The 68,729-nt window shown below is 40.3% G+C and overlaps 2 protein-coding genes, 1 long non-coding RNA gene and 1 other non-coding gene across 7 annotated transcripts in view; 2 read left to right on the forward strand and 2 right to left on the reverse strand.

The window, feature by feature from the left end:
- Positions 1-26,010: 26,010 nt before the first annotated feature.
- On the forward strand, positions 26,011-26,598 carry LOC122526840 (the record flags this gene model as incomplete). The annotated part of the gene is made up of 2 exons (XM_043650414.1): positions 26,011-26,223; positions 26,389-26,598. Coding segments are annotated over 2 exons (360 nt in total), but the record flags the coding sequence as incomplete, so codon positions are not given.
- Positions 26,599-27,790: 1,192 nt separating this feature from the next.
- LOC122526852 lies at positions 27,791-30,133 on the reverse strand. The gene is made up of 4 exons (XR_006306228.1): positions 29,873-30,133; positions 29,357-29,438; positions 28,966-29,145; positions 27,791-27,933 (listed from the first exon to the last, which is right to left on the reverse strand). It is a non-coding gene; the product is annotated as an uncharacterized LOC122526852 (long non-coding RNA).
- On the reverse strand, positions 29,367-29,438 carry Trnam-cau. The gene has a single exon. It is a non-coding gene; the product is annotated as a tRNA-Met (tRNA).
- Positions 30,134-41,331: 11,198 nt separating the features above from the next.
- The window catches only part of LOC122526851 (LIM domain only protein 7), a 159,713-nt gene continuing 132,315 nt past the window's right edge, over positions 41,332-68,729 (forward strand). For 2 of the 4 annotated variants that reach the window (XM_043650446.1, XM_043650444.1), the window contains exon 1: positions 41,333-41,787. The gene's annotated coding sequence lies outside the window, so the exon portion shown is untranslated. Of the gene's footprint in view, positions 41,788-68,729 lie in introns of all 4 variants that reach the window. The other 2 variants (XM_043650448.1, XM_043650450.1) reach the window with 2 other exon arrangements.

Consider the following 68,729-nt stretch of genomic DNA (forward strand, 5'->3'; position numbering starts at 1 on the left):
GTTACTGTCATTGCACTACACTAGAGTTACTTTGGTTACTGTCATTGTACAAGAGTAGAGTTACATTTGTTACTGTCATTGCACAGACAGACTAGAGTAGATTTTCCAACTTTCGTTGTCCAGTGTGACAAGTCGGGGAACTGCAGCCCCGTCCGAAAGGACGAGGTAGGTTCTTGTAGTCTAGCGTCCTTTGTAATCCGGCTCCAGTGGTTCTTCGGAACCCCACTGTGTCGTTGAGGGTAGCGCGAAACTACTTGCCTCTAAGTGCTCGGGACCCGATTTGGCACACTGACAGATTGCAGTTTCATTTCGCGTTACATTTCTTACAAGGCACGATATTGAAGCGTGTCAATAGTTTCGTTTCCCTAATTTCGTTTAAAGTTTAATAAACGTGTCTTTGATACAAAATACGCTGATAGGGCTGCGAATTATTGTACAATTATTATGTAACTTTCATGTTAAACGAGTGTGTGGTTAGTATGAAAGACTGTGAGAGATTGCGATGTACTGTATGACTTGCATTCGTATGTGATGTATGATCGTATGTAATGTATGTAATGTATGATTGTACGCACTGTATCTAATGTATGATTGTATGATTGTATGATTGTATGTATTGTATGATTGTTAACGCGATCGTTGTTCGGGAGACAGAGTTCCATATTTCAATCTCATACATGCGCTTTTGAGTTAAGATTTATACTTAAGTTAGAGATTGAACTATTGAACGTTTGTCTCCTTTGTTCGTAACTCCTTGTCAAGTAGAATAAAATCTCTGCATTTCTTAAGAATGCCGAGTTATTTGAATGCAATGGAGGGTGGTTGGGAATAGGGCCCGGGGCGGGTCTCGTGCGTAGTCACCTCCTCGTGGTGAGACCTGGTAATTGATATCTTTTTGCAAACGTTAGAGTTTTACAAACTTTAATATTTGTAAAACGATATCAAGCTAAGAACTACGCAATTTACAATTCAGTTTAGATCGTGAATATTTCTTTCTTTTCTTTATTTCACGGTCTAAACTGAATTGTAGGAACAATTAGTTGATAAGTAAACTATTGGGCCCCCAGCGGGCCACCGATGGACAACGAGGGATCTCGCAGGGACATCGTGGGACGACGAGGGATCTCGCAAGGACATCGTGGGATGCATGCGTCTTAGTTTTAAGTTGCGTGCGTTTAGTTTTAGTTAATCATAAGATAGTTAATATGTGTAAATTCACTGTGAGCGCATTCTGTACCAAGACACGTTTATTAAACTTGAGACACCTCCTCTCTTCTCTTTTTTCGTTCGTTGTTACTATTGTTACTGTTATTGCACTAGAGTAGAGATAGTTTTGTTACTGTCATTGCACTACAGTAGATTTACTTTGGTTACTGTCAGTGCACAAGAGTAGAGTTACATTTGTTACTGTCATTGCACTAGAGTAGATTTTCATTGTCCAGTGTGACAAGGCGGGGAACTGCAGCCCCGTCCGAAAGGACAAGGTAGGTTCTTGTCGAGCGTCCTTTGTAATCCGATTCCAGTGGTTCTTCGAAACCTCACTGTGTCGTTGAGGGTAGCGCGAAACTACTTGCCTCTAAGTGCTCGGAACCCGATTTGGCAGACTGACAAATCGCGGTTTCATTTCGCGTTATATCTCTTGCAAGGCACGATATTGAAGCGTGTCAATAGTTTCGTTTCTCTAATTTCGTTCAAAGTTTAATAAACGTATCTTTGATAGAAAATGCGCTGATAGGGCTGCCAATTATTGTACAATTATTATGTAATTTTCATGTTAAACGAGTGTGTGGTTAGTATGAAAGACTGTGAGAGATTGCGATGTACTGTATGACTTGCATTCGTATGTGATGTATGATCGTATGTAATGTATGTAATGTATGATTGTACGCACTGTATGTAATGTATGATCGTATGTAATGTATGATTGTATGATTGTATGTATTGTGTGATTGTTAACGCGATCGTTGTTCGGGAGACAGAGTTCCATAGTTCAATCTCATGCATGCGCTTTAGAGTTAAGATTTAGAGACTTAAGTTAGAGATTGAACTATTGAACGTTTGTCTCCTTTGCTCGTAACTCCGGGTCAAGTAGAATAAAATCTCTGCATTTCTTAAGAATGCCGAGTTATTTGAATGTAATGGAATTATTTGAATGTAATGGAGGGTGGTTGGGAATAGGGTCCGGGGCGGGTCTCGTGCGTAGTCACCTCCTCGTGGTGAGACCTGGTAATTGATATCTTTTTGCAAATGTTAGAGTTTTACAAACTTTAATATTTGTGAAACGATATCAAGCTAAGTACTACGCAATCTACAATTCAGTTTAGATCGTTAAAATTTCTTTCTTTTCTTTATTTCACGGTCTAAACTGAACTGTAGGTACAATTAGTTGATAAGTAAATTATTGGGCCCTCAGCGGGCCACCGATGGACAACGAGGGATCTGGCAGTGACATCGTGGGATGCGTGCGTCTTAGTTTTAAGTTGCGTGCGTTTAGTTTTAGTTACTTATAAGATAGTTGATGTCTGTAAATTCTCTATGAGCACATTGTGTAGAATGATACGCTTTAGATTTTAATGAATATTTCAAAATATATGATTTGGTAAAGTGCAATACACTTATTCCATATCTCTTTTGGGTTAAATATCTGGTCCATTCTGAATATATTTCTGAATATATCCGTAGATATACGTATGTTTAAGGACGAGCAGGAATAACAACAATTGATACATCATTCTCATTAACGTAGAACTTCGTTCACCTATAATTATATTATTTCGTGAAACTACGGCTAACGATCGTGTCTCGTCTTCGAATTACCATGACGGAAAGAAAATTGATCTACAATTTATGTTACTAGGTGTTCTTTTTTCCAAAGAACTGGTTTCTATTCTCGGCGTAAAATACACTCGCTTACTGTTATACGTAAATCACTGTAGATAATCTAATAGATATTACAAGTAAAAGCCTTCTCCATCGCACTTGGACTTTAATGTCTAAGCTAGCGTGAGGTTCGTGTAACTTTATGGAATAATTTCTATCTAGCTCGCTTAGATGGGAAGGAATTCGTTTCGTAATTTCGTTTTATTCAATATCTCCATCCCAGTTACCGTAGTCGGACAAGAAATAAATACTTACTATGTTGGCTTGTCGTTACTCGGAATTGTTATAAAATATCATTATTTACACTACATATGAAATAACGTTAAATGCCTCGGAATTTTATTAGCCGTAAACGTATATGTCTCGCGTATAGCACTGATATTACCGACGCGACGATGAGTATTTTTGTTTTTCGTCGATGCATAGCAAAATAGACCGTTTGCAAACGAAAAAAAAAAAAATCAAGCCTGGATAGTTATCGATCGGAAAACTGATTCGTATTGAAATGAACTTGCGATCCGCTCGATCGTTCCCAATGCATCGTGACAGATCGATCGATCGCAAGAGTAAACGACGATCGAAGGAGAAAAAGGAAGACAGAAGCAAAGAGAACATTTGTCGATCCGTAAATGTTCTCGTTGCGATTTCTTCGGCAGATCGTTTTATTACGTTACAGCTCGAACGGTGTTCCTTGTATTTGAACATTTTTCGTTCAGCAAAGTCGAATAAACACTTCGTTCCATCAATCCCGCATCGATTATTTATTCAACTTCCCGGTTTCTCAGTAGATCTTTTTGGATCCGGCATTTCTTTACAAAACGGATTCCACCTTTCTATTATACTACATAATTTACACCGTCTATAAGTGTCACCTGATTCAACAGCTAGTTACGTAGAAATTATAAAACCCGAGATATTTCAAAGTTCTATAATTTCCTACGTACATGGCTCAAGATTTTTAAATACCCCTGTGTTATCTGTGTTATATGACATTCCATATATCACTGAATATTTATAATGCAAGGTATCACGAAAGTATCTGAACAGTCAATTTTCTACTATATTAATAAGTCTTGATATGATCACCCTTAATACTGAAGATATTAATTCAATTACGTTTAAATAATAACTAATTTTTAAATTAGTTATTTAAATAAATTTTCTATATACGTTTAAATTATAACTAATTATTAGTTATTTAAATAAATTTAGAAAAGTTAAAATTAGTTATTTAAATAAATTTCCTATATACGTTTAAATAATAACTAATTTTTAAATTAGCCTTTTAAATTAGTTTATTAAATTAATTTTAGTTATTTCTAACGAAATTCCGAAATGTCTTGATACGTAATTCTACGTGCAGAGGTTTTCAAGTGCTCAAGTGTTCGTGTACCCCTTCGTGAAATCAAATATTTGTGAACTATAGTATTCTGATATATCGGCGATATTCTAAAGAGATTCACCTTCGAAATCCAATTGGAAGAGAAAGCTACAAATGAATATCGGCGTTCTCTATCCGAGACAAGCAGGTACGAAGAACACCATTTTTGTCATTTGGTTTCACGGACCGGCTACAGACAAGCGCATTGTTAAGCGGTTATCACCCTGGCATTCGACCACAGAGATCTAGGCCTTGGTTAGTCCGCAGAACTAGTTTCTCTATCCGTACGGAGGATCTCTCGGAGAATAGCACGTAGGACGGCGATTATTTAGTGGCACTTGGGTCTCGAGCGTGGACGACATTGTAACGGTTATAATAGGCGCGTATCGGAAATGTATGTAGCATTATGTACGAACGCACGTGTACGTGCAACTATCGCCACGTGTGGAATGCGTACGTTCGCTGTGTATGATTGAACCTTTTCTCTGTGTGACGATCACGGTTCTCTGTGTGTTTCGTATTTTTCGTACGCCCCAACTGTTATATAGTCTGTTTAATGTCGGTCATCGTGCAAGGGTTCATTGAAAGGACGATCTGAATTTAATGTGCATCGAAAATTTGTTGATGGGTTGATGACACGTGATATTTCTTATTTAAATGATTGGTTCGAAATGTCTGGTACAATATTTGATATTTGGGAAGGCTTGAATTAAAGGAGTAGAGTAAGAATTTTTAAGAAACGTGTCTTGAACAAATTATCGTATTTTGTGAGTAGGCATATAAGATTGAAAGCAAGTAGATTAAATAAACTTCTAATTGTATAATATATAAGCTAATGAAAATTGCACTTGTGTATATATTTTTATATTGTATTTGATGATATACTTGCAACTGAAGCAATATGGAATTCTGAATTATCTGGATATATTAAAATGGATATGTAATTGTTCGAATAGCACCTTGAAGACAATTGATAATTAATTCGACTGTCTTCGAAGAATGATATCGTGAAAAATATTGAAAAAGAAGGATAGTCTGATTGCTAAAATTGATACTTAAACAACGATTCGAAAATCCAAGCAAAGCCCATTTTTTGAATACAACCAACTGAATTCAATTTAAATTGAGAATACATTTTTTTTATAAATACGATACAGAATTTTATTATTAACATTGATATATTCTCAAATGAATTCGAGCAATAAATCTCAAGTTCTCCTCGATATCTACAAAGGAAATATACAAATTCTGTTCGAGACTTGTAAGAAAAAGAACAAATTATGGGAAAATAACGTTTGGTTTAAGAGCATGTTATACATATATCAGATAGAAAATGTAAAGATTTGTTACCGGGTATATTAAAAATCATCCTTAGATATCGCGTGTACTTAACGAGGTACGTGTTTCTGTCCTCGATGCAAACAAATGTTCCAGCCAGAGATAATAGTACTTAAAATTACACTTAGATATGGTGCATACCTAACGAGGTGCTTGTAACCTATCTTCCATAGAAATTAATGTACTTCGGTACAGGTGCTGGTGTTTCGAATTTGTAATTAATATATTGTACGCGCCGGCAATTATTTTCTCGTTATTTGAAATAGAAAAAGAAAATCACTGACTTACAAATTGCGGAATAATCAAACATCAACGTCGATGAAAAGAACTTTCACAATTTACCAACCAAGTCTCTCGAGAAACCTATATTCATCATCGTGTTTAATTCAACATATTTTTCACCTCGTTTCCTATTAATCCCTTTGACAAATTGCTCGATTAAACGAATTGTATAATTTAATTTGAAACGCTGCGATTACTTTTATCATGTTGCTTGGTACTTGATGCACCAGTTTTCGAACGTGTGTATAAATAGCTGCAAGATCGATCGGGGCTCTTCATTTATATCCGCGTTGACACATCAGGTTATTGGCACCAACGGCGGACGATGCGTTCTAAAATTGATTTTAAATCAGACACGCCCAAACTATTGACCGCAATACTCTCGCGTAGGAGTGCCGTGACTTCTTTGCCAGACCATTGAACGTCTTTCCTAAACGACATGATTGCAACGGGAGAAATTTGTATCTTTTGTCTTTAGTCTTCCTACTTGCAGACACATCGAATACGATTATCCACTCGTCGCTTTCGATTTCTACAATCGAAATGTTCTCGTATTATTCGTGCAAATTGTCCGTTCGAACAAACAACATCTTTGCGCTAAACATTCTAATTCTAACGAAATCCTACGTAACGATCTTTCGAATTTTGTGCCCGACAATACCTTAAACCATATAATCATCTTGAACGATTTAATTCGCGAGAGAAACTACGCCCATTATCTGTTCGAAGCATTGCGCGAATTTTCCACCAATCGAACGGCGATTCAACGAGTACGCGAACGAGTGCGCGGTTAATAAATCACCGCGCAGTGAAAATGGCGCGAAACTGAGTACGTACGTACGTACGTACGTAGTTACGATCGGCGGAAAGTGTGGAATTAGACGGACGTTACGAGAGCCACGCTACAAATTTCAAGCGCGTACCCACGTTATTCTCTACGCGCCGGAGGAAATGACACGGTACGATCTTATGCAGAAATTAGTGGCGAAGGTGTGCGGCACACGTTGTGTATTAACTTGCCTCCGCGGAAACGCACGATATATCATCGTGTTCTTTGATAGTTTCCTCACGTGAAACGTGAAGAGAACGTGGTATCTGTATGCCTCGAAACGCTCGTACGCGATGCGAGAAAAGAAAAGGCTTGTTATAGCCGCAAGACATCGAATTATTAACGCGATTTATCTTTACATTATTCCGCGTGCTCGGTGATAAAATGAGAAAAGAAGAAAAAGAAACGCGTACGTAGCGTTTGCTCGTACGTATATTTGCCATTACTTTTATTTTATGACTTGTCGCGATGACTCAACGAGAGAGAAATAACGTGCGACATAACGAACGGAAAGACGATGGCTAATGTGATAAGAGTACTCCGTGTAACGATCACGTTTCAGAGGAATTATCTGCTGTTCGAGCACTTGATTTAGTAAAACTTCTAATCTATGTCGAAACTAGATTCGTCAAATCTCAAGATTCGACAAGTCTTCCTTTAACTCTAAAGGACTCCAATATACGTACGTACGCGAGATTCAAGATCGAGATTTTATTCACTCTATATTCTATATTACACGCTTTTATATGCTATGTCTTTTGCTGTACGTTCGAGCGTGTATATAACCGAGTTGATCAATAAAGAACGACGAAGATCATTTCCAGAAACTCCACTTTTATTACCTTTCAATCCGGTATATCGTCGATACCGGTATTAATTTCCCGAGCAACGAGGCAACGACGAACATCTCACGCATCGAGACAATTTCTTTTCTCCGGAGGCGATCTCGTTCCGCCGGTGTCAAACGGGCCGCCTCCACGTGGTCGCGACCCGTTACCAACGAAATTTATCGACCGACGTGATTTTGCGAGGGTTCGCGAGCCGGCGGATCGAAAGGAGGAGGCGGAAGCGTGGTTTCCTCGGGTGGTAATCAAAGGGAGCATCTTTCGAGAAAGCACGAGGTCAGCGTCGCCGGGCCATACGTCGCAATCACGCGTGAAAAAAAGGTGCACGCAGCGGACGGCGTGCTCGTGAGCGCGAAACGAAAGAGGCGAGGACGAGGAGTAAGCGCGCTGTGGTCGCAGAAGGGGGGGAAAGAGAGAGGAAATTAAACGGCGTATTCGTGAATATTCATGAACGCCCGGTATATATGTATGTACTGCGTTCACGAACGCACAGTGACAGAAAGTGAAAAATGTTATCGTGAATGGGAATCGAGCGCGAGCGTCGTATCGCTTTTTAAAACACGAGTGTATTAATCTTCCCGCTACCGTTGCACGCGTATTAAGAGCCAGCAGCTCTTCTCGTGAAAGAAATTGGGTGTCTCGTTTGACGTCTTCAGTTATCGATAAGGGTCGAAGACGAAAAGCGCGAACAACCGAAAGTGAAATTTCTTTTGTTGCACGGCCTCGGGTTGATGTGCATCGGGAGATCAGTTCGGACGTCGAACAGCGAGAATTACTTGATATTCCGTCCAATCAATTTCATCGTGCAAACCGCGCTGCAGTTCGAGGTAATTCGATCAGCATTCGGGCGGCAAAAACCACGGCAAGCTGATGTAACTCGGCGCTGGCCGAGAGAGTTTTTCGATCAAGCTGCCGAGAGAGGAGCAAGACGGGCGCAAGGAATCCGGAGTACCGTTCCCCGCGTATTTTCGTGTGCGCGTACGGCGCCGCGCAAAAACATTGCTAATGTTAACAATCAGCTTTAAATTAGTACGAACGTCCCGCAAATGAAATTTTCGGGCGGCCACGAAAGCCGGAGGAAATGGACGAACGAACGCAAGAAGAAAAGAGGGTCGTCGAACGGCGAATTGTAAAGTTGTTCGAGGCAAGACGAAGAAGACGCGACGAAGTTGACGAGGGAAAAGGATAGGTCGAGTATGAACTGCTTCAAAATCGAAACGGACGACGAGCACGTGGATGGGAGGTGTTGAGAATTATAAAAAACGGAAATAGAAACGAGACGAGTAGGAAAGAAAGCGGAGAAAACTCGATAGGGGAAAGAATGGGAAGAGGAAGCGGAGCGGCGAGATGGAACGAACGAGCGCAAAGGAAGGCGGAGCTGGCATTCTGTAGCTCTGCGAGAGGAGGTGGTATTTCGAGATATGTACCGTAAAACAGCCTCGAACCAAGATTTACTCTATACGCAACGGAGAGTTTCGTCTTTAGAGTGGTTGGCTCCAGCCGGTGGAAGAGAGAAACGGCGGAGAATGATGTCGCTGGGCGAGCACAGTGATGTAGCGATTATATCTGCTCACGGCGGCCGGAATAAACGATTACACGCGGCGCTGGTGAATATTTATCTCGGACGGTATCTACCATCTCGCGTCTGATCGTCGTCGGCCCTCTCTTGTCGTCACTTGTATACTGGGTGATCCTTGCAAGACGATCGACCGATTTTTCATCGTGCGTCGCATCTCGTGCTTGAAATAATGACTCGTGATATGTAACGACGCTACACGGAGAAAACGTCCGAACGTCTTAAAAGTTCGCCCGTGTGTGAGTACGCGTTCGAGACGAGACTGATGATAAAATAATAACGCGGAACATATTCCCGTAATTTGACAGTAAAAGGAAAACGTTTGCAACAGGCAGTCAACGTGTAATACGTTTGATAGACCTAATTCGATAATCGATGTAAGCGTGTTTAATTAACGTGATAAACTTAAAAAATTAACTTATTACGAATTCTTATTTCAACAAAAAGACGAGATACGGGGCTTCTGATCATTTGTCGTGCGTACGATTCGGGCCGATCCATTTACCGTTTAATCACGACTGATAGAATCTTGTCGCAACGAATTCCAATATATATTACGACGGCACTGTAACAATCAATAAACGTAATGACGCGAACTATTTATACAAAGGGAACGCGGAAGTTCTATTTTGCATGGGGCGAGCTAATATTAATGGCCGCTAAGGGAACGCTAATGATTGCTCTGCCCCTACGCCGGAATTCTCGTTGCAAGTAAAATTGCGTTTCCATTTTATCACGTAGCCCGTGAAAACAGCGCTCTTACGAGAAATTTATCGATTTAAAATGACGTTTCATGTTTCGATTTTTGTGTAAAAACATTGTTGGAACAACGATGTATTGACAGGAAGCTCGACTACTAGTTCTGGATAATTCGACGGCAACTTGGTTGTACAAATTGACAGGCACGCGATCTTACGTATGGCATTTACATGGAAGTGAATGGCACGACAAGAATATTTTCCAATAATTACACGGCTGTTGAACAAACAACCTCTCACGGTGTTTATTCGTACTCGCATCGTGCAATTACACACGCGAAAAGAATCAATCCACGAAGAAATAATTGCCACGAAGATAACCGCCAGTTGAGATTAACAGTTCCGACTTATTAATATCGCAATTGACGTGATATGTAGTCGGCAAAAGGAAAAGAAAAGAATGATACGGATAGCGATCTCTGCAAATCGCCTTAAATTTATATTACATAGAATGGCTGAGAGCGCGTCGATTCTTCGAAAGCGATGTGCAGTACTAATTAATCGACATCAAAATATTGATCAATCTGCGTTCTCCTTTTGTGGTTCACCGTGTATTGTGCGATGCCTGGCGCGATAAGAAAATAAGTAACTATAATTTTAACGATCGACGTTTATTATTGAAATTGCAGCTGCGATAAATGTGATAAAATATCTCCTTGGCTCGGGTTTCGTACCGATCTTCGATTCACTGAAATTCTACTTGTCAATTATAACAGAAAAGTGTGCGCGGTTCCTCGAGGATAGACTGATATCGAGGTCAAAAATTTTATTACACACGCGTGTATGTACAGTTCGATGACTGGCGCGTCACAGCAGCTTTATACTTTACGATTTTACATTCACGAAGCGCGTTATCCTCGACCACGTCGTGAAATAAGTTGTGGGATAAGTAGCAGCATAAGTATTCCGTTCCGCGACTGCAGTCAAGTAAGAATATCTACTACCGAAGGATAAATATGTCTTCCACAACATCCGATTATTATTCGCCCGGCCATTTTTACAATACGATAGCAACGACGTCACGATCAGCAAGATCTCTCGTTGTGCGCGCCGATACTACACGCGAGGATATTATCCGATACGAATTGCACAGCCTCCAGTGATTTATCATTTTATCGTTTTCTTTATCACGCTCGAATTATTCATCTTTGCACGGACGCGATATTTCTTTCTCTCCGTGGATATTTCAATATTCGTATGTTCCAGATAGAAATAGACACTGTTGAAGATGCTTATACACGTTGGATCGACGAATCTCATTTCGCGCAAAACACGTATTAAATAAATTCGTTGTTGTTTTAAATTTGCAACAGGAGATTTTCATTGGTGATCAAACGGCGATGAAACGCGAAATAAAGGCGACGTTAAACAACAGGCAGGAGCAACGTGAAAATCTGGAATGCATTCGGTACCGTGACACAATGCACGCCATCGATTTGTACGTGAAATATCGTGAAACCGTTACGTACGGTATATCGGTGATGGCCACTTCAAAAACACCAGCTACAAATCATCACACCCACGCCTCCCACGAAATGCATCAACTTACTCAATCATGGAAACGTTTTGACACTAAATCACACCGAGGGGACCTGTCGCGTGGGCGTAATAACTTTCACTCCAGAATTTCGAATGTCAAGGAATCTTCGTAAAATCGACTACGATAATTCCTCCATTGACACTTCACTATCGATTTCGATAGATCGAAACTTGGAACGAATCACAAAGTTTTCGAGACAAAATTTGTTCGACAAACACTCCCATCTAATAAATGTTAAGATTTTGACATAACACGTTGTAATTCAAAATCGAACAAAGTCAAACAGAAGTGGTCAAACCGGAATATAATTCTGCAGATTTACAACGTTGTAGCTTTAATAATTTGGATAATTTTTATAAAACACATGAATAAAAGTTTGTGTTTTCTGTAGTATTATAAACTTTGCCATTCATTTCACGTTCTAATTTCTTCGATACAATCTTTGTGCTTCAGTCGTCAGTAGCTTTGGTGTTAAGCAAATAATTAGAATTTTGCGTTTACAACGATCCGGAAATTTTTTAAATTTTCGAAATTACATACGTGTGTCAACGTCACAAATAATAATATCTACTATAAATGGTACACGATGAATTAACAATCATACACATTAGCACTGGCAGTTTCCTAATCTCATTGAGGAAATATTACATCAGACGCAGAACTCAGAGATATACGGTAGAAAAATTAATAATAGAATTGAAAGCAATAATTGAGAAAATCTTTCGATGAAATTTTCACTCGATGTAAATGTCTGTTTCAAACACATTCGTCTGCTTTAATTCGAGATTCCAAGCGAAATAGTGATTCTTAACTGATCTAACAATATCTTAATTATTTTTTAGACTTATCTCGTTCGTCGAAAGCGTTCCAATACTTATGAACGGGGCTGTATATTTATATTGTATTCTTAGAACGAAAAACACTTAACGCTGATCATTCCCACTGATTTTCTTGCACTTTCACATACGGTCGGTCTTTTTATCGTCTCGACTTGTGCGGTGCACCCGAGTACTTACGTTGCACGTCTGGTTACACAACAAATCGGGAGTCGTACTTCCCACACGACGAATTCGACCTGAGGAGGATGGGAAATCCAACGATTTTGATCTCACCGGTGGAAAGTCGGGCCACTTCAATTACACGAGCGGAGTCGCGTTCGAACAATCATGGGATAATTCTAGGAGGATCTACCAAAACGAGTGCTGTTTATCCAATTCGGTTCCTACCAATTCCTATGAGAAATAGGAAGTATCGTTGTTAACAATGACACTGGTATTCGGATCGTAATTTCACGCTGTTCCTCATCATCGGCATCGAATAACTGATCTGCTTTCACGCTTTCACTATCGTTAACATACGTCATAATTCGTTAAAAAAAAAAAAAAAGAACTATAAAATCGTATTACTCTCTGTTGGGAAAATTTCTCCGATTCACGAGCGACTTTCATACTCGAAACTGGACATTTAAAAAGCGACGAGAGGGCACGATGCCGACTTTCCTTTTTTATTCAGCTGGCAATGGGCTTCGTTTTATGCCCGCCAGGATACGGAACACTAAAGACGGTAACAATCGAATGAATAAAACAATATGATAAACATCGAGAGTTCGATCGTTCGTCACATTCGAACGAATTCGTTCCAGATTCCATCTCGGTCGAACATTTTCTACGTAAATGCCGAACTCGTTCCACGCTGAAACGTACCACGGGCAAGAAGCTTACGGTCTTTTCTTCCAATTGGGATTATGATTTCCACGCGTTACGAAACAACGTGGTAGATACGCCAGCTCGGATGCTATTACACCGCTAATAAAAGTCTCACAACTGTACAAACATCCGAATATTTTCCACGGTATCCTCCGAATACGCGGCGCGTTTCTCTTCCACCTTCTTCTCTTTCTCCTCTTTTCTTTCTTCTTTCTCTTTTTTTCTCGCTAGCGTGAAACGTTCGACGTTCGGGAATAAAGCGACCCGCTAACAAAAATAACTGAAAGAAGTATGAGCCCAGGTCAGAGACTGTAATCGCGTTTGTAAACCGTTTCTAATTACTGGTGAAAGAACCGCTGCGTGGATCTGTGGCCCGTTAAAGCCCGAACCGACCGTACAATGGGAGTAAGTTACGAACAATCCTCGTGTACCATTTTTCCTGCGATTTAGTCGCGGTAAAAGTAAAAGAGCCGTCGACCCGCTCGTTAGAAAAAAATTCCGAGAAAATTGTTCTTCGGAGAACGATTCGTTGCCGAAGGGAAAAAAGAAAGGAAAAGTATTTCAAGTGTGACAATGTCTGTTCTCGATAGAACACTCGATGGAATACTGTATTCATTAACGCGATAAGCGCGAATGCCAATGAATGACAGAGTGCTCACGGGGCTATAATTAATATCAATCATGACATTTTCTTGACAAACAACGTGCCATTACATGCAAATTCTAGAATGATGGAAATGTGTAATTTTCCTGATTCTGGATATCGCCGCCGCGTGAATGTGAAAAAAAATTTCGTTCCGTTTATAATATCTTTTCATTCGATCCTAAAGTATTCAAATGGGTTGTTTTTTACACTCGTTAATTTTTTAATGGAATTAAGGCTCAGGGCGTGGCTCAGACCCACTAAGATCGGACACGTGATAAACCAAAGCGTTTAACATGAAAATGCATGCTGCCACGTAATTATTCCGCCGAAACGAAAAAAATTTTCAACTATCGGCTCATTGCTAAGTACCAAGTGTCGGATTACTTAATAACAGCGGCGATAATTGCGATTGAACTCACCTACAAGTCGTATCGATTTCTGCTTGGTTATTTTCGCGCGTGTTTGCGAAATAAATATTGCAAAATCCTTTCTTTCCGCGCCCGCGGCGTTCAAAATTGATTTTAATTCTGTAACGTTACATATATCGTTTACTTCATGAATTCCCTGTAACTATAATTGATACAAAAATTGAACAACGTGAAACTTTAATGTTTTGTAAATTTCACCGTCTTTCAAAGAAATGACAATTTTTTCTACAACGCCGTCCAAGAACCTTTAAAACAGACGATCATTTTTTTGAAGATTCTAACAACAAAGGTTTAAACCACTACATCTACGAGCAAAGATAGTTAATTCGAAATAACTGCGAATTCCAAATGTTTTCACTTCGAAACACGCCGGCGAGATGTGTTCAAACGATTTCCTGGAATGTCAAAGGCGGTTCACGTCTAGCTGGTCGCGTCAGGCACGCACCGACAAACGGGAAATACTTTAATTATCGCGGAAAGTGTGCATTGTATCTAGTTAGTGGAGGCTGGCGCCAAGAGAGAATTTAGCCACAGTAACCTCATACCCTTTGAACGTCTAACGTTAACGACGCGTCGCCGAGCAATCTGTCGGGCTGCTCGTCCACGGCGAATTGAGCCCCGGACAGTTCGAGATAAGTGTCGGACGCGTGAGAGCACTACTGTACAACACGCCTGCCGATACAGACCGATGCATCGTCTTTTGATTTATTAGACCGCATTCTACGTCTCGAGCTCCTTCTGCCCCTATTTATATTCTCTTTACGATCTCCGGCATTCATCTCTGCTCCGTTCATCTATTGGCCTGCCTATTAATCTTCCGCGTATGATATCGGAACTCGACATACTCATGTGAAAAAAAAGGAACCCAATGGCTCGCGTCCGCGAGTCGAATATTCACGACAGTGAACTAGAACCTAATTCAATGCTTTTCAAATGTCACGCAACTAGTTGTTCGTAGAAATTTCTACGATAGGCTGAACAGAAGTTGATGCATGTAGAAAATATTCTTTTTTCACAAGTCATATATTTTCTCTTTGTCAGAGGAATTTCTACTTTTCATTTCTCCGCGATTTGTCATTAGCAAGGTTGCCTGCTTATTTATTTTTAACAAGAATCATCAGTTCAATTTAAAAATTCTCGTACAATTTTTTTCTTTTTTTTTTTTAATAGAATTATAAAATTATAGGAATCTCTTTAACATTTTTCAATTATAAGTCGTATTTCGAGTAATTTTCGTGCAAGAAAATTATTTTTATTTCTATCACGAATCATTTTAACATTCAATAGATACGAGATTCTTTATTTTTAATTTCTTTATTTCTTTATTAGTTGTTGATAATGAAAGATACAAGTTAAAGAGTGATATCCGTTCAAACCAAGGAGAAACGTTCTATATGCGTCGATCTAATAAGATACTTTTTAAAGAATCAAAAGAGGAACACAGCTTCCGTGATTACACGTGCGATAGCTCTGCCATGATTTACATTTTGGAAGACGCTAATAACTGATGTTTGACAGGAAATTAAAGCAGTTATCTGTACGATATGTGAATTTACTAACTGATTCGCTTCTATGCTCGATTTTACAAAGTACGAGGAAACGTTATCGCGAAAATTGCAATTAGCGACAGTTAATCTGTAGAAATCAAAGCAAAATTAATAACATACTCGCCTGTAACGATTACACAAAATGGTACATATAAGATGTATATATATATATGGTGGTATATAGAGGAAAGTATTTAATTCGGATTAGGAAATAATTAGAAAAAAAAGGACAGAGTTAGATTGAGTTATTTCGTGCGAATTTAGAGAGTATTTTCTTCCCTTCCCTTCCAAAATTAATAACATACTCGCCTGTAACAATTACACAAAGTGGTACATATAAGATGTATATATATGGTGGTATATAGAGGAAAGTATTTAATTCGGATTAGAAAATAATTAGAAAAAAAAGGACAAAGTTAGACTGAGTCACTTCGTGCGAATTTAAAGAGTATTCTCTTCCCTTCCTTCAAAGGGTCTCGGAGAACAATTATCCCATGAGTCGAATGCTACGCCAGAGTAATTATCGTTAAGCGATTCGACCTCCTGCTCCGAGACTTGAAAAGATCCCGTGACCTTCTCACAGATCGGGTCCAGCGATCTCTCGCGAATTTTTGAGAACGTTGCACGCAGGTTTCAAAATCGAATCTCTATCTATTCTTGACTCAGTGTTTGCAGAAATTCAATAAAATTGCAAATACCGTGACTGACCAGATAATTGTTAGAATTATCATTTGAAAAAAAAAAACGTGTTCGATTTTGCGGTATTTGCAGTTACTATTATCAAGCGTCAGACAGTCCCCTTTTCGTACATTGTGTTCCGTGGAATCACGAGTTCGCCCAATCGTCGCGAGAAAACATAAAAGACGAACGATGAACCACACATCATAAAGGCTCGACGAACGCAATTACCGGCAATAAACGTCGCAGCCGTTTTCTCACGTAAGCTGGAGATATTCGGAGCGAGCGTAATCGCGGCCGTGAAACGCCGGATAGAGAAGAGCCGCGTGATCTAAAAGGAAAAGCAACGGTATACAAACAGCCCTAATTATGTAAATTGGATTCTTAAGCTAGATTTACAAGGAGATATCGTTGCCCCGGGGGCAACTTCGCGTGGCTCGGTCGCGGTGGGGCACGTTTTGAACCCGTGGCTTGATAAAACACGACGCCGACGCTGTTCGATTAAGTCGCGGCGGGATTCGTTGCACGAGCACGGCGAATAATATACCAACATTGAGATCTTCCTCCCGCTTCCTCACGGTGATCGTTAGGAAATGGTAATTTTATTGAAAATAATCACCGCCCGATCGGGAAATCGGAGTTTCCATCGGAGTGGAAATTTATGTTCTCGCTGTTTATATACAGGGTGTCCATAAAGTCTAGTTACAATTTCAAAAATTTATTACGAAGGCAAGTGAAAAGACAGATAAGTGGAAATTATTGGAAAATAAGACGCATATATTTAAGTTTTTTCTGCCTTATTTAATACACCTTTATACCATTAATTGCACGAGGCACTTTTGAAATTGCAAAAAGACTTTACGGACACCCTATAATTCGCGCGTACGTACATAGGTTCGGAGGTTCGTTGAATTAATCGTGCCGATGAAATAAAAGAGAATGATCGTGGCACATTAAGGTAATGTAATTCGGGGTAAGGCGAAGGGTAACCGCTCGGAGGGAATTTATATCGGCCGTGGCTATCTTTACCGCGATCCATAACGTTAACCAACCGACTACGAAATAAATCGAAGAGAATAGATCAAAGACAAGTGCACTTGCATGGTAGCTGCCTTTAATCGGTCCAAGAATCGTAGCCGGGCACAATATCCAGCGGCATCGATTCATCAGTGGTATCCACGGAAATAACCGGTGTGTAGGTACCATTAAGCGATACGAATTACGACAAATTCGAATATCACGTTGATGCATAACGCTATTTCATCACTGCCTTCTGGTATGAAGATGTCGGCCGGGCTTGTCGGCTTGCTCGTTTTCGTCGTTGTCGCGGCCCTACGGTGCTCCTCGACGTTTCTCTGCCTCCTGTTATTCGCCATCAAGCATCGCCACCAGCAGGCGAGGAGAGGCTCACAGTCACGGCTATTGCCTGTAGGTATACGTGCCCGACTAATCTATCGTTGCGCGTTCCCCGGCCACTGGAATCCGCCGAATTTTCAACGCTTCTCGCTCGGGAAACGAGAGAAACTGTCCGTCGACTGTCTGGGATGATCCCAGGCATCGAAACGTGAGAAAAATATGGAAACACGGGAGGAAAGAAGCGTGAAGGTTCGATGAATTATTCAATTGAGCTGCGGAGAAAGAACAACGATATCTCATATTCAGAGACGTAGAGGAACTGCAGCTTAGGAAAGTGGAAAAGGAAAAGGTAAAGAAATACGTTCCTATTCTGTTCTTCGAGCGAGTAAAACGAAGAGATTAGAATTTGCGAACCGTATGGACAATGTACGATACGATCACGTGGCTATATCACGTGTCTGTATCGATTGGAACGAAGAAACGAATCGTTCGATCAAAGAACGAAATGGAGCAGTGGAAACGAATGGAAAAAAGAGGGCGGAGGGGTAAGAGAGTATGCGTTCTCTTGGCACGAGCAAGGCGGATGCTGCAGGGACGTGAGATTCTTGGCAACGGAACGACGTGTTGCCTCCCAACTCCGTACCACCATAAGGATCGCGGTCGTCGGATGTTTATATTCATGATAGTGCCTCTCTCTGTCCCCAAATAACCGGCCCGATGTCGACTGATTCCCGTGCCGGTACGACGTATTGGACGCTTCCAACTAGCGGCCGCTCTAGCCGTTGAGAGAAAGAAATATCGTTGCATGTTCGCCCCGAGTTTCCTCGCGAACAAGCGGCCGTGATTACCGGCCAAGTTAATATTGTACATCCACTTTTAACGGATGGACAAATTGGCTTTGTGTACAGCGACAGGACACGCTTTGGTACACCGTCGTATCGGGGGATTATGAAAATTTTACAGCGCCCACTTCTCCAACGAGGAAACGAGTGGCTGGCCGACCGGCAGAATCGTAAACGTAGATATGAATTTGAATTGACTTTCATGACCGATTCAAGCGTCCTCTCGTTTTGATTGCCACTATATCGCGTCCGTGTTACTGTTGCCGCGGTGAAAACGACGGCAATATGTGGCAGTCGTTCTGCCGATGTTGACTTAGTGTCTCTTTCTCTCGCCCCTTCTCTCTCTCTCTCTCCTATGAATCTATTTCCGTTGTAAAACTGCTGGAGAACAACGAGCCTGTTTATCTCGGGCGGGGAGGGAAAATGCTTCGCGCAACTTTCGGCAACGCGATAAATCCTTCCGGCCGCGGTCAGATACGCGTCACATACTATAAATAGTTGAAGGTACGCGGGGACGATCGGTTGGTTAAAACGTTCGGGACGTCTTTGTATGGACTCGCCGCGGCACCCAGTAATAATTTCATTACTCGCCAACTGGCTCGCCAAGGTGGCGAAGGCATTAACGACGAGCGGCGCATTCTAGATACTTTTGCGAAACCTCATTAAGTGAAACGCCGCTGGCTAATTTTGCACCGGGAATGCACGCCAGTATAAATAACTTTTCCGACGAGGGATAAAAAAAGGAAAGAAAGAAAATGACGTACGAGTGAAGTTACGAGTGAAAATTCGTTTGATCGACGGACGATCGTTTATAATTGATAAGATGAAAGTTTTGGAGGAGAGGGGGAACGATGCGTATGTATCACTAATTCGATGCGAAAATTGTAACGTTATTGCTATGGGCAATTTCTTTTTGGCAGTTACGTTTATTGCAGGGATATTATTCTTCATGGTAATTCAGAATTATTAGAAGTGGCAGCCTAATTTCTCTTTTGGCACGGTGATACGTAATTAGGCTTGGCGCCGTAATTGGCGTAAATAATATCCATCGCGAAGTTGGCCAAGCGGACGCTCGCGTTGCAAGCCATAAACATATTGTGCCTTAGCGACGACGCGTTTAGAACCACGCCGCGGAGTCATAATTTCGCCACGCGAAACAGGATTATCAAAACCCTTCCTTTATCCCCCATCTTTTCGCTCTCCATCTCGTTCCGTAAGATTTCGTATCAATGGAACGCGCAATTAGAGTAAAAGCACCCAAGGTCCATTTCTATATTGGATAGCAAAGGCGGTTACGATATCGAGTTCCTTTACAAAGCCGAGAGCTTTCTACATTTCCATCCCCCCATGGTTTTTCTTTTCATTCTGAAAGGTCAAATGTAGACAAGAGCCACGATGTGATCGTACCCTAAGAACTCGAGGAATTTTCCAAATACGATGCTTCCCAGTCAATGGCCAACACGAAGATCTCGAGCATTAAAAATAGCCGCAGAATCTTGGCGCCGTCGAAAGAATCTTTCGCCACTTTGTTTTTCTCTGAATCAATACGTCTTACTGATACGTCTGCTTGATAGTTTTAATTAGTATTTTAAAATATTGTGACAATTAACGTATTAATTGTTACAATTAATACGTTAATAGGCAGTACTCGATTGAAAACATTATACAAACGTTATATATCGTAATTTTTTACTAAATACATGTCTGCAGTAGATATCTTGCAATTTATGTGTCTCATTACAAAACTCTCTCATTGATAAAATTTTAATATATATTTTTTTTATACAAGTACGATAGATTCTTCTTACGCTAACAATAAATAAGTGTTTCAAATACTTTCATAAATTCCAGACGAGGATTTCCCCTGTTCTATTTACACGTACTAATGAGGTGTGATCAAGAAATCGCTAAAGAGCGGATATTTCTTACGATTATACGTACATTTATTTCCGTCAACAGGACTGCGTAACGGATGTTGCAACAGTAAATGACAAGAAACATCAAAGATCAACGGAACTGCAAGTTAACGCGAGGAGGGATAATAAATTGCCTTGCTCCTCCCAGAGCTTTTGAGTACCAGGTCTGACAAGAGTTGTTAGTACGGGAAAAAAGAGGAGCGTACAGTCGGTAAAGGCTACTTAGGAATCTTGGCGCCGGTAATACCGCTTGCGTTGCTTCGTTTTTCCAACACTTGAGCCGCACATTATGCAATGTCGCTATGAGCTATGATTGTTATTTCGGGATATTGTCTTTTATTATGACGCAGGACTGAAATGTATCAGTTACTTATAGGACATTGAACCTCTACGTTCATCGTTACACATCTATCATTTCTCTTCGTGCCATTCTGAAATCTTCTAAACTAGTCTTTGCTTGTTATTCAAACTGAGAACTCAAAATGAAATTGCTTGGCAATTTCGATATCTTGCGTGTATATACGTTGTAAGTGTATCGTTAAATCTTAACTGTTAAGTTGTAAATATCGTCCAAAGCTTCCAAACACGTAGAACTTGAAATTATATTTTACGATTTATAGTCGCGTGTGCAAAGTGTGTTTCTGAATATTTATTACACGTATCGACAATCTAGCGGTAAGCCGAACGATTACAAATAAAGGCTGAGGAAATGTAATTTTATCGACAGCAATCTCTGTAATCTACTGGTTTGATAGAATAAAGTAGAGACGATAGGACGATTATATCTAACCGCGCCATTAAATTGTAATCCTAGCTATTATATTCTATATAATTTGTAACCTAATTAGAACATGTATTCCACCGCGGTAATTGAGTTATATCGAGTAGGAACGTAGCTAACGTAACTAACAGGCAGATAGAAGAGACACACGCGAGAGATCACCGTTATCCAAAACTAATAGCCGTAATTTAGACGGATGACATTTATTCCATATAAATCTAATTTCCTGTAATAATTCTGTACTCATTAAATACCACCCTATCTCTTAACGCTCGGTGATATTAATGCAGTTAACTTAAAGTTTACCAGGTACAGTCGTGATGGAGTAGCTTCTTGCACAGTGATACACGTGTTTGCAAATCAACATCATACACAGTTATCTGTTTCAGAGTAACACGCGTGCCTGCTCCTGGCTCGCCTATCTAATATCGTTCGCCATAACGTCGACGATGCAATTATGGCACAATTGTAGGTACTGTGGATACCAGCTTCAGTTTGGATTTGCTTCAGTTTTTCTATTTCGCGTCGAAAAACGAGTTAACTCGAAGCAAATACTTCACGCCGAGCTATGAGAATAAGTGCTGAACACTGATTAGTTTCGTGTCCAAGATAATTCATTGAGATACTGGGAGGAATTATTCGAGAATAAAAGATTGAGACAAGCTGATAGATATTTCCTTTAGATGCCAAGCCACTTACGACTTTCATCGTTTTGGAAAACCTTATTAATTTTTACCTTCACTGCAAATCAATTGTTCGTCTAGAAAACAGACCAGGCGAACAACAAACTCATATCGCTGTGTACTCTACTATGAAATTCATTTACGTTTTAAATGAATTATATAGACGAACTATGTTCGATGAAAACGTGAATATACATCCAACCATGTTTCTAATAGAATAAGCAAATCAGGAGGAACAACGAACGCGTAAAGATTGAAATTCAACGACTTTTTCCACGAATCTCGGAGCATGTCATTAGATGATTCAGTAAGCGAACGAACTTGCAGTAACGGGGCAAAAGTGACTTGTACGTTCGCTGCACCCATCACGATAAATTACTCTATTGTGAAAAGAAATCTCCATTTGGCAAAGTTCAGATTCGCCGACACGGCTGAAAGAATGAATACGAGCATTGATCAGGGAGATATCCAGCGAACGAAACTTTCGTTCGATGCCAACTGCGGTTCTTCGACCTCCCCAGAAGACTAGAATCCCAGAGTAAATCCAATCCCAGAGTAGTCTTCTACTTATCAGACATCGCTGCGTTTCCTCCAAGAGAGTACAGTTTGCAGCAAACATTTGAAACTTTGGCAAGTCCTATGCATTTCATGTTTTGTATATGACACGCATCGATCTTTCTATGTTTTATTATCTCTGGTCATCGTGCCAAATGAAATGTCAGAGAAAAGTGATAGAACTTTTTGTACAGAAAACTCCTACTCGAAAAGACAAGTATTTTTTTAACCCGAGTGGCCTCTCATTCTTTCAGTTGAAATTAGGTCGATATGGTAATAAAATTTACACATTTGCAAGATCTTTTATAAAAAATTTAAGAAAAATACTCTCCGCGTCATAAATAATATAATCGATTTTCTTGCGATTATCGCAACGGTTATTTTATATTCATTCCAGCGCAGCGCGTTGATGAAAGGATTATCAATTTTCTCAAAAAAAAAAAGATAATCATTGTTTCACTCAGTTTCGACATTTCTCCGTCTATCCACGTTCGTTCTTTCCACCTCACCAAGTAACGATTGGCAACACGCGATGGAAGAAGCGAAGGGCCGCGGCTGACGCAAGATCAGCGTAATAGACTCGTTTTCGCGTTCGCTGTGAAAATAATCGGCACGACAGAGAGTTGAGGAAACGTCAGCAGGTGCACGTGGGTGCATATGTCAAACGTCGAAACGTGTTAGAACGTTTCGTCGCCAAGTTCGACGGTGCATATCGCGGCGTGGCCGAATCGGACCGAGCGGAGCCGAGCGCGCGTGGACCCGTTCCAAAGTAAAGTCGGTTGGCATTCATCACGTTTGGATTATTCGCCTGGGATTTTCGTCTCTCGCCTCGTCTCCTCGCTAAATTTATGTGCCGGCGATCATTACGCACTCTTGGCCGTTCTATCGGCTAATTCGCCAGCCTCGCTTTCCACGCTTTATACCTATATTCGCGTTTGTCGTTATCCGCTGCGAGATCGTCGTTGTCGTCGTCGTCGTTCTCGTCGTCGACACCCGTACACGCTTAGGAGAGACCAGCTGCCACTAACGTTCCGCGTAGCTATCTGCTTTGCTCTCGCAATTACGTGAAACCGGCGCTAAAGCGTGCCAGTCTTACTGGCTCATTAAATAATAGCACTGATTACGCGGCAGCCTCTAACGATACGTTCGTGATTTATATCAAGCTCGTGTGCGTGTCCAGCGAACGATATTACAATTCAGAAAGCGTAGAAATGTCCATCCGGGCCGATCAAAAAGTTCGCAGATAAATCTTTTAATGGAGAAGACTATATCTTTCTGATGTATGTTTCTTTCAGTGATCTCTTTTATTGGTTCAATCTCACTTCATGTGTCTCTCTTTGAAACGCTATTGAGAAACAAATTTGTAAAAGCCAAGGTAAATAATAGCAATACTATGTATTAAGTCTATCATAATCTCGCTGAAAAGTATCGCATTTTTTTTTTTAATTGCTGCGTTGATTATTTTATACGAGCATCAATTCTATCGTTTTAAAGAAAATCGTAATAAATATTCGTTTTCTAGCTACTAAGTTTTCCAATTTCCACCTCATATTACTTGTGCAGAGTGAGTCACGTCCTTTTTTATACTCCCGCAAACAACGAAGATATTTTAAGTTCTAGCCGTAGGTGATTCACCTTACATTTTTCTTTTCGTGTTTTTTTTCTTTTTTGTATTTTGAATAAAGTGTAAAGTGAGACGAGATGTACGAGGGAAATGTTAACTTTAGCGAACATTTTTGCAGACACAAATATATAGTAGTTATATCGCGACGTAGGTTCTATTTTCTAATATCGTGAAGAGACGCGTTGAGACCATATAATGTACGAGGCAGATTTACACTTTGATTTGTGTTTCTTCTGCTTTCTCTGCTTTACATCCGAGCGCAAGGCACGCAATAACTTCTCGATCGTAATGTATTTTAATAGTGGAAACTGCAAATAGTGTGATCCGTGTAAATAAAAATTCGAATAGCTGCTTTGTTATCTTTTATAGGGTTCACCTACTGTATTGGATCTATTTAATTATTCCACAAATTCGTTCATTTATGCAAATTATAATAAATAACTGTTTGCCCAACACCGTAAAACGCATACTTAGGAAAGATATCTTTTGTATCAACATCTATAATTCGTTTTATCCTACAATTACTATCCTAATAAATTTTTTGTAGCAATTTATAATCTAACGTATGGTGTTTAAAGAATTCTATCGATTCAGTTTAATAAATTACAAAATTGAAGTAGTGAAAAGCGTTGAATTGTTAAATATTAATAAATGTCCCTGTAAAACAGATATTGTATCTATATCAGAGCATTCAGGCTTCTCACTACGTTATTCAACAAATAACAAGAATCGAGATTGTAAATTATGCGAATGGAAATATCATACGTGGAATATTGAGTTACAAAATCGACGCAAAAGTAAGTCGTGTCTTTGGCCGGTGAATGGGTTAATATCGACGAGGCGAACAGGTATCAGCGAGCGCAAAGTTCTCGAAATTCTAGTGAAAAGTATATCTGCGGAAAAATACGAATAAATCAAGCACGCGTATCTATAACGGGTTGTACCGTTCTTCCGCGTATGAAATGGATTCCGATCGATAGACGACGGAAAATAGATAATTACGAACAATGCCGGGTGCTAGACGAGCAACCTTGGAACAGGAAGCTGAGGGTTGTGGTGCTATACAACGTCTTCGGTTACCATCGACCACAGATCTCTGTTTATTCGTCTGATATCTTGTATCTGATATTAGTTAACTTGGCGTCAACTCGACCAGATAAATAAATGTTAACGTCATGCAGTCGTGGAGAAGGTAACACGATCGTACGAGGCTACGGGAGCAAAAGGAACTTTGCCTTTTCACGGAAACGCTGGAACTACCTCTGTTTGTATCGCAAGTATCGAAATTCTTTCTACTTTCCCCTGTGATTTATATATAACGGAGTATGTAATATTTCAAAGTAAAAGAATACTATCGTCGGACTGACAAATAATTATTTCTGTTTAATATCTTTGTGATTGACTCTTGAGACATATGACATATACAGTCTAAACAAGAAATCAGTTTTTTAGATGTCTGTTGATATTTGATTAACTTTATTTAAAATTGTCATTAGATTTGTTATCTAACGATTAAGATAGTTTGTGTAAATATTTTAATAATTATTCTTTGTGTGACGTTTGTTTAAAATAATCTATATATAAAACATTGAGCACTGAGATACAGTTCTATCAGAAACAAAATACCTCATACAAAAAACAAAAAATGTAGATTTCAAACCTCTTCAATGAGTGAAAATTTTACGATGAAGAAGGATTATTTTAATACTTTCATTGTTTAAATTTTAGTGGAACTATGGTCATACGAGTAACATCAGACATAATTCGTTAGAAATGTGCCAATTTTGTTAAATTGTTAAATTTCTTTTACAGGTAATTAAAATCTGACATTTCCATTATTTTAGGTACATCACATGTCGTGCAATTGTTCTTAAAGGATATAAAATATCAATCACAATCTTTTAATTGTAAGAATAACTTTCAAGAAATGTGTACTGTAAATAAATTTAAACATACATCGATAAATTTGCCTAAAGATTCGATTTCTTGTGAAAAATTGGCTAAAGAAACAGTGGAACAAACTCAAAAGCAGGTATCTAAAATATCAGTTTACAGCCTTCGTTTTACAATTTACTTACATTTCGTATTATAAATTTAATTTTGCAAAAAATAATTTTTAACATTGTAATTTCTATTAATAAAGCAACATATGGCAACTTCTTTATTTTTTTCTGATTAAATCGTATTTTCTACCAAGGAAAGTTACAAATTAACTAACTATGCATTGGTTCATAAAATTCATCCAAGTGATCGCCCACTACGTAACAACGTGCCAGAACGAGAAAAATGTACCGAACTTGACGACATATTGGCAAAATGGAATATCTATAAACCAAAAAAGTGATATTGTATGAAATTTTTGTGTGAATACGTGTCTATTGTTACGAGTTGAATATTAAATTTTATGTCATCGCAATTTGTTAATTTAAAATTTGTGTAAATGTAAAACTGTTACGTAATAAATAACGTAAATTATGTAAAATAACAGTTCTAAGTATTGGATATTATAATTTAATTAAAAAAATATTTAAAAATTCCCAGAAAGTGTATCTAGATGAAAGATCTATAATAAAATATAATATCTAGAAAATCTAAATAAATAATACAAATATTACTTAAAGAATCTAGCATATACGCTTCATTAACGGCATGTGTAAGTGTTAAATGAAGATATCTCTCGATACATACTTTTGATGAACCACAAACGGCTCTCGTCATGGTGCTTTGCAAATTGGCAAACACAACAGAAGATCCAATCTCTAACGTTGTCAAAGCAAACATCATCTCTTAGTGATAGCTAAATTTTACGCTCATTAATCAAACTCAAAGTTGCACAGTCTATTTGAATATTTCAGAAAATTAAAACAATCAAAAATGAAAGAAAATCGATTAGAGATAATTAATTTTGTATATTTTTAAATATATTTGTATATATCGTATATTTGTTAAATATGCATTTTAATAATTAAAAATGCCTTTCTCAATCTTCAAGATATTTATTTTGAATCTATCTTTCTAATTTTGTGAATTTATTATTATTATTATTTTTTTTTAATGAGCGTATTACATGTAATAATTTAAGTTTCTCAACAGAGGAAAGAAAAGAAAATTTTATGAATATTAATCAAAGTGAAAATTTGCAATATAATCATGTTCTCACACAAAAATAAAGAAATTTGATGGAAAGGGAAGGCAGTGAATATATAAATAAATGTATAAATGCTCAAGATGAGAAGCATCGTCGTCGTCAACCCAAAACAAACATGCAAAGATAAAATACGCAGAGCATCCTAGACAGCATTTGTCATTCTCGTAAAAAGGCTAGATCACGTGGTAAGATTTATTATCTCTGTATCTAGGTCAAATATAGTGCCTTCGCGAAATACTTGAGTTAATTGTTTATCTGAATACCAGAGAAAAAAGATTTTTCGGTCTCAGAAACAGTTCAATGAACCCTCTGATATATTCAAACTTAATCTGAATTTAATTTGTTTCAATATTATAATATATTTTCGATTATTTGAATTTATTATTAAAAATGTTTTGAAGACATTTGTCAATATTTCTATAATTTAATTGAAAATCGATGTAACCAGAAATTTAATAGTAGCATTTAAACATGCAATGAAATCAACTTTTAATGTCACTCACCCACACCGTTGCACGAAGAAACTGCCAAAACTTTTTCTATTTTAGCATGGAAGCAGCTTCAAAGTCATGTCATTGGTAGCTCTGAATGAATCTAAAAAAAATTCAAAAATTCGCAATTTATTTTGAAAATCGATGTAACCAGAAATTTAATACCAGCATTGAAAACATGCAATGAAATCAATTCCTTCTGTACAAACAATTTCCTGCATTGTAATAATTTTTCATTTTCATTTACGTAACACGTCTCGCGTTATTTCGAACTAAAATTTGAAATCTGATTGTTGCGAATTCCTTAAAATAGAAGTTCCGTCTGAAATATTATAAGATATAATCAAAGGTCTACCAAATTACAAAGCCCTTAATGCTCTGTCCGTGATTTATGATGCACGTGGGTGTGTACAAAGGAACGAGCACGTGCAAATTTGATGCTTGTGCTTAACGGTAACGACACGCCACGCGACGCGACCGATCTGGTCTTTTGGAACCATGACAGCTCATGGTTGTGTCTGTTTGACAAGCGGTCAAGCCACTTTGTCACGTGTGCGACGTGTTCACGTTAAATAATGCCGACCCGGGGTTACGCGCCCGATCTCATTGATATTCCATTTATAAGGACCGCGAGCAAATACCATCAATACTTGCGAGTAGGCGCCGTGCAGCAATGATCACTATGTACTTTCTATTCCTTTGTAATTTCAATCCATTGCTTTGTTATATCCTATTTTTGTATCTTTCTCGCGGTATTTCTATTCCATATGTACATATATTGATGTATACTAATTTCGAACAAATTACAGGAACTATGCACGTTATGAAATATCAAACAATTTTGAGAATGTATGTTGCTTTCAACAAAGTGGAATAATAGTATAATAATAGATTGCGAAGTAATGAATTAAAATAATTAAATGTTGTGTTAAAATGTATTTTTTACTATAAGAAAAAACAATGAACGTATTGAACAAGATTGAGTGTAATATATTTCACGATTAATAAATATTTCTTTGCAAAAGCAGTATCGTGAATACTGTTCGATAATATGGATGTTTTTCTTTCTGGAGATATCTCGGTCAAAGTTTTTAAACTCTGAAGAGATACTCCACGAAGCGAATATGACACTCACCAAATTTATGTCCGTGAACTCTGGTGAACTCCTGAACTCGTTGTCTTATCTTTTCTTTACGGACAATAACAGAGGAATGTCATCCATCCATTGTGCATATCATTGCTCACCAGTTATGTCTTGAGCTTACGGGACTTTAGGACACACTTTTCTCCCTTTTTGCATTGCAAATTACCCAATCTGCAATTTAAACGCCCTCGCAATTGAATTAAAATCCAGGTACAAAATGGTAAGGTGCTGTTTCCGTTATAAGCTGAATTTCGTTTGCTTTATAATAAAAACGACTTTTGTTAATGTTAACGATATTATCGTAACATAAATTTACATATTTATGTTAGTTTTATCAAAAATATCATGCGTGTGTAAATGTCAAGAAGGAAAAAAATATTACCACTTTCTTTTAGCAGAGCGTGGTTTCGATCCACGGACCTCTGGGTTATGGGCCCAGCACGCTTCCACTGCGCCACTCTGCTCTGAAACATAGAGGTTTCTAAAAATAATTAAGTGATTCAAATATGAAAAATATAAATTTTTAAAAAATAAATACTATAATAAAAACATATATATAATTATTCATATGATCGTGTTGTTCTTTAATATACTCGAAAGTCAAAAATCAAGTTTTTTAAGCTAGAATTTAATAAAACAATCATATCGTATGAATCAATATTTATTTTGTAAATAATATATTTTCTATAAGTTTATATTTTTTCTCAAGAGCAGAGACTCAAAATATATCATCGTTATAAAAATCGTATGTTCAAATATTTGTTCAGACTTTTTATTTGCAATATTTGCGTATCACGAGATTCAGATGATTTATTTGTTTTATAAGAAACAATTAAGATCTAAGAAAGAATGTTTGCGTGATTGGAAACAACTTTGTTAAGATGCTATCTGTGTATACCTTAAAGCAAGTAATCTAAGCGGTGCAACGTAGATCAACCACCTGGGTCGAAGTATGGAGATGCAAATAAGTATCAGTCGATCCAGGTGCGCTCTCCTTTTAAGATCAGTAATCTTAAACTAGCCTCCACCAATACAGTATCAACCGAGCCACGTGCTTCAACTCGAGTCGTGGATTTACCTCATTACTAGTCTACACTATTTTCTGAAGACAAAATAGATTCGACATTATTGTTTGGATCTTCGTGTCTTCCGTGTATAACTTCGTACAGGATGCGCGCGCAGTAATTCTAGTTGGTAAAGATTACAGCGCCACCGGAACGGTGAAATAGGCAATTATATGAACTGCGATTCTCGAACATCGCAATCGATATTTCTCGCGAACAGTTCACAGTATTGCGTCATGACCATGTAACGTAGAAACGTACTTTTTGACTGGAAACCCAACAAAAAGACACATTACCCAGAAATTGTCAGGTAAAAACTACAATGGCTCTTATAGTAATAAATATAACACGATTTAAAACAACGTATGCGTTATTAATAAGAGTTAGGTATACATATTTAATCTAACCATCAATGTTCATTAGAAATAAACAAGCGTAATATTCTTATAAAAGACTTCATAGAAAATATAAATTTGCATAAACAGTGAGATACTACATATAGACATTTATATATAAATGTGTGTAATTAAATATTCTCGTTAAATATTCTGCTTTTCCATAAATCAGTCGAATCCTATTCGTGCACAGTTCCCCCCACCCTACCAATTCATTAGCGACGCGAACCTGTTGCGCAGGAGATAGTTTTGAATAGAAAATCATGGCGTCTAGATGTATCATCACGCGTCACGTTTATTAATTAATTAATTAGTTGCGTAAAAATTGTCGGAATAAACTAATAATAATTCATATTTTATTCAAGATTCTTCACTCCTTCCATTTCTTCCTGTTCTCTGGAAAGGATTTAATACTGCTTCAAAAGCTAAGAATGTAAGTAACCTCTATCTTATTCTTTGCATTTTGTGTTCATTATTATTAATTAGAAAATAGGATCTGTTTGAAAATTTGACAAGTTTTAATTTTCCATTCTTGAATTGAATTGAATGTTGTCTGTATTAAAATTTCATATTTAGAAAAGAGATTCTTTCATTATTTCAAACTTCCAAAAGAATTGACACTATCTTCAAAAATTATAATATTGTACGTTTCGTTTTAGCTTTGAGTTTCTACATGGACTGGCGAAATTCACAGTAACCTCCCTTGGGCTACAAATACATTGATAAAACATCATCGCATCTAATGGTGAGTCGTATGTATTTTTAATATTAACGCAATACTTGAATTCTTTGTTGATCTCTATTTAACAAAAATGTGACCAGAGGCTATAATGTCTTTCGACATTCCATTCTTGCAAACGGCAGTACTCTCAATATCCTTGCATATAACAAGAAAGAAAACATTGTCCAATTTCTCTGGCTTTCCATGAGTCTCCCGGTACAAGCTTATACATTGAGATAACTGTAGGTTTGGGTTAGGTCTCGCGAGCAGTGGCAGGCTTTCTATCGGTCGCGATAGGATCACGTTTTAATTTAATGTAACCCTGTCCGACCATAGCCTGTTATAACCGCGTGTCCGTGTGCACGGCTGCATCTCGCATGGACACGTTTCAATTCCGCGATCGTTTTAAGCCTCTATAAAGCGTTGGACAAGTACATAAAGCGTAACAAAGTAAGACGCGCGTGCGTGGCGAGCCGGTGACTCCCCCGATGCAGTTCCTGGTGACGTCTGACTAAGCGTTCTATTTCGACGCACCCTCGGAGGCCGTGTGAGTAATCCCCGGACCACATATATCCGCGCAGGTGGAACTCGTTCGAGGATTCTGCGAGTTTTGGATAGATGGCCGAAAAGTCATGTTCATGCGTGGCCCACCCTATAATTATCGTCCCGATATTATTAACCACTTTCTGCCGTTCCCATTTTGGCGTTACCACACGTTTGGCTACTAACTGGTTAACGCTACGCGATAAGGAACTGGGCAAAAGTTTATGTCAGGAATTGATGTTAACGTCTGTGAGGATTTGAGATATTATTTATAACGCTTTATTATTCATAGTCATCGCAATTGCAGTTGATTTACTGGCGAGATCGTCGTATTGATAATGTACACGGAGATTTGAGACGATGAAACCTGTAGTAAATAGGCTAGGAATTTAGATGATTCTGTCAAAGTTTGATTGTTCCACTTGTCTCTCGAGAGCGTTCCACGCTCAATGAGTTGTCTCGATGCAAATTCGGCAATGTGACAGTCGAATAATTTATCAATACTACGATAGATATCTAAATAATAAAATTAAATTAAAAGAACAAGTTAAATAGATACATAGAATATTTGGAGGAAAATTTTTCATAGCTTTCTTACTTTTGTAAAAGAATGACAAACTGTGAATTATAAAAAGTTCAGTTGTTGTACACTTGTTTCGATCACTTGTGCAATTATACAACGATTATTCACCAAGATTTTCCTGACTGAAAGCATCAGGCGTTAATCATTAATCATTCCGTAGAAACAGAGATTTGTATAGCAAGGTATAACCGGATCCGCAAGTCTTTCAGATTTTGTGTAATTAATTTATCATTTCGTAAATCATGTAGGCGGTGATTTTTCGTGGCAGGTCGTTAATATTCGCGAAGTGTTACGATCGAAGACGTACAAGCGTCTACACCGGAACTAAAGTCCAGTTTCCAACTGGAACAGAGGAAAACGTTAATAATGTTATTTTCCCTCTCACGGAATAAATGACAAGATGTTAACGTTCGTGATTTATTTTATTCTAGATTCAATGCATTTGCTTGCAATGTAATTTCTACTTTACCTTAACCTAAATTTCTTTGCAAGAGATCTTCAAATTGTTCTTCCTTCATCTGTTCGTTTCGTTATCAAATTAAATATAAAGATAAAAAGTTTGTACAATCGAATAGATATATATCAAAAGTTTAATTTTTCGTAAAAGTTAGTTACTCAAACTTTACTCTTTTGAAACTTTATTCTTTTTTCCCACAATGTGCACAATTCAACTATTAAAATTTAATTGTACAACGACATTCTGCTAATGTTAGATAATATAAAGATAAAAAGTTTGTACAGTCAAATATATATCAAAAGTTTAATTTTTCGCAAAAGTTAGTTACTCAAACTTTACTCTTATTAAACTTTATTCTTTTTTCCCACAATGTGCACAATTCAACTATTAAAATTTAATTGCACAACGACATTCTGCTAATGTTTAATAAACATCTCTCAATAACGATATCTGCGATCTTGCGGTGCAGAGCGTTTAATCAGGATTGCGACTTTATCCAAACAAGCGTATCTATGCCTGTTCCATTCCAGTTCATCTTCGTAATGCAATGCAAGCACAATGCTCGATTACTCAAACGCACACTCCGCGCGACCTTGCTCGCCATTATGCGCGCGTACGAACATTTGTATTATCCCGAAAAAAAAATCGGTCCCTTGACTTGGTCGGGTGTTATCTCGCTCCGCGGAGCATTAAATCAAAGTGCATACTCTTGTATGGGTGCAACGCGTGGAATACGAGGCTGCAGTTGGGTGTGATTCGACGGTGCACTTAACAAGTCGCCCACGTGGCTCGCATCGATCCTGGCCACTCCGAGTTCGCATACGCGCCGATGCGCTTCTCTCTGTACGCTTACTCGCGCGCGTTTACATTCGTGTGCATTGCGCGAGCACGCGAAATGGAGTGCATTAGAAGAGCGGCACACACCGCGTCTCACGTCACTCCTTTAATGCAAATTCGAACGGTGGCCGTAACAGAAAAAGGAATCCACGCGCGATACCAAACGCGGACGAACGTCGATGCACGTAAATGGTCACCGCGGAAAATTCTGAAACGCACTCTGCTGTTCGCTGCACACTGAAGGATGTGGCAGTAACCTCGTAAAAGGGATTCCCCCTCACGTGCACGCGGACCTTGTACGACGGAGAAAGTTCCTTGAAACGAATTAACATTCCGTTTCCACCAGTTTTTGCTCGATTATACTTTTAGGTGGAGGGAAAATAGTTCTCCGGTTCAATTGTCTCTCCCATGGAACTCCTGGGATTCGTTAGACGAGCGGGATATCATTGCATACGTAAGATATATAATTACGATAGCATTTCCAATCAGCCGCTTATTAATCGTACAGGCTAGGATCGTACAATATTGTACGTGTGCAATTCAGGCAGAGTTCCCGACGTTACGGCATCGTAATGGACGCGATTGCATAACGTATTACGATATTGCTTCTTACATTTTGGTGTTACGCGTGTGCATACACTCACGCGTACGAAACTTATTTGCAATTTGCACATTTACGTGCACGGGGATACGGATTAAATCGATTTCATTTAGACCTTCCTGTAGAAGGTTATTACAGCGCAGCGCGTAACGTATTATTTTTCATCGACCCACTTTGTCGTACTTTATGTTGGTAAAGAAAGAAAATGAACGAAGGTAATGCCCAAGGGCACTTTCCAATTTTTTCGCACGTCATACTGGTATACTCTTCGTTAATTTCTCAAATATGTGTGAGTGTTAACGATCCAAGCTGGTTACGCCGTGCTTTCGGTTTTTTAAATCGCGTTACTTCGAAAAGGTGCAAGAAATAGCGGCTCGATTAAAACGGTAGGTGGAACGGTCAACCTGTCAAGCGTGTACGTTTTTCCTTGCTTTTCGTAGAAATTTCTCGGCGCGAGGAACTGTTTGCATGGCGAGAATTCGTGCTAGAGTATCAATTAATGAAACTAAAGTGCTAAAAATTTCGAGATTCGAATAATACATACCGGAGAAAAGTTAATTTTGTAGTCTTCCCTTCGTCTTGTTGAATTTTACAAATTTCATGGAATCAAAAAAATATTAAAAGCGTTTATAACGAAGATCGCGTCACAAGTTCTCCAATAAAAGTACTTCTTAACAACTTAACACGGTACAGTGTCGATAAAAGTTCGAGATTGAACGATGGTATCGCAAAAATTGGAACACTCGATCGACGCGACTGTTCACGCAATTTATTATCCAACGTTCCTGGAAGCGTGACGAATTGTTACATCACGAGACACTCGCCGAAAGGGGGTAACTGTCGGAAGGGGGGAGGGGGCCGGTAAGAAACTGCGAATATGCAAATTTCGTGACACTTAACGAGATGGGGAATGTGTTGGCCGGATCGCTTTCATCGACAATGCGACAGGAATCGAGAATAAGCGAAGCCTCGTCGTATTATGAGATCACTTTCGTTAGACTTTCTTCACGGTCGAGACAATTTTTTGCCAGACGTACAATATACGGGGTACGCGTATTCAACTCGGTCTAAGTGCGCGGCGATATCCTTTTCCCGATAGAAAGTCTGAATTGAGAATCACGACGGAGGATGAATTACGATGCTGCGTGCGTAAAACTCGTCGGCCGAGCGACGAAGATCGAGGGGACGATTGCCATTTATCGAGCTGCCGGTTCGTTAGTCCTTTTTTCCGAGATCAAAATGCACGAGAGGAGACGCGCGGTTCGTTTAGAATGACAAATGAATTCGGTATCGAGCGATGCGCAAATGCGTGGCACGGCTCTCGAGCGAGCGAGCGCGGCGAACGACATGATTTTAAACGCGCCGCCGTTTTCTTGCTTCCTTTAACGCCGGCCAGATTGGGAAACGGGAAATTAAATCGCGCCTTCGAGAATTATAAAGGACCGTTCGATTACTGTCCTCGTCGCTGTTGTGCCGGCTTCTTTTTTTTTTTTACAACGATTGCGAAATTACACCTTTCTTTCGGGGTAACGGTCCCACAACCGGGCCCATGTACGCTGCTTCCATTACGCTTAATGAGTATCTAGCCATAAACAGTGACTTAACGCAAACGTGATCGCGCTCACGTTCTTAATAACAGGAATCTTATTGACGAAGGAGGCACGATTCAGTAAAATGATCTTCTTGCGGTTCCTGTCCGGCAGGATAATAAAAACGCGTGCACGCGTGTTGAAAGGATAAAGACGTTGAATTAGAGCGACGATCTGTGGTGGAATCATAGGACTCGAGGAAAGATCGAGAAAGTGAACGAATTTAGCCGGGAGACAACAAAAGTTTCGTTCAAAAATTTCTCCTCGTGGAATCCAGCGGGGAAAGTATAAAATATAGTTATATGTAGAACAGTATACTCGCTAGAAAAGCAATGGGCTCGAACTCGAGCACAGTTGCGTTCCGATGACGCATATTTTTCCTTCATAGAAAAATGTTTGAGACTATCTCGCGTCGACTTCGAAATCGTTAATAATTATATCGCCCCGCGGCGAGTTATAAAAACCGCTAGACACCTGTAACAGGATCGTGTCTAAATTCGCGAAAGTCGTACTGCAACGAACCTTATTCCTATTCGTACGGTGATTCCTGGAAGTTCATACATGAAAGGTAGCTGATTGCTTCTCGTGACAACTCGTAGGCAACTTTAATTTATCTGTCCGAAACCATCAATCGAATGGAATAAAAAAAGGCAGCTCTGCTTCTCGGTAATTTGAGTAAACCGATTTGTAGTTGAAAAACTATTGCACTTTCCTATATGAAAACCCATATCTTTTCTTGTCTTTGATAAATATGGTTGAGATATATCTTTCTTGTCGCTGCAAAGCCTCCAATTTTCGGAAATCCAAGGTACGATAACGATGTAAAGGTCCCGTGCAAGATGGCCATGATCTTTTTGCCAGGTCAGAACGTAAAGACGCCATTCTACGTGGCGTGGTTACATTCCCCTTGCAATTAAAGCAATTAGTGTGACGGTGGGCAAAAAACGGCTGAAAAATCCTAGTAGGTACACGACGCTCAACATTCTCGTTTCTTTCGGTCGTCCCTCGGCCGCTATATCCTCCGAGAAGCTCTTCTCTCCCTCGGTGATGCTCGGCCAGAGCAAAGAGAGGAACACGCTGGTGTCCTTTATTTTCAGTTGCCAAGGAGGAGATTCTGAGACGTACGTATCGCGTGCCTTGGGGAAGGACGAGCTCCGAGTGAAACAAAGGGTCCAGATGGTCGGGGCGAGGGGGGAGGGCCCACCATCTTCCTGGTGTAATTTAAAGCGAGAGGGCCCACAGGCACCGACGTAGCCTCTCCTCCGGGATAATTTCGACCCCTCCTTGACTATGCGCGCGTATATACATCTGGCTCGCCTTTCGCCCTTGTCTTCCTTTCTCGACAAACGTCTCTCCGCGCGTATAACGCGTGGCTCTCGATATTTTCGACGTTACTGATTGTTTGCAGAGACATACGATCGCCCGACCAAACACCGGATAAAACACAGCTAGTATATTTTCATTTACATTCTATGGCGCGAAAGAAGGTACGAGCGTTACTCCTTTAATGGATGTTCCTGGAAACGGGATGCTCGTACCCGTACGAAAGCTCGGAGAAACGAAGGCGAAGAAACTCTTTGATGTGCGACGTTTCTACTTTTTCTAACGTTTCGGCTCGGCACAGCAAACGTCGAATCTTTCGTGTCTGTTTCGAGGCTGTTTCATTTTTAGAATACAAGTTCGCGCGGTTCCGTTTGAATGGAACGGAATACGGAAATGAAAAACGCGGTAACGTTGTAACGAAAGTATGACGAAAGTACCGATCGTAAATAACAGCCCGCCAAATTTTAAATGGGCAGCGATCAAACTTTCCGTCGATTACATCGGTGTGCTTGCGGTTCCTTTGGCCGAGTAAATTCATGCAGAACGAAACCGTAATCTTCGAATGTGGCGTTAAATCCTTTACGACCGACGCTGTATACCGAACATTTTACACGAATCAGGAATAACGGCGAAACTTGATGATGCCCGATCGTATCGATTTTCGTGACTCGCGAGACGTTCGAATACAAAGCAGCGTCAAATAAACGGCCAACAAAGGCTCGTATGAACCGCGGCGGAAGGTGGATTATCCGTCCTCTGTTGCCGGGATAATGATCTGCGGCGGCGTGGTAGGATCTGCTGAATATATATTAATGCTCGTCGTTTTTTCGCTCGTGTAGATAATAGCGGGTTTCGCCGACCCGTGTGTCGGGAGGGCGAGAAACACCGAACACACAGGCGGTGAAGAAGAACGAGGCGGGAAAAGGCAGGTAGGAAAAACAAAAATTGCGTCGTTCGGAACACGGGAGCTCTGTCCGACCTAAACGCCGGAGAGTCCCTCTCGGCCACCGGAGGAATGTTTAATTGCTTCGTGTGGCGAGAGAAATTACAGGCGGCGAGCCAACGGGTGCAACAACGATCCCCTTTCGGCTGTTATCTGCGATACGCTTAGGAGGGCCACCGTTATCGGGTCGCGTGTTTACCAGGCCACAAAATATCCACCTGTTAGACAAACAACCAGATAACCTGATTCCATCCATTCCCGGTGCAGTCTTCTCGTCTGGTTTACATTGCCGCGTAGATCTTTCACGATACCGAGGTACCGAGCACGCCGCAGGAGAGCGTTGAATCTTTTTTCGTAAATTAACCTGAAACCTTTCAGGCATCCAGCAGCTTTCTAAGTTACTGTTTCTTCTACTCCTTCTTCAACGTTTATTTTTCGTTCGACGAAAAATCGATTTACATCGTGACGGACAATCACGAACGATTTATATCTTTCACGTAAAAAATACTTGCGTTGCATTATCGACGACAGACGACAGTATTGTGGTACGACGATTTCGCAAGTGGAATCTCGGTTTAATTATCAAAGACAGCTGATCAATAAACGCATAATAATGAGGTTAACAGATCAAAGATTAACATGGCAGGTCGCGTCGTCGTCGCAATGATTTTTCTCTCTTTCTCTCTCTCTCTCTCGGTTTAAACGATTATCATAACAGACCCAAACAGACAAATAAAAAACGTTGCTACGTTTAATGGGATAATAACGAGACTCGACGAAGATGTAGAGACGTTGCATATAATACGTCTCGTTGCAATGAATTTTCCAGAAGCCGTTTAATCGCCACGATCGTCGTAATGACTAATAGAACGTCAAAGAGATTCCTCAACGACGCACCACGTCTTTGAACCATCTGTTACCGGTTCTTGCGTGTAACACGCGGCAAAAGATACTAGTTAATTATACAGAAATGCACCGTGATTATCGACCATTTCGTTTACATACGCCGTGTGTCTTTTTTGGTATTTTTTGGTTGCGATGAATTTTCTACAGTCACGTACGAGATGTTGCAAACGAGCGGAACCCCAGAAACGTTATTGGCCAGAATATCGCGTCCGATGTGAATTCGCGTTTATTTGAGTCAGATTTTAATGAAACCACGTTAAATACGACTTGCGTGGCTGTCACCCGTTATACTCAAGTTACTTGCGGCATTTTAAAAAGAATTTCATTTAAAAGATAATATTCGAAGTACGAGTTAGCATTAATTACAATTAGCAAAATGAATACGAAAGAAGACTTAATTGCGGTTATCGAGAGTTATAGTTCCTGGGATACTTAATTATAGATTATCACGAAATTTTTGTTACTACACTTGCTCTCTCTAGTTCCAATTAGATGATGTTGGCGAACCAAAACGATACAATCGACGATAAAATGTATAATAATGAACTTCCACGGTAGTTCATAAAAAAGTATTATTAACCTGCGTGGTTTCGTATTGGTTTACACTTTTTCTCGTCTAAATGTGGCACGGACCAAACGCAGTCATTAAAGACGACGATGATACAAGGCAGGCCCGAGTTTCACGGCAGTAAAAATATTTAGGTTTTACTCCGTTCGCATCCCTCTGTTCGCTTGATTCATCCAGATGTTCGAAACAGCATCCTTTTTTACTTCGTAGAATCATTCTTTCAGTCATCAGTCTTTTCTTATTTACAATTAAATTTAAAAGATTGAAAAGTAAGTAACCTTGCTTCGTAATTACTTTCTAATTGTCAATTACGAATATCGTACTAGTAAAGGCCAGGTATATGTTGCAACAAATCTGCACGAGATTGGTAGCATTTGCATTAGAAATTCAAAATACATCGATCGCACTCCACACATCAAACGCGAGTATACGCGGTAAATTTCAACATTTTCGTCGAGACCTTTGCACGTGCGACGCGTAGTATCTTCTTCGACGTTTCACCGACAAACCTGGAGGACAACGATGACATTATGTACTTTCTATTTCCCATCGACTTTCGATGGGCAAGTTTTCTTACCAGCTCGAGCCTGTGTAACGTGTCAGGATGTTTGGCGGCCGTACTCGTTCCTCATTTCCTTTTTCCGCACGAGGAACGCCCTAAATCGGTGCGTGGAATTGGTAATAAATCCAACGTTGATCGTTCAATCTCGGCAACGTCCTGACCTTGACTATTTCTCCGATCCTAGACGGCATTTAATCTGAAAGGAACACGCCGCTCGTCTACTCTATTATTAATGAAATAGAGTACCGCTTTATTTTGCTACCGGTTTCTTCCGACGTAATTTCACAGCCTTCGAACTGATACAAGTTCGTGAGCTGAATACAAACGAGGCGTTTCAATGAGATTCGCGTCGTTTCTCAATCCTTTTATAAAAACGTCAATTTTATTCTTGTAGCTGAAATATATGAAAGTCGCATAGAGAAATTTTGTTGAATATTACTTTATTTATAACGTTATACGGTGTCTGCAGTGATATATTTTGCTAATATATCTCAATAGACCGTGAATCTCTAATATTTAGCAGAGGAAAAAAATAATTACTATTGCCACGACGATCAATATTTAAAAAAGGATGGTTCGTGCATGTATCTACGTAGCTAATATCAAAATCCAATTTTAATTTTCCCTGTGATCTTCGTACACTGCAGATAATGCAATTCGTACGAACACGCAATAGACGTTTGACACGAACCTTACATAAGTTCGAACTGACAAGCAAAACGAAAAAGACATAGTCGCATCTACAACTCAGATTGGAGTAACACGTGAGGTCAAAGTGCAGAGTTCCATGGCAATGACCCGATCCACTATCACTCGCATAGCAATCGTTTCCTATGTCTATCGATAGTCAAATATCAGATTTCTATTTTTAAGAATAGAAAAATATTTACACTGGCCTCTGTCCAGCGATTCGGATCACGTTCGCCGCCGCGGAGGTCGGGAGTTTCCGAAGCTACCAGAGAATTCGATCGCTTGCGTAAGAGGAGGGAACGTGCCGATGCATTGTGCGTTATCATCGGCCCGATCCCGAAGGAGGCTCTTTAATTCCAGCACGAAAAACAGAAACGCTCGTACGGCCTCGACCCGAGCAAAAGTTCGTCGAGGTTGCCAAGCCTGTGGCCAGCCTTCTATCACTATTTTCTTCCCCCTTGCTTCCTTCCCTCTCCCTCTTTGTCCGCGGCGAACGTTCGACTCAGGACTCGAGAAAGGTCGAAGCTAGCCGGAGGTAGTCGACGGGCGTCGAACACTCGCGTCGAGAGCCGAGCGCAGAGGCTGCGGAACGAGCAGCTAGCAATCGAACAGCATCGTCAGTCCCTCACGGTGAGCCGGTTCAGTCGGTCAATTTCCATCGTCTCGCAGTCCGTTGTTCGCAACGCTCGGTCCCAGTAGGTGGCTGCGTACTCCCAATTTCTCTTTTTCTCTCTTTCTCTCTTTCTTTCTCTTCTTTTATCGCGCGCGATTTTCTTTTCCCCGCTCGCTGCCACTCGCGTCCGAGCAAGAGCCCGCGGTTCAGTGTTGCACCGATTTAAAAAGCCCGCTCGTGCTCCGAACGGATAACACGCGCGTTGTCCGAAGAACGAACAATTAGTAGTGCAGTACGATTTGTTGGTGGACAAGCAACTTCTCATCCTCGAGCACGGGGCTGTTCCGTTTGTGGATTTCTACCCTCTGCCTCTGCCTGTGGATTACTCGACGTCCCGCGACGGGAACTTTTCTCAAAGGTAGGACGACTTCCGATACTGATCCTCGAGACAGAGGACGTGTCGTGTCGAGGATTTTCTCCGATTCTATAGACATTGTCCTTCTTCTTTCTCCGTCTGTCGCTGTTGAGAATTGCATTGTCGCAAGTGTCGCAAGCAAAATCGTTACGGGAGATTGATCAACGACTGTTGATGAAACGTCGCGACCGAGAACGCGACGCGGCGAGGTCGGCGAGGACCTTGAATAAAACGTGTTCTTACCTCGGCTGTCGCGTTCAAAACGTGTGCGCACGTAATCGAGGTTACAACGATCGTTTCTAAAACGGCGTAATTACGACGCGAGCGTTGTTGCAGCTCGGCCGACCGAGTCCGGACGTTGAAGACCAGAATCGTAGAAACGGAGCTCCTCGATGAGGCCGTTTAATTGATCGTAGATTACCAGGCTGAATTGCATTCGGATTGCATTGGAATTGCACGCCAGTTCCCCACGGTGTGCCAGCCGTGTAATTTGTCTTGCATCTTAAAATCGAACGTTCTACATCCGACGTAGAACGTCTCGAGGAAACCAGTTTACGGCTTGACCGATTTCAAATTCGACCGATCGGCTCTACGGTGGAACGTTTTTCTAAAATACCGGTCGGTCAGCGACGCTCGAAGCATCGACGTTTCCATTCGTCGAGTAGATCGAGTTTAATCTTCTTGCCCGTAAAATAGAACCGACCGGGGTTCCTAATGGACTCGCGATTTAGAGAGGCGCGGAGAAGCTTTTGTAGCGATGCCGGAAATAGAAGTTATATTTATCGATCGGCCCTCGTGCACAGAGTATTCGTACTAAGTGGCCACGCAGTGATCCTGATCGCAGCCTGTGATCTGTAATTGATGGCCGTTTAAATCGCAATGCAAGTCGTCGCCGGAGTCCGTCTAGAACGCGTAAATAGTTGGCTTTGCTAAGCCCACCAGTGAAACCCTTTGTGAAACCCACCAGCTCTCTCTCTCTCTCTCTCTCTCTCTCTCTCTCTCTCTCTCGTGTCGTATGAAATTTTCTCCTTAAGTACGTGTTGACACTTATACAACGAGTTCCCTCGAGATACGAAATTACGCGGAATGTTAGAGCTGATCGGCCAAATCGCGTCCACCGTCTATTCGCGATACATTTAATCGCTTGGACACTTTTCAACGGGGTATTGTTTATATTTTCTTACGATTACTCGTGCAATTTGGACCGACAGATACGCGCGCTGTTTGCCTGTTCGGCGGCTCGCCGAATTTATTTCGTTATTTCGAGGAAGAAAGCGGCGAGGATGTTTTCGTCGAACGGACAGTAATTTATTAGCGTCGCTTGCGTCCATTTTCTATCCGTGTCATCCTGTATTTCACCATTTCTACCTCTGATTATTTTTCACGCAGCAGCGGTCGTTGCAGCTGCTTCGATTGTCGCACACGCGCGATCCGTATCAACGTTATTATCCTAATGTTTACCTCGATCGTCTATCATTTGTCGACATTCGGACAGGCTCACGTTGGAGCCTGCTTGTTTACGATTCACATTGACCTATCGTGGCACGGTGACAACGAAAAATTTTCGGAGTTGAAAATAGCTGGCGGTAGTCTCTGGACATGAGTCATTTATAACCGGCGATGAAATGTCGTATTCGTAGAGATAGTTGTGTTCTAATTTTGTCCACACAGCTGGTACAAAATTATTTCCCTTTAACACGTCGAAGAGGGAGGACAGCTCAAATTTAAGCATCCAGCACAAATGAATTTAATTATACAAACATGCGAGGACACGTTAATCGACATAAATTAAATATATGCTTGTCATTCAAGCAGAGTCGTTAGAAAAAATTTTTTTCGCACGTCATATGCGCATTCTGGATAAACTTACCAATTTTACGAACATTTAGACGACCGAGCTTTTCGATGTTAAATTTCTCTACGAATCGGAAACCATTTGTTGATTTAATGCCTGTCACATGTTCGAGCAGAAATGCCTCGCGATCATTTCAATCGTTAACAAATTGAAACAGTAGCAGACGCGCGTCGATAAGTTATCGAGACTCGTACTGGAATCGGAGCTCAACGTCCTCTTTGGCATTTAAATTCATCTGTTTGTCGGCCACGGTGAACCAAAGCGGACAACAGTTACTTATTTGACCGAGTCTTGCGTATCCACTTGTTAGCCATGAGTGTCGCGTGGTAAACACCATTTGAATTGTCGCGCAAATGCGAACGTTCCTCAGGAGACAAGCGGTCTAAAACTAGTAACAGCTGAGGCTTTCTCACTCTCCGCGAATGATTCAGAAGATGTTTTGTAGGGCATCCCACGTAGTCACCCTCTGACTAATCCGCAAATAAAATGCGAGAAACATCCTCAGCGGTTACTACCAATAAGGCTTCCAGTTTGCAAATCATATATACATTCGTATATAAATCATATATACAGTCGTATATAAATTATACGCAGGTCGTATAATTTAACTCAGTCGAACGCACATTTTAATATTTCTTTGATACAGAAGAGAAAGTTATTCGATAATTCCAGAAATACGTACTTTGTGAAACGTTTTTAAATTTTATTAGCAGTGTAACGAGTCTCGACTATCATGATTATATTAATGATATGGTACACATATAAGTGTATCATTTAGTAGTAAATAAAATCTTTATATTGTATAAATATTGTGTATTTAAGACAATGAATATCTTGTAACTTCCATGCACACAGTTTCAGACTGATAGTGGAATCTCATTTTAATGCCAATAAAATAAAACATGAAAGCTTTCAGATACTTTCGCAAGCCACTGTCCGACAAGATCTTTACTTTCGACGTGTTACCGTCGACGTCGGTGGAGCAAATTTTAGTTTCCGTGAATATTTCCAACGGACGTTGCGACCGGTTTTTGAAAGAGTTTAGTTTAAAAATGGATCGTGACTAGCCTGTGGAAACAATTATTTAATCGAGCGACTCGGTCGAAGTACCGTTCAAAACAACTAATTTTAAACACAGCTCCGGCATTTTTTAATCGTCATTCCGTACTATTCATTGGCAAGTCTTGCAACCAGATTGCGGTTACCAGGGGAAACGCTGTCTCTCATTAAACTTTAATTCAACGAAACGCTTTTGTAATCTGTCAGCCTACGCCGGAGTCGTGAACATTTCTCGATCCGATATACCGTTCGTCGCTTGCAAGCAGCCTCGGATAAGTGTTATGTATAACTTCGTAAATACATCTTTGTTTATTTGTTCGTTGTCTGGACTTGTATCGTACAAAAATCGTTTTGCTCCGCGTATTTTTCACGATACGGATACTGGCATGCACGTGTTTCGCCGATCCAAATCTAATTAAATATTCCGTCCTAGCACGGTTGATTTACGTCCGACTAATTAGCATTGTGTCTCTCGTTTCTTATCCGCCGTGTGTTTGTTTCTCCCTGTATTAAACAGGCGCTTAAAAACAGCCCCACTTAGCGCCGATCACTTAGCGAAGAAGGCTAATCAGCAATTTACGGTTATCAATAACTGTTCGAACGTTTGCAAAACAGGAATACGTGCAAGAATGTTGCAGAGCATCCTTCTCAATTAACCCCTCTCGCAGCGTGGAAATCCGTGACAACACGCGGCGACCGGTTTACTCTGCAGACCGATCGTGAAAAACGTCCAAACAGAAACGAATCTTCCGCTACTCGAAAAAAAAAGAAAAGAATTCCAGCCACGAATTCTCCCCCTCCTCAGAAAAAAAGGATCCGCCATTCTTCCCACTTTGCAAACCCACCGGTGTATCCCGACGCACCCTCGTTGCGGCGCAGGATAACAAAGAAGTTGGCTCGATGCGCACGCGGATCGTTGGCGGAGCACAAACGACCGTGTGCTTGGCTTCCCCCGAATTTCGCCGACTTGCGAATAATTTAAAAACTCGCCAGGGCTCGCCTCGTAAATTCGCGAGTCTTCTCCCCCGTTCGAAAAGCGTCGAAGCGATGGCGAAGAGGGCGCGAGCTCTGAAAACACGGTCGCGGGGGTTCACGAAACGCGACGAAGATCGGTTTACCGTTGTCGTCGGTCGACGTGTGTTTGTTTGGAGCCCGATGGAAACCGGTCGCCGGCGTGGCTCGTTCACCGGTGTGTAGGTGAGACGTGCGTACGAATCATACTACTCTGGCATGCATGCGTGCGTGCGTGCGTACGAGCTGAAGAGGCAGAGAAGGCGAAGAGCCTTGCCGGAGGAGATGAAACGAGGGAGACGCGCAACAGCCGACGTTTCGAGTGCCGTTACAACGTCCGAGAGAACTCTCGATAAACCTGAACCGCGCTACGCTGCTGCATCTCCATCGAGCGCGGCATTAGGACGACGAAGCTATCCGTGGATGGATGGATGGATGGAAAACAGGATTCCTCGTGACGCGGGCGAAGAGTATCGTCGGGAGTATCGCAGCGAGAGCACTGGCCTCTGTGTTTCTTCTGCGCGTTGTACGGACTCGCTGTTGGAGCAGCCGCGAGATCGTCGTATTCGTCGAGTCTGCAGCTTTAACGTGATTAATTGCCGTTGGCTTTGGAGTTTCCACGCTCCTCTCCGACCGTGGAACTGGTACTCGAAAAGGGTTTCGGCGTGTTTGGGAACGTTCTTGATTCTTGAGTGGCCGGTATGCGCCTGGTGCAAGTACCTCGGACGGACTCTCATGAGAGGGCTCTAATGTGGCTTGATTAGCGAGTGTGTACGGTATTGTGAAAGCTACAGGGTAAACATAGTTACGTTTCCTGGTAAAGTGCCGAGTGGAATTTTCTGTGGACGTTGTAGGGTTTTCAAGGATTCCCGGAGAATCTTTCGAGTCGCGCCGTCGAGATTATCGGTCTAATCTTGGGCAGAGGATCGCTTTTAATTTGAGGAATTTGACGTAGTTAAATCTTCTTGCTGCGACCGGGCCGTCTGCCGCTGCCAGCAGCATTTACGACACAACGAAGTGTTTGTTCTTTCGATTCTTTCGATGATTAAATATTGCTTGTTTAAGAAACGTGACTTTACGAAGTAAGCATGGCTGTTTATGATTCCCTTGGAGAATGTTCCATATCGTAAGAGTGAACTGATTAAATAATTTAACAAATGAAATTTAATAAAATGATTCTACAAACGGTTGACGATCGACAAGAAAAATAAATATTTTTCTGTGCATACAAATACGATTTACTGATTTTTTATCGGTTTACTTTGTGATTTGTTAAAAAATTGATGAACCCAATATTTAGCAACATTCTTTCATATTCAAAGCTATAGAGAGGGAAGATAATTGTCGAAAGTATCCAGTAAAGAAATTAAACCTAAATTTAAAATTAAATCTAAATTTCAGAGATGTGAGAAATTATCAAAAATAAATAATTTCTGTACTCAACTTTCATTTCTATCCACTATACTTTTGCGAAAAGGATTTTGTTTCTTTTTTAATCGAGAACGATCGTTGTATTCATTCGACGATAAACGCGCATCATTATCTGATGTAAAGTTTATGTAGTTGCAAAACGTTTCGACGTAGAGATTGGCAATTTAACTCGGAAATCATTTCGTAACTCTCCTGTTAACACATCTCGATGCAAAAATTCTACGTATTGCGAGGCATAAACATACAACATATTTCAACATTCGAAATTATAATTCCTATATACTTATAAAGTACCTACAGTATAGAATGTATTATAAAGTACCTACAGTATAGAATGCTCCTGTTACTTCATAACTAATGGTCTACGATAATTCACATAAATCGGATCAGTTTTTTCCCGACGATACTTCTTCATTCCTATCATCAACCTCGATCCATACCTTTTAACAGTTTTCAGTCAATGTTACTATATCACTCTTTGCATAACACCATCAAGATTATCTCATAACTCGTGCAATCGAAGTTGTATAATATAGAGCTATCCTGCTATGTATGTGTGTGTGTGTATGTACAGTAAGTTTTGATTGTGAAACTAGCTTGATACTAGAACTCTGATTGGCTTAGCCTTTAATCTTTATAAGGGGACTCGAAACAAACCACGGTCTCGTGGATCCATCTTCCCGAGTGCGATAGATCATCGGATCAAACCGCTCTGTTCCAGAGCTTATCGATCCACGCAGGCGACTCCGGGCGACGGTGCAGTTGCGAAAAATCGTTTGATCATGGCTCTGTTTTCTCTCGTGGGTACCAATGGGTTGCATCCTGCGATTTATCGATCACGTGGTGAAAGTGACGCCGTTTGATACAAATTTAGAAAGCCGATCGTGCCGTCCTACGGTTTGTTCTGGTTGTTCTGCGCGCGCGCGCGCGCGTGTGTGTGTGTGTGTTCACTGTGTGCGAATTTACAGGTCGTTTGCATGGAAAAGGCACGCTGATGGCTAATTAAATCGAATCTGATGCTTATCGAACGTATCTCACTCTTCTGACTACTTCGTGTCACTTTCTAATTGGACGAGTCCGAACCGACCGTTTTGAATCAAAATTTCTGCCACTACGATTTTAGGAGATACGTGGTTGCTAGTTGAGGAATATTCTACGCGACTTGCAGATCAATGCCGCGAACAATTCGATCGTGTACTTTCCACTCGAGCGGTCTACTTTTTACCGAAGGCGTTTGAAAATTACAGTGTTAAAAATTTCACAATTTTGCATATTATTGCTCTTCGATGCTTCTTCTTTTGTACTGATTAAAAATCTCAATTTTAATTTCATGTACGTCAAGATTGGATAAAAATGATGGTTTTGAAGTGAACGACTAAATTTGTTCGAATTGTACGACTTGAATAATGATAACTCTGGAGCAACAGTACACGCCATCAAGTAACGAGAATCGAAAGCATTGTTTCGTTGATCGTTCTAAATCTCGATTGAACGTCGTTTCGTGCTTTCACCCGAGTCTGATCCCCGTATTTGCGACCGACGATGCACCCTTAAATCCTTCTCCTCGGTGAAAATATCAATTTCGCAACAATGGACACCGTAGCGAGTGCTCCGATTTCACAAACGAACAGAGAAATCGCTTGCTTTTTCGCAGCCAGTCGTTACGAGCAAGTAAGGGGTCAACGGGTTCCACAGCCGCTTTTACGACGATTACACTTTCTTCTTCGACGCGAGCCCTATCAGTTTAATAAATTCACTTAGCCTCTTCTAAGTAGACCAGAAGAGGTCGACGCACGACGATGACCGTACACCGCAACGCTAGGATAGAACACACGTTGCTTCTCTGCTTTGCGCCTCGTCGCTGCTGCAAAAAGCTCGCCGACAGTTGGTTACAAATTAATCGGAGGCGACAATACGGGAAGCTTGTACATTCGACAGCTAGTTACACACTGTGCTCGAACGCTACGACTCGCAGTCAGTTTGAAGAGTATCTTAACGTGTTGACAGAGCAAGTTAAATAGATTTTTAAGTGAGAATTCCAGTTGATTGATCTTCAAGCTGAACGTTTTCAAGCTTCTGATTCTAACTTGTGATAGTGCAGGAACGATAGAATTTCATCAAACGATGAAAAATTTAATTTTGGAGTTGCGAATGATGAATGTTTGATTTGAACCACGGATTTACAAACGAACACCGGTGAGGTAATTTGCATACGTAGCCGGCGGACAGTCTGCGAACCACGAGACTCAAAATATTGCGCGAGTCCAGTAGTAGTCCGCGGACAAATATTTGCCTGCATTTGTCTTCAATTGGAATGGAAAACAAGAGACAGTGTTTGCAGAGAATTGTCTCTCAGTTTTGACGAACCATGTCAATCTGCTTATACATGTCATACAACAGTGTTGCATGAGACAAAAAGATAAACAGATGTTGCGTTATATGATCACCAATTACCGGATCATGCTGTTTATGCAAATTTATATTTTTATGAATAAAAACAAAGAAAAAGAAAATAGAATCTATCGAGATCTATCGATAGTAAAATTGAGACTTTCATTCGTTAAACGTTGTGAATATTTTATATTTTCTTTATTCTTTTTATTTTCACTCTGAAATTTATCATAAGAAAAAAGACTAGAATCTGCCTGAAAATTTGTCTGCACTTCAATAGTAATTAGTCTTCGTCATTCGAACTATTTCATGATGATGACGCAAACTGTTCCGGTGATTCATCCAGCATCAGCTCTGTAGAACTCCTTATTTTCTCTGTATTTTTATTAATCGGATTTGCAGAAGATTGATCGCGGTAAATCGACGCGCAAGCTGATTTCGCCTTGAGATAATCCTTGTACGCGAGGACGAGTTACTCGGCTTGTTTCGATCGATGCAACGATGAAATAATAAGAAAAGTATTTATTGCAGTTGCTAAAGCCAGAAAATGGAAGTCGATCAATTAACACTTTTCCAAGGACGATTTGTTCCTTCTTGAACTAAATATTTCATAGTGATTCTTGATCAAGTGATGCTTTTCGTAGCAACTTTATAATTTATTTTACAGCTAATTAACATGGTTAGCCATAAGTTGATTTACCTTTTAAACTTTTGCTTGAACAGTAAATTTTATGTATCGAAAGAAAGAAATTTAGTATACAGATGATTGAGAAACGATTCAAGTACAATCGCAAATTGCTAGAATTTATTCATTCTCATGAAAGTTCGTCGTGTTCAGCTGGTTAGGTTTTACACTACCACGCTGACAAAGACTCAGAGGCTTGTGTTGCTGCAGAATGTACGTACGTTTATGCGCACTAGGCAGATTTGTGACGGAAGACCACAGACTGATGTGACAGAAACTTGTCTATTGTTTTCGCCTTAGGCGCCACCGTACGATTTACACCAAAGTCACGAGTTCGTTCATGCGAGTCTCAGACGGTCTCTCGAAGCCTACGCGCCGAGCGGAAAGCCTGTCTGGAACATCCATTACGGCTCCAATATTCACGAGTCGATATACCGTGTTTCTCTCTGTCTTGGCGTACAAATTGAACGGTAATGAAATTGTAGAACGCGGAACACGAAAGTCTCTTGCAGCTTACCCTGCCGGATGATGTAACGCGCAAACCCGCTGTATCCGTTTCCACGATTTATTATCTCTAGCGACAATGCCTCGCTTTCCTTTGTAGCGTTACAATCGATAATGCTGCATAATGCATTGGGATTTCGTATTTCGCTGATGAAGAAAAATTAACAGTGGCACGGTTAACATACAATTCTTCATTATTAGTTAATTTTTTTGATAAAATTTAAATACATGCCTGTTGTCGCGAAAAGGGACTGAAAATTGTTTCGATATCGATTTTCTTTCGTACATGAATTTCATAAAATTAACGAAAGAACCGAAATTTTTGTCCTTTCTTTTCATAATATGGTTGTACTCCAGAAATTATTTTTGCATCAATTTCAGGTTCTATGCTGAAAAGAGTTTATACGTACGACGATGGATATAGCGATGCCAATGTTTTTGTTCATTAATGACGCCATAACTTTAACTCTCCTTCCTTCATTAAGTGGCGTTTAAAAAGATGAGGTGTTTCAATCGAACGTATTAATATCGAGAAAGCTGCCTCGTTCGTTTGGAGAAACTGGGTCACTCTTAATTACGGAAGACAAAGTACCTACTTTATATCCTCATATCCCTTACGTGTATCCTCTGTCGTCCGGTTTTGGTCGATTTGAGCGATCTCAATGAGAATCGTTGGCGAAGCGAAATTCAACATTTTCACGGTGAAAATGTAACCTGGTTTAAAGAGACCAGAATATCTTTTGTGCCCGCGGAAACGTTGACTTTCGAACGGTCTATTAAATTGCACGGGTAGTCGTTGTTCGATCTACCGTGACTTTCTCTGGAACATTTCGAACCGCGAGATCGGCTGGATGCACCTGACTGCATTTGTAATCTCATCAACGGGGGAAATCAATGGAAGCTTCATCGATCGTAATACCATCCACGTTTACTAATGTCCCCGACGTTCCAGGCCTAATGTTTCCATTTTGTTATATAAAAATCAATCGTCGTGATCTCTGCTTCGGCTATTGCACAATTTCAGTGTTACGCGTGATGAAATTTCGAATCGTCGTGAAAACTTTACGCAAAACGATTTTACTTAACGCTGGACTTTATTTATATTTCGAACAAAAATTGTCTCGGTTTGCTTCGAAGTGATACGTTAAATATTACGAAGCTTCTCAGTCTATTCTCGAACACCTGTCGTTTTACAATAACCCCAGTTGGAAACGTTTACGTAACACGTATACGTACGTATACGTTGTAGTACATGCACAGAGTACATCTGTTCTCCGTCTCGATCCTCTGTTCAGAATTTTACCGGCGTCTATTCAATTCTAAACGAAGAGAAATAAACAAGATCGCGGTTCACTGAAATATAATCGTGCAAAATTCCGCGAGTAAGAAGTCGACAAACTTTAGTTTTCCAAGTGATCAACCGATTTCTATGTAAAGATTCGTTCGATTACTAATTCACTTTCCTTTCGGCTTCATTTCACCTCACTTCTCACTTTCATCTCATCTTCTAATATTATTCCGATAATCGATAAACGCACACGTATCGTAGGAGAATGAGATGAAAATTTCCGTGGGCGTGAACACGATGCGAAAGCACGGATACGAATGTGTTTTCAAGATGCGGTTGAGAAAACTGTGAGTAAAGAAGGCGTACGATGTCCTCGTTGTCATGTTACTGCAACGCGGGATTCTTTTTTTTTTCTCTCTGGCGTTTCTCTCGCTTGAGTAGACTTCTCCAACGTTTCTTTCGCATTGAGGTCTCTTGCCGCATTCTTTCGACTGTATCTTCCGGAACGAATGTTGCATCCAGACAGCTGCTGCATTCTCTAAAATTTGTATTTCGATCGCGATCCCATTGTCTACTGCGTTTGTCGCGTTTAAATAACGTTGTGTTCAACGAAACTGAATAAATAGGGAACATCCTATGGATTTCAAAAAAAAAAAAAAGAAAAAAAAAAAAAAAGAAAAAAAAAAAAAAAAAAAAAAAAAGAAAAAAAAAAAAAAAAAAAAAAAAAAAAAGAAGAAGAGAAACATCAATGAAGCACATCGTGTTATTCGAGAAGCGTAACGTGTCTAATAACGCGGACGATAATTCCATCAAACAGTTTTCTTTTACGTGGTCCAGCTTCACGATGGGGCAAAATACCATAGGAATAATCATTCGTTGCACCGAATTTTGGTGATTTCGTGGTCTTTCCATATCGTTCGATCAAATTATTAAATTCTTCGTACACGTAGGTGTGTGTATATAAGTACGCATGCACGTAGGTTTTAAACTTGCAGAACAATACGTGAATTATCGTAAAGGGGAAAAGAAAAAAAAAAAAGAAAACGTATTTCGTAGTGTTTTCACGCTGTAGACAATTACGCGCTGCTGAACAGTTATCTGTCAAATCTGATCACGACGCTCTGAGTTTCAGACATTGTCTTTAAAAGCATGTACATTCTATATATATATATGTAACAAGCATTATGTCCGAAACACAAAATATTCGTAGGAATTGTTTCGTCCAACTGTTTTCTTTCGCCAAAGTATCGCCAGTTTTCCCCATCGTGAACAACCTTTCGGAGGCGAAAAAAAANAAAAAAAAAGAAAAAAAAAAAAAGAAAAAGGAAATATCGATTCAATTTAATTTCTAGTTTCAACGTGATAGCTACATACTTCCAGAATTTTAATTGATCTACCTGTTGCGTGCAACTTCGTAGACGCGCGTAATTAACTTCGGTATTATGGAAAAATAAGTTGAGTAACATCGGAAATTTAAACTTTGTTATTAGCTCGATATTAGTTTAAGCCTGGTTTCATCAATTTCACTTTGATATGCGCTGGATATTTTTGCAAGTATGGAAAAAATTGTTACAACACCTGGGGGAAACGTTAATAGAAAAGGTGTGGTATGTTGCGTCCTGTTTGCAGTGTTATTGCAGTCAGTCTTTTTTTCTCGTTTCGTGCAAACAGTCTCCTCTCATCTTATTTCACACCTACAGGGAGCCACTTTTCCTTCGCATTTCCTTTCATTCATCCTCTTCTCAAAGACTTTATTCAAAGGCTGCCTCTTTTGAAAGTAAGGCATTTGGAAGTAACTTGAGGTCTTCCTCAAACTTGCTTGACTTCCAAATTTACACGCTTCCACAGTGACGCAGAATTACGTTATACAATCTTGCGACAAAGAATTTAAAAAAATTGCCAGTCGTAATTTCGAAGCTCTTTAGCAATTCACTTTGAAAGTTCTTTCCAAGCTTACTCGAATATTCGCGTTATCAGAGAATTGTCACCGTATTTACACGTATCGGAGAAATAATTCAGATGCCACTGGTGATTCTTTGGCGGACACGTTGCTCGAGTCGTCAATTTTTAAATTCTTCTCGCTCGTGGCAATCTTGCGGAGACACGTTTTACACCGACATCCGTTCGCCTTATTTTTTATACAGTGGAAACTCGGTATGACGTAAAAGAGAGAGAGAGAGAGAGAGAGAGAGAGAGAGAGAGAGAGAGAAGAAAAAAGAAGAACTTCTCACGCCTCGCGTGTGTGTACCGTCGTGGTAGAATTTCCTTTTCGTAAGTGCTCGAGCGTGCAGCGTGAGAAGTATGGCTCGAATATAATAAAAACGCTGACAAAATCTTCGATCTCCACGCACCGTGGAAAAATGCTAATGAGAGAAATTATCAGGTCGTCGCAACCTTTAGAAAACGCTGGTTAAGATTCTTCGCAGACATAATCCTTGCGAAGAGCCGATGTTCGTGGCAATTCGTATTGAATGTGAAAACAACGAAGAGAAACGCCGATGTGATTAATTTGCTAGAAGATGTATATGCGATAAATAACGTAATGTAGAAGAGTATGAAAAAATATAAGAACTCTTGCACTTTCGTAAAATATTACGAAATACTGATGCATTTTCACGATTAAAGGGGGTGTTATTTAGAAAATATGGGGAATATATGTTTGCAAACAGTGTGGTATATCACCGTCTCATTATATAATGGCACGCCACCCTTTTGCTGACTTTGTATATGACACTCGAGTTGGCAAAAGTGAAGGGTGAATTCCCCTCACCGATGTGAAGCAGCATCGCGATCAATACGAGGACTACCTCAAAATATCACGTCTGTACTTCTCATAATAAGTCACGCGCAAAGAGAGCATATTATTCGTCGCAATTTGTCCCTATTATTTTTTATAAATATATTAGCCACTTGTGCTGGCAACTGATTGCGGACCATAACGGGTGACCATACCGTATACGTAACAATTCGTCGCTATCATTTTGAACTCGTCGATATGATATCACTGGATAGAAATTATTGAGTGGTGATAAATTTATTGTTTGTTTTGCCTATTTTGTTTCACTTAAATATACTTAAAACTGAGAAAATATTACAATTTTTGGAATAAAAAATTCTCAACGTGCGTGGCATGTCATTCCAGCGTGAGAGGTTAATACCCAATAACTTTATATTCTAATTCTAACATTTCATTGTCTTTATATTACTATATAAAAATCAATATATATTCCGAGAGAATAATTTTTTCTTCAAATTGCTAGAAACAGCAAAAATTGTATTTCCATTTTTTATTTTAATCGTATTTTAATAACTGTCTAAATGCAAACGTATAATTTGTACGGTTTTGCACGGAACTAGAGTTTCCTGTCGCACGAGGGTGAATCTCCCCTACACGAACGTCGAACCAGTGGGGGTGGCATTTCAATCAATAGCACGCGGAGAGAGACGGTCGTTAGGGTGCTTCTCGACGCATTCTTCGGGTTCGAAAATTCCATTGCGCGTAATCCACCGTTATAAACTGTCGAACCGATAGTTGGAATAATTTATCAAAGTAACAGGTGCTCGCCTTGACTTTATCACGATGTGTAACAAGATTGCCGGCACGTATAACACGAGCACCGGCAAATTAGCGCAACCGGCGTGTTCGTTCGTTGACGTAAATTTAGTTTAATATCGATGGTTAAGCGACTGTTGCACCCGTTTAATAAAATGCACATTAGCGTAAATACATATTCAGCTACGACGTAACGAACGTGAACGGTGCACTGGTTCAATCAAGGAAATTGTCGTATCAGCAGAAAATGTCACTCGCCTGTCCATAAATTGGTCCCGAGGCCGTTAGAAATGTTGCACGGATATTAATAAATAATTCTGCATTACGCGCGATCAATCGGAAACCAGAGTGTTTGCAGAACACTCTCTATACAGAGTTTTGGTTTTCCTATTGAATTTCAAGCGTCTCACGTACACTACGCCAGGCCTTTCAACCTTTAGAAAATAGTAGGACAACGAATTGCATGGGTTCTACAGGAAACGTCGGATATCCGGTGACAATAGATGACAATAGGTTGCCCTGTCACGTAATGGAGCTAGCAATGAATTGGATTTCAACGAACGAGTTGCTACTAATTCCACGTTTGCGTTTCGAAACGCGTTTAATTCGAAGCTGCGAACGTGAAAAGAGCCTTCGCCTATTCACTCGAAAGAGAATTGAATTATGATCGTATGGTATAACGAGGAAATAGAAAATCAGGATTAATCGTCTGAGTAAGCCTCTCGCAGCAACGCAGATGAGGCTACAGAATAATTTCCAGCTAATTGAAGTAATTTTCCAAAGTGTCGAGTTTCTAGAAAGCATCCGTCTAATTGACGGATTACGCTTTTAGTCGCAATTTCAACTGAATCGGTCATTTCAATTCCCTATTCACATTCCTCGCGGCATTCCGACGCATTTAGAAAGGCACACGGCACACGGTGTACACGGTGTTCCGATATATTAAACGCTTATTACGATTCCAGGATGCTGGAACGAGTGATTTCTCGCGATTCGATATTTCCTGGTCGACGCCAATTAAAAATCATACGCGCGGAGACGTCCGTACCGATTTATGGAACGTGCGAACGGTTGCGTAGAAATTTATAAATTACGGCGGAAACGAGCAATATATATCATCGAAGGTATGCGCGAAACAACCTAATTTTCATCTTTCCCAAGCGGAATGTTTTACTTCCATATTCATTCGCCAAACGTATGTGAGTCGATGTTCGAGGTACTTCGAATATATTAATAATTATATATATTATTTAAAGTTGCTAGAACCACAGCCGTATAATTTAAAAGTAACGAGATGAATTCCAGTTTAATTCTGTTTTCGTGTTGAACTTATCTTCCCTGTAATCTACATGCATATTGAAAGTTATCTTGTCGTACGATCGTGTCAATTTGTTATTCACGTTTTGTTAGTCGCCAGTTTAACCAGTTTTGTTGAAATCGTTCAACATTGCAACATGAGTGATCTACTTTCACTATGGGTGATTTTCCTTAGCTTCACTTCTACCTGGAATATAAATGTCGGGAATAACAAGTATTCCAAAAAAAACTCCTATACGTAACCGCAAGGATCTTAAAATATTTCGAAGAGATTGCAACGATATACATTTATCTAGGACTTACATATCTGACCTGCTTAGCTGTTCGAGCACGTTCGTACCTGGCTCCTGCAGCTTCTCGAATTTTGTTTTCATCCTTCAGCTGGCTGGGTTTTCACCTACCTCCGTTTTCCTGCTCATTCAAAATACTTCCTGCCGTTGCCAGGGCACGTTCTGAATTTTTATCGATTCGTCTGTCTAGCGCGAGAAGCGTACAAAAAATAATCCTCGAAGTAAGCTTCCTTGCCAAGCCTGGACGTCGCCGCTTTTGAAGAATTTATCACGCTTCTCGGCATCTTAAAAATGCCAAATAGAAAAGGTTTCAACGCGCAGGGAGATTATTTAAAGATTTTCAATTGAATTCGACGAAGACACGGCAATAAATGTAAATTCAGTTCGCCGAAAGGACGACACGTTGATGAACTGCGCTTCTCGCGGTCCTCGTTGCTACGCCCGAGATTACAAATGAGACGATAAATAGAATTGCTAATGCGCCACTGACTGTCAGGGTGACGCGTGGGCTTAATTAAATTCGCAAATAATATATTCGCGATATTCGCGTGTCGTTGAAAAGTCGGTGTGCTTTGTTGACAGTGACGATCCGCTGCGAAATTGAAAAGAACTTCGTGGGAGGATGACTGACGCGTGGTGCGACCATTCATCGTTCAATGTCCGACAATTTGACAAAAACATAACAGCATTCGCGATGAATGAGGTTCGCGGGCCGATAAATTCTCTTTCTCTATTTCATTCTCTCATTCTCGATTGGTTCTCGCGTGGAAGCGTTCACGGAAAACGTAGAAGACGAAGCCAGTGGCAAATGAGGACGGCTGGAACAACCGATGTGGAACGTGATGCACTCGCCTCGTAAATGCGTTCCTCGCGTGCGGCAATTATCATCGACGCTTACCCTCGAACGCGAGCGACGAATTGTTGCTGATCAAGTACTTGCGCGAAGTATGTCGGTCTGTATTTTTCAATCAGCCGATATCTTGCGTGTTCGTTTGTCAAAGTCGAGAGCAGCATTATCATCGGTGTAGTACGTATCAGCAGCGGGGGATACACACGTCAGTGGCCTCTTTGTATTTTATAATGGAGTAGAAGAGAACTCGTACGTTCATGTCAAATACAATCAATGTCTGCTACAATTTTTCCCCTTACTTTGATATCGTTCTTATTTCACGAAACGATCGGGAGAAATTGTAGAAGATGGAAAGATTAATCTCACGAAGAACAGCACTGGGTTACTGATAAGAAACGTTTCACCCTTGGATTTTTCAAAGGAAAATTCTCTTTTCAGAAGAGAAGACTAATATTTCTTGAATATTTCTATTTCAGCGCAGGAATGTAGGGAATAGTTACTTAACCTCTTGCGCTGAATGACGTGCCACGCGCGTCAAGAATTTTTTGTCCCAAATGCAACATTTAAATGTAACCTAGTATATTTATATGTAATTATAGTATATTTAAATGTAACCTAGGCGAAACAAATAAGTTTATTACTTCTTAATAATTTCTATCCAGTGATATCATTATACAGAGTTCAAAAGCAAAAGAAACCGGCGAGTTATTGTATACGGTGTTCGGTCACTCGTTATGGTCCGCAATCAGTCGCCAGCGCGAGTGGTTAAGAAAGACGTAAAGTCAATTTCAAGTTCAGTCGAAAATTTAAAGACTGAAACATCACGTTTCATGTTTCTGAAATTTTGCAAGACTCTCTCGCTCCGAAAGGAAAGAGAAAACAAATGTACCGTGGAGTGAAAGAAGTGAAGATCTCGATCCGAAAGAGGATGTCAGAGCGGCGGAATGGATGTCCCAGAATACGAAAGCCGAGAGTGGCCCGGTCGGATGGAATAATCGGTCCAGCTGTCGATACAAGCGTGTTGTCATCGTCCGCGACTCTGTGTGTCGTTGACCTCATCCTTAAGGTCCTTAAGGTGCAAAAACACACACGCGATACCGTTGGCACGAGACCACGCGTCGCGGAGAGATGCACCTGCTTGGCCGGGGCCCGTGCAGTCACGGCGCATGCACCTGACGACGCGATCGGCGAGCTCGCGCGCGTTTCTTCGCCTCGTCGTCGTCGTTCCGCGCCGAGGAATCTGCGGAGGTCGCGCCGGTATGCGCCGGGGAGCCTCCTCTTTTGTCCTCGACGTAAATTACGCGGCGGGCAACCGAGAAAAATGACAATGCCGGGTTGAACAGTTGATTTCTACGTAAGTACGAGGCACAGTTAGAGTAACTGCCACGCTGTTCAACGTCGTGCCGCTTTTCACGTGTCAACCCACCGCGGCCGCCTCTTTCGTTCCTTTCCGATCCGTCCTAGGGACCCGGAATGGAATTTTGCAGCAGCGGGCTGCAAGATGTTTGACGACCTGTGCTTTAACCACGAATCTGGGACACGTGGGCGCTTGATTCGAAAAGAGGGGTGGAGGTCTTGAAGCCGCGGTTTGAGAGATGAATTTCTCTGCTTCCAACGCGACGACATTTTTGGTAAATTTAGGTCAACAGGAGGGAGACGTATGTAGAGCGTGAAAATTTGAGGGCGGAAATGAGGCACAGAGTACACTTACCTAATTAGGTCGAGATGATTTACGCTGAATATTTTTCTGCGTTCAATCAAAGTAAAAATTCAGTCAGAGAAACATACTAACAGCCAGTATCGTGACTGAACTACCATTATAGCTATCCATAGCGACAGAATTAAACACAATTTTTTTTCTCTCCTTGCTCAAAGGATTTTCTATAAAAGGTAAGATCCAAACGAACACTGCGAGGAGAGAAGGGAACTGACATGAGTTTCGAATAAGGAATTCCTGCGTAGTTTTATGTAACAGCTCGATGGAATTCCAATCGACCCAGATAGTCCTTGTGTATTTGCATCTTTGCGAAGGCGAAGCCGTGAAACGCAATTTAGCTTACGTAGATGATATCTTCGGGCATAAGGTGCACCGTAAACTTCGGCTTCTTAATTTAAAATTTTCACGGACGTTTCAGTTTCAGTGCCTCGTAACTTCTCGAAATCGTCGACGTTGATAGTCGCACGATAACGGTATCACGTGGCCTCGACATACACATATATATACAAACGTGCACGACAAATCGTGTACGATCTCCGTGCATTTTACAGAACACGCCTAAACGCTGGTAACATTCTAAGTGCTTGGTGTTCGACCGTGTTAAACGAAGTTTACGGTCCCTATCCTGTACGTGACTAGTCGCAACAGACAGATCGTGTTCGATTTCTCTTCGTTTTGGGCCTCCATTCAAGTACGTCGTAGGTCGCAGCGTTCACTGTTACTTTTTGAAGGATAGTTAAGTCATTACATGCCGGATGGGTAGCTCTTCTCACTGGGTGTAGTACCGCTATGCGTCGATGATTATGCAACTTCGCGCTACACCGCTGCTGTGAAACGATCGCGAACAAGAGGCTTCCTAGCCGACCCGAGAAGCGTGGTTACGAACAAACGTAGCTAACGTTTCTTTGAGAAATTATGAAGAGAAAATCGTCTTTCCGAGACGATTAGGAAATTACATCTCAACAACTTGCGCTGGCAACTGATTGCGAACCATAACGAGTGACCAAAGCGTATAGAATAATTCGTCGCTTTCTTTTTGAACTCGTATGTTATAACCAGTATGTAACTGGATAGAAATTATTGAAAAGTAATTTAATAAATTTATTATTTGTTTTTCCTGGATTATACTTAAATATATTTAATGAAGACTGAGAAAATATTGCAATTTTGGGACAAAAAATTCTCGATTGCATAGCGCAAGAGATTAAAAGAATTTTACGTCACAGATAGATATATAATCACCATTCTAAACTTTTGGAGCATCCGTCAATTTTACGCTTGAAAAATTAATCTGTGTTGTTTTCATTGTAAAATTATAAACAGTAGTTTATAAATAATTATCAGTAAAATAAAATTACCTTGTCTGCCGAAGAAACATGACTTCGTCCAAAATTGATAGAACACTCCAAACTTCGGCGTACGTATAAAAGTAAAATTGTTCAAGAACGGTATTTTTTCCCTATCAAGATCAAGAATCTATGTCATCATTTGATATAGGATCAAGGATATTTCTATTTTATTGAATGAAATGACTGAATGACTTACTACGTATTTCGAAGACATCGGCGATCGATACGATACTTGCCTCACGATCCCATTGCATCCTTTCCACCTTCATACTTCTGAGATAGAATTTCAGAGGAAGCAAAGTCACGAAAACTGATACTCCTCTCCATCGAGTCGAACGAAAAATTCGCTTTCGCTGTCTCTCGTTCTCGATAACGCTGTCTGAATTTGTTAATCGACACTTTCTATCGTGAAAAGCATCGCGATAAGATCGGCGAACAACCGCGATGAAATTATCAGAGTTCACCTTGCGGCGGAGAACCGGAGAAGTTAGACAGGACGAGATCGGCTCTTTCTCCGCGAGCTACTTGGGAGAAAGCGAGGACGTGGCAGGCAGACGCTTAGGATGAAGCGGTAAACCAAACAAGAGGACGTCGGGTTACGTAATACGAGGAGTGTTTGACCTCGTGACTGGACTGAATGCCTGTTACCAGAACATTCTTGCAGCACGCATTCGTGTCCAGCATACCTTCGACTGTACGAAAAGGTCTCGTTTCTATCGCGACGATTGCACAATCGGATAACCGACAGCGGTGATGGTCCACGCTGAAACCGTGACTGAACCGTGGATTCGTTTCGACGCGTCTTGCACAACGAATTACCATAGTTACCAAGTTCCCCTCGTTAGTAAACAATCCCCACTGACGTGAACATATTTCTATGTCTCTTTCTTTTTTGAAGATCTCTAACTTGGCAGCGAAGAAGTTTACAAGCTCACAATACGTAGGATACCTGAGCTCTCTAAAAAATAATTAACGAACGAGGTAGCTGGGAGACATACGAAAAATTCCAAAAACCTTAGGACCAATCTATGATCGAATCTATGATATGTTTAAACCGGTGTTCATTTTTTCTTCATTCTAAAAGGAGAAAAAGAAAATATACCTTGGACGGTTCGAGTTAGCAAACAGGTTACTGCTGTTTCGTAGAGAGATTGATGACGATGAAAAAAGAAATCCTTCGTCGGGTCGAAGATGCGAATCGATCGATCAATTACGATCGATCGGGATTATTTGGGATGTAGCAGAGGAGGAGGCCGGTCGATTGTTAGTTAACCAGTCGAATTAACCACCTGCGCTGGCAACTGATTGGCGGACCATAACGAGTGACCAAACCGTGTACAATAATTTGTCGCTTTCTTTTTTGAAAAAAACTCGTCAATATATCACTGGATAGAAATAATTGAGAAGCAATAAATTTATTATTTGTTTCGCCTATTTTGTTTCACTGAGACATACTTAAAACAGAGAAATTATTGCAATTTTGGGACGGAAAATTCTCGACGTGCGTGGCGCGTCATTCCAGCGCAAGAGGTTAATAAAAGTAACAAGTGCATTCTTACGCAACGTTGAAACAAACGGGCGAAGCGAAAAGTTACCAGGTCCCGGGTCGTATACCGGACGAGGCTGTGCGTGCCGTTTGCGTGCACCGTGTTCCGTACGTGTGCGTGACCGTTATGCAATTGCGCGAGAGAGCGCCGACCGAAAGCATGAAAATAAAACCTGACCGACCGTCCGTCCGTGTCGAGGGCTTACTCCCCTCTGTCTCGAGGTGAAGGACGCGCGAGAATGCCGCGACATTTCTTGCTGGCCCCTTTCTCGCCGTTAGAGACCCCCTGGAAAGAATCTGGAACAGCACTTGCGGAACATTCGGCGATGACGTTCTCTGTTTTCTACCTGTAACGTTATATCTCGCATGGCGGCTCTCGAAGGCATTTATAGAAAATTTCCATTTATATACAGGGTGTCTGGTAACTTGTGGGATCCACTTCGAGAGAGCTGATTGTACGCCTAAAAATAATGAAAAAAAGTCATATAAATATATGTCCTATCTGTCTTCGTTTATGAGATATAATGAACTTTATAAATAGAGCAAACTCTAGTAAGCTAGTTTTACCAGGGATGGTACATTCAATTTTCATGATAATCATAATTGGGATGAAGAAGACCGACATGTTATTGTGCATTCGAGACATCAACACCAGTTTAGTTTAAACGTATGGGCAGGAATAATTGATAAATTTTAATTGGACCTTTTTTTCTTGATGGGAAACTAACAGGTACAAAGTACGTTGATTTTTTGAGCACTCGTTTACACGAAATATTAGAGGAAGTTCCAGTCGATATTTGACTTCGTATGCGGTTTATGCATGATGGAGCTCCGCCGTATTTTAGCCGAGTGGCTAGGCAATTTTTAAATCAACACTTTGCAAATAAATGGATTGGTCGTGGAGGTCCTATTGCATGGCCTGCTCGTTCTCCGGATTTGAATCCATTAGATTTTCATTCGTGGGGTCATTTAAAATCTATTGTATACGCAACATCGATTGAAAATGCTGAAATACTACGAAATAGAATAGAGCAAGGCTTCCGACAAATTCGAAAAACACCAGGAATGATAGAGAGAGTAACCAGATGAATGACAAGACGCGTGCAGGCTTGTCTTCANAATGCAAGCTGGTCATTTAGAGCATCTTTTGTAAAAGTAATTAACAGAAAATTCATTATATCTCATAAACGAACACAGATAGAACATATATTTATATGACTTTTTTTCATTATTTTTAGGCGTACAATCAGCTCTCGAAGTGGGTCCCACAAGTTACGAAACAGCCTGTATATTTTGTGTTTGTTCCGTAAAATATTCGTATCTCAGACGATAGTGAGCTCGCTAAATGTTGAGATTAAACTCTCAATTCTTCTAATTTCTACGATATATGTAGCTTCTATGAATATTTCTTTGAATTTGTTTCCAGTTTCACGAATATCGACAATCTTGACAATCAGTTTTAATCAAAATTTTCCTCTCCGACAGTCCTGTTTCAATTTTGAAAACTGTTGCTTGTTGGAATTTAGAGATCACGTACCAGGGAGTTGCACGTACACGATTGGTCACGACTCGACGTTACAAATAAAATTCGACAAAATATCAGAGAAATACCGGCGTCGTACAAGACAACCACGCTGTTGTCGAATTAACAAATATCATCGCGATAAATCCGCGAGCAGAACAAAGCGCGAACTTGGAAGAAATATTTTCCGGTATTAACCCGGCTCGGTCATAGTACGACTTCGCCAAAGTCTTTTAGGTTCTCCGCGGAATCGAGAGTACATAAAGGTCGTCCCGTGTAAGTCGAATTCTTACACAAGGTGGTGCACGTTGCCTGATGTAATAAAGAAACACACGCGTACACACACGGACGACCGTGTAATCGTTAGACGGCTTCCACGCCTCGAAATGTCATTTATACAAGTTTCACTCGGCGTTGCATAATTTTTTTTTCCTCGTATTTTCAACGTACTGATATCTTCATATTTTCACAGACACGTCAATGTCTGTTTAATTAATTTATTTATTTATTCATTTTATACATACTCGCTAGTACAAAAATGTTACAATTATAAAAATTTCAAATGTAATGAGGTATGAGACCGAGTGAAAAATTACAAGGAGATACTAAGTAATGAGCGTTTAAATGATGGAAATGAATGGTTAAAAACATGGATCAAACAATATGAATTATTAATGTTAATAAATATACGATTATACGGATTATAGAAGCCATAACATGTTCGATGGTGTTCAATGTGAGACAATTCAGAATGACATGGTAATCTGGAAGGAACATTAAGTTTCAACATTTCAATGATATTCGTACACGAGATCAGGCCATTGAATATCCTATTGACAAAGACCAAGTCAGCTAGTTTCCTGCGATGTTCAAGTGTAGTCAAATTTAATTTAAAACGTACTCGTAATGATGAGAATATCTTGGCACCACTATGACAAGCTGAGTTATATCAAAGTTATATCATTAATTAAAATACATAAATTGTTAATTAATGTCTGGTAAAATCACTGACTGGTAAAATTTGCCGAAATAAAATCTAATTATCTAGTCACACGGTATACTCGAATAAATACCTTCTCGAACCGCTATATATTACATCGAGGCAACGCTATATGTTATCGTCCAAAAATGGAAATTTTATTACCTCTTAGCCATTGCTAAGGTGTTTAGCTTCTCATTGCGAATGCTCACGATTTGAAAGTAGCCAGGACGTCAATGTGTCGAGACGACTAACGTTTATTATCGAAACTTGCGGTTACGATACAATTGCAGCTCTTGCAATCCCTGTGTCACACGGATGAAATACTCGCCAATAAACACGTGACACGAAATGCTTGGCCGTGTTTATTAACTACCGTGCGGAAATCATTGTTGTTAATATCGTTTCGTCGTAACCGCAACATCGGCAGTAGAAGTTTCCACTGTTTGGTCGCACGACCAAAGATTTCCACCATCGATGTTGGGGAGTAACGAGCAACGGGTTGATTTTTGCACGCGCGTTTTACGACCGTGCACAAAGGCTATAACAGAAAACTATCTAAGACAAATGTAAATGATTCTAGGTTGTCAGAAGGCACCCGAGGCACCTGCCTTTTATTGTGAATCGACGCTGGAGTATTCCATTCTCCACACGACCCACCTTGTTCCAGATATTCGATACTCTTCCTTTCTCCTCCTGCAGATCGTTCCAGACACCGTGACGAAACACGCCGAGCCTTATAATAGCGAACGCCTTTATAACGCTGGCTTACGGTATTGTGTCGCGGACGTGATCTCGCGACGCTGCACGAAAGCGTAGCCACGATCCTTCAAGGACGTTGGGAATCTTCGATTCACATCTCTAGATCGCGATACGTATCGATACGTAACATCCTTGACGACGAGACGTGGCATATTTTTCGCCTTCGGCGGCCGTTTCGGTAGGCTTCCAGTGTGTTCTGTAACGAGTTAGGTGGTGTAGGTACTGAAAAAGAATCGCGAGTTTCGAAATTTCGAAATTGAAGGGAAAATGTTGCAAATTTGAGTGTATTAAAACATTCGTCAAGCTGACATTTTAGTGCGATTTAAATGCTCTTCACTATCGTTATTTTTTTCACACGCTTGTTATTTTAATCATTTAAAATACTAAATTAAGTAAAATTTGTTGGAATTTTCTAACAAACGTAGCGAGTATCCCAATTTACCGACAGTACATTATATTACTATAAATGATTTAAAAATAACTGAAGGCTGAATGACTTCATATTACTATAAATGATTTAAAAATAACTGAAGGCTGAGTTGCATAATTAATTTATCAAATTAACTGTGATCAAGTGAACTGGTAAATACTTATTCTTATTTCATTCAGAGAATGGAACAAATTATATCTAAAAATATGAAATGATTTTCTCCGCACGGTCGTAGAAAATGAGCAACGCAACGCGATCATGTCTTGGCAATTTAACATTTCATTTTCCCTTCAGTACGACGTGATAGTATTGGCAGCGAAGATGAAAAGCGGCGAGTAGAAGATTTTCCCCTGTCAAAATCTCCTCTCGCAAGTCGTTCATCCTTTGAACTTTGTATCTGCGAATTTCTAACGCTAACGAATAGAACGTGTAAGGAAAAACTTTCCCGCGGGCCCACTTCCCACGGCTCACACTTGTTTCAGGCCACCTATTCACTTTGCCACCTATGCGCTTCCTGCGTAAAATGCACCGTAGGTAGGAATATGACTTTCGTGAAAGAATCAGCGCTGTAAACGATCGAAAGAAAATTCTTCACGTTGTCAAAAATACGATACGAAGGATACGTGTCACACGTTGACTCAGACTTTTTTTCTTAACGTTGCTATTCTTCCAATTCTAGACTTTCTACTATCCTAACCGACGTAACACGTTAAAAAAATTTTTCACAGCTCGAAAATTCGAAAGACCGTGTAACTACAGTGGAAACAAGAAGATAAATAATTCAATCTGATCTTTTTCCTTTCTTATTAAGTTTTCTGTCGAATCACCCGAAGAATTCCCTTTCTTGTAAAGTACTTTTAGCCGAACTTTAATCTCGGTGAATAGTTCAACGCAGATCGTTGCGAAAAGTTTTGCGTCGATTAAAGATCATCCATGGTTAAAGTAACAGCGTCCTTCTCGTAGTTTCTTCATGGTTGGCGTCGTAAATGTTTCTAATGACTTATAAGTGGAGGGCCAGATCCGCTTGGTATAAGCAAAAATCGAGTGCTGTCGCGCTCGAGAGATTCTTCTAGTTCTTCGTAATGAAACGGTAATTTCGTTGGCTGCCCTCTCCGAACGATAAATCGCCGAAGAGTTAATGCAGACATTTTTCTCCTTCATCGGTAGCGTTCGTTCGCCGCTGGTGAAAAAGAGCCGCGGAGCGTGGCGCCGTGACGATTCATGCTGAATTTATATAACGCATCCGTGCGATACGTGTCTTTCACGGACGCATCTCGACTCGCTCGATCTTGCTCGCAAATTTTTAGAAGACAACGTGTTTATGTCTCTTTCCTTTTTTCGCCTTTCTTCACGCGTGCTTCGGTCAGCCCTCTCTCTCTCTCTCTCTCTCTCTCTCTGAAAGAATAGGCATGTGAAACTCGTGACTTTTAAAAACCGATTGTTCTCAACATTGATATATTACTCGCAAGAGTTTTTTTTTTTTTTTTCATTAAGTTGATTGGAAAATTGTGTAACATTTGCTCTTTAGAAGGAAAGAAATTTCTGTTAGCTGATGTTCGTTTATCTAAAATTCTCTTTAAAAATAAAACGTACAAGATATCTCGCTCAAAGAGTCACGTCCAAGGGGATTAAAAAGGGAATTTTGCTCGACGATGAGATATTTACCATAGCGTGACTAAATCCTTACTGATAATTTCCTCTTGGCAATTATCTTCGACAGTGTTATTCACTTCCCAGACGTCTAAATTTATTAAAGATTAACCTGTCTTCCCACGGTCAATGTACTTTAGTCGAATGTTTTACGCAAGCTTGAAATGCTTCGGCAAATCGCGTTGACTGAAGATCGTGTTGTGATCTTCTGTCTCTCTTTATCCGAAAAATCTTTTCATTCAGAGAGAAAACAACTCGACAGAGTCGCGGATACGTGGCGAATGAATCGTCGCATAATTTTCTTACGCAAGAGGTAGAACGAAATCGTTGCTCCAATGATACGACTAATAAGCGTTTTAGGATACCAAATGAAGTAACGAGCGGTACAACGTTCTATTCAGCGAATTGGAACGTCTTCAAGATTTCGAGCTGGTGTGTTACACTCCGGCGTCGTGTCTCCCCAAAGATAACAAAGTGCTCCTCTGATTCACGATTATTTCCGTATTACTCAAGTTGGGAGTATAACGTTGCTCGGCGCGATGATACTGTTCGGCGAGCAATTAAAGAGACACGCCGCTACAAAACGATGCCCCCGTTACTCCAAACAAAGCGAGCTCACCTGTTCCAACCAGAGAGCATGAAGTACTTGTTCAAATTTATTCTCGAATTTGATATTCTATCAATTTCCTGCTTCTCCGCTTCGCGGAAAGTAATCGCCAGGAATTCATTCATTCTACTCCCGTTAAACAAAAAAAA

This window comes from Frieseomelitta varia, unplaced genomic scaffold (assembly GCF_011392965.1).
Source record: "Frieseomelitta varia isolate USP_RPSP 00005682 unplaced genomic scaffold, Fvar_1.2 scaffold_198, whole genome shotgun sequence".
Lineage (NCBI taxonomy): Eukaryota > Metazoa > Arthropoda > Insecta > Hymenoptera > Apidae > Frieseomelitta > Frieseomelitta varia.